At 35.3% G+C, this 72,089-nt stretch overlaps 1 pseudogene; it reads left to right on the forward strand.

Annotated features, from left to right (window-relative positions):
• The first annotated feature begins 7,977 nt into the window (after positions 1-7,977).
• On the forward strand, positions 7,978-46,776 carry LOC149259591 (kinesin-like protein KIN-14R; annotated as a pseudogene).
• Positions 46,777-72,089: the final 25,313 nt, after the last annotated feature.

The raw sequence follows: 72,089 nt of genomic DNA on the forward strand, positions 1-72,089 counted from the left end.
ACAAGTCTTCCGCTATCAATTACGTGCTGAACCTCATCTTTTATATCTTCTTTTGTTGAAGTCGTATTCCTATCTTCTGTTCCTGAAGTCACATTCTTATGTTCTGTTATATCTCGCATTACTGAAATTACATTAACGGTGGAATAATCAGCATAGCTTATGAATTGGAGAGTCAGAGCGCTGAGAACCATTATGCTTTTCTCTTGATCGCCTTCCACGCATCCAGTGAGACTAAAAGAAAAAGTATAATCACGCAAGCACACCCACTTAATAGATCTATAGTTCGAATAGAGTCATTCCCCATGTTCGGAAAATGAAGTAGGGAGTCTCGCAATTTGAAATGTGTGCGTTGAAATTTACTATCACAAATGCACAAGCTTTGAGAGGGTTGCCAACACATTAATTTAAGAAATTGTTGGACTAGTGTGTATATTTATTAATTATGGCTATGACTTAATTAATCTGAATTTAAAACTTAAACTAATTAAATTAACTTATACGTGATAAACAAAAATAACAAGGAGCCACTGCCGTGGCGGTAGTCCCTGCCGGGGTTTGCAGGGAAGTGCAGATATTGGAAAAGTTGGGCTGGCGGAAATTGTTCCAAGTCTGGAAAGGATGGGAGGCAGAGGTCAAGGAATAAATGGAGTGAACCACAAATAAGTAATTCATATAAGTTGCTGAAGGCGGGGAGGTACTCTCAGCCGTAAATGTTGGCTCGTTGCTTTACAAAAACAGTAGTGAAACTGATGACAGCATAAGCTCACCATACCTATGATCATTTTGACATTTACAACAATAAAATGCCAGGGCCCTCCTGGACTCTCCCTCCTGCCCTTTGGAACTTGTTGCAAAGATTTTGAGATAGCTATAAAGATATACATAATCAACAAGAAGAACTTACTGGGAAGATTGAGCCCACGGATAATGCAAAAGAAGCCATATTATTAACCTGATATGCAATTGCAAGAGAGTGAAGTCCCCCATTTTCTTCCAGCGGGGTACATAGGTACTCAATTTGAATTTACAGGGGTTTTTTTTCAGAGAAAACGAGATTTTTGCAGGTCAAAATGGATATAAAATGTTAAAACTTGGCAGTTTTTTATATATTTTGGAGTGCCATCCCCTAAAATTTGGGGGATCTCTTCAACTGTCTCCAAAACTCGTTCCCTCAATCCCCAAATGGGAATGAAACATAACATAGATAAATATTCAAAACCCTATAACTATATTCTTGCCAAGTAATTATGTCATTTAGGCAATTTTCACACCATTTTTTATAGTTGATTGGAATGCAGGCCCTGCTGGAAGAATGAACTCGAAATACAGAAAGCTAGTTACCCTGTACTCTTTGAGACTGTTCTGAGTAGAAAAAGAATCAAATAATTGTTCAGAGTACGTCTCGAGTCCTTAAAATTATGATTCTCCTCTATCATCTATATTGTATAAGTTACCTATGACTAGGCCAATATCAGAAAATTAACAGCACTCTAATCATAGATTCAATAAGATTCAAAACCGTAGGAGCCTAAAAGGACACGATTCATGAATTGGAATAGCTTCCAGAATTGGAAGCCCCTACTAAATGATATTACAATCTTGAATAAAAGAATAATTTTGTTTCAAAGGTTTAGCCCATGAGCCAATACACATCCATGCTTGCTTCCAATAAGGCTTTTGCAAAACCACGTCGATCCATTCCATGGCATCACACACCGCTATGCCTTCACAAATCTGCCACTTTGAGATATGATCCACATAAATATATCACAACATCATCCATTGACATTGCATTCAAGCATGAATTGACCCTCTTGTTTTAAATACTTAGTGCAATATGGCTTGTATTTATTAATACCTATCTCTAACCACGGCTTCAAGTTGCCATTAAAATGCAAAACATGAGATTTTTCTATATCAAGCTGATCAATTCCAAAGTCATGCCCTAAACCAACTGAAAGCCAAGAGTCTTGCAGGCGATGGGTCATATTGTAGAATGTAATCAGACTTGCAGGCAATGTCCCAAATCTCCATGGAATATTATACCTATTTTGCTGTGGAACAGGGAAAAAGCAACATTAAGATCAATAATATTCAATCCAGACATCCATGCACACGCATTTCCATCAAAACCATTTGGGAAAAACTTTGAAGAGTTAAGGTACTTCCTCAAGTGATGAAACCTTACTTCACAAATCTCCATGGCACCATTTACCTTCCCATGCAAATTAATACTCCAAAGAGGTGTCAGGTCCCTTTGCACGACCACATCATCATCTAGAAATAGCACTTTGTTCAGTCTTGGAAAAATTTCAGAAAGCCAAAAGTGAGGATGATTGAAGGTATACAAGTATTTACGTGTGTACCTCCTGAGAGTGGATGCCTGGTTAATAATTTATCCAGATTTACATGAGTCGTGCCAGAGAAGTTGTAACCAGTGCTGAAGTCAGTATCTTTGGCAACTATATATGGCTTTGTCTGGGAAATAATAAGCTAAAACCATTCATTGGAATGATATAAAAATCCGTGGGCAATCATTAAGGAAAGTACAAAGGATGGTACATTAATAGAAGTAAAGCAAGATAGTTTTTTTGCGTACATTCGTTGCAGAAGAATTTGAGGCCTTTGTTACAACTTCATCTTTGGAAACCTTTGATAGTTCAGAACCCAATTTGTTTAGATGATCCAGATGCCTAGAAATATTTCTCTGCAAAATGGAGACAACAAAAGCTGGCTTTAATCAGAAAATTCATTTTAAAATTTATAATTTAAAAGCCCAGTAATATCAAAATCCATCTCTTTCACAGATCACCGACGTCAACAAACCAACATACTATGGAAACAACGATATATTATTTAATAAAGCAGTGAAAATTTTACAAAAGAACTATGGTGGTTATGAGATGGGTTGCATTTCTGATGGGGTCAGTGCCATATTGTGCAAGTACATTGTATAACATGGATTCATTAGAATTTGATCTTCTTACCACCAACTGGAAAAAGGCACGAAAGAAAATTGTATTTAATACATACCCACTACATCTTGGTGAAATCTTATGTAATAAACTTTACCTCTGTTTGTTGTGAAGCATCATCGTGTTTAGACAGACTTCATGACATCATTACAGAATTCACTACATACACGACTTGAACAGAAGAAAAAGATGGAAAACTGAGTAAGTTATTGACTTTGGATGTCATTCCTTCAAATTCTTAATGTGAAGTTAACAATGTATTGATGTTACACAAGTTAACAGAATGTATACCTGATCCAACTCCTATTCCATATCATTACTAAACAACGAAGATTATTATGACTATCGAAAAATTAGGTATGTTATAAACTACCCTCAATTGTGAAACCAAAACCAAATCAGGGTATTCTCACCAGCGTTGGAGGGACTTCATCATTGATATAGCTTGCAAGAGAAACATACAACAGGTTACAGAACAACCAAATGACTTCTTTGATGTTGAAGAGATAAAGAGGATTCAAAATTTCAAAATAAGATCAAGCTGCTCAAAGGTACTCTATCACATGCAAGTTCCTCATCGCAAAGGGTTTCTAGTGGCTACTGAAGATGCCAAATTAAGAAATCCTACTACTGGTTAGCAGTTGTCATCGCCTAGTCAGCACTAAACCAAACTTACTCTATGCTTCCATAAAAAAACGAATCCTCCTTCAGACTCACAAGACAGATCTATCATTATCAAATGACACAATGGGCATCAGATTGGGGACTGCTACTTTCTCTCTGGCTCAGTTCTACTCAATAATTTTAGGAGCTTTAAAGAAGGGTAGCTTTTAAGAGTTCAGAAGAATAATTGTAAAACTAAGAAATTGTTCAGTTAGTATGCTCCTCAAGAAGCTGCATTTGGCATTTTTGTAAATATAATGAAAAAAACCCACAAACCTATTGATGAAATCCTTGAATGCACCCGACAGGAATTGAAGTGCACTGGCATCTGTGTCTAAGCTCTAAGAAAATAGTCTTAGGATTCCGTGTGGGTTTTCCAAGGAAGATGCATTCCATTTCACTATCCAAACATCAGGGTTTAAGGCCTCGCTGTTTTGAACCCGTAATCCTGTGTTCTCTAATCTTTGGCATCTAATGTGCCCAAATCCGACAGCCTTAAACTGTATCTGCCCTCAAACCCCACACTCACCCTAAGTAGCTAAACATGACAATGCAGAAGGAGAGATCAAAACCGTGAGCCTACAAACTCATAAAGTTCTGAAATAAGCCTCGCACTGCCTGCTTTTCAATCAGATCTAATACAAACATTGCCCCAAAATATTCCATAGTGCTGAGGATCTAGGCAATCATCAAATGCCCATTGTCTTAGTATACAACAAAGGGGCAAAATGGTGCAAAAAAATGCAAACAACCCACTACAAATTCCAGGAACGGGTTTCATAAAAACCTTTAAGTCCCCTTGCCCAAGTACTCCAAAGCCAGCTTCTCCATACACGACATTCTGTGTGAAGGGGGCTTCAAATCATATAAAAAATGAAATGGGTTCAGATAAACTTACTACTCTGAAATCCAGCATTGAGTCCGAGCAAGAATACCAATGGAACGAGCATGGATAGAAGCACCAAAAACAACACTATTCCATATCTCTTCCATCCCTTCTTCATAGACATAATTTCCTGCAGAAAACGCTAATCAACGGGTGCTATACGCCCTCCGTGCTTGCACCATCAGATCTGGAGGTTCAATACCCACAAACTTATTAGTGGCTGAACAGAGATTTATCACCAAATCAGCAAATGACTTCAGCTTCGGTACTATCAAAATCTCAGAAGAGCTCCCACTTCCTCAGCCTCGTTAATTCAGTAAACTCTAAGAGAAATTTGCAGCAGACACAAATTTAAACCATACATAAACATTAAAAAGCTTCCCCTTAGACAAAATCCAATGAAAAATCCAGATATAAGTTATTGAAATGGATGTTATTTAACTGTTCCAAGGTTTTGACTTACATATAATCAAAATTTGTCAAAACACTAAAACATAATATACAACTCAAAACAACTGCAAGATCTGTAAGAAACAAGGAGAAGTTATATAGGATTTTAATTCAAGGCATCATTTTAGCACTTTCTAAGCATACCAAGGAACAAAAACATAGGATAAAAGCCAGAACCAATCAAATATTGATTTGATGTTCGATGCACTGATTGCCAGTAACAGTTTAAAGGCTGCAACCTTTTAACATGGTGAAAAGAAGACATTCAACCGTCCAAAAAACTTACTTCCAGCGATGAGATTTCTCGGTTTAACTGATCCAATTCGGCCTGTTTTCTGTACTTTCCATTGATATTCAGATGACGAGGAGGTGTCCTGGGCTCTGGCTGTAAACAAATTCTGAATACCGGAACAACTACAACACGACAAACACCAATCTCAGAAGTCTCAGATACGCATTTCGCAAGGTCGGAAAGGAACAATATTACAATACTCAGAATGAAGAGAGAGTTACAGTAGTTGCGATATAAAGTGGAAAACACTTGAGCCATAGCCATGCCATCTGGTACCAGCAATTAAATTCGTGACAGACGAATTGAATGACCAACTTGCCGTCCTTTGCATCGAACAATGTGAAGCCGGTAATAAGACTCCAATAATTTTCCGCAACAAAACTTTGCTTAGACTTAGGTTAAAATGCCAATATAATAAAAAATACAACGGTCAAACTACTCGGTAAGTGATCGATCGATCGCAAATAGTCCCAGACAAGAACTAATAATAAAGCAAGATTGAACATGGACATTTGAAAAAAGCCGACAAAGGCGAAAATGTAGAGAATAGCATCGTGAAGGCGTGGATGAGATTGATGTTGAAGATTGGTCCTCTCAAATTAACTCACCAGATACATCCAAAGCATGTAGATAAGTTTAACACTATTAGATTGGACGGCTGCTAGATTCGTTTTATTATTCAATTATTAAACCTAATCATAATTTCCAACTTCAATATCAATCTCCGCAATATTTAAAACATATAATTTATTAATTTAGAAAGAATATTCAAAGTCCATAATGTATAAAATATATAATTTATATAATCTCAGCGGAAAATATTCCAAGTGATTTTTACTGTGGCGCATTAAGGGGACTGCAAGCTCACTTTCGATATTGATGAATGGAAAAAGACGAAAAGGGCCCTAATGGTGAATGTCGTGTAGTAAGCATGCTCATTTTATACGATGATAAATGGAAAATGGCAAAAGAGACCATAAAAAAATGTATAAAATATATAATTTATATAATCTCAGCGGAAAATATTCCAAGTGATTTTTACTGTGGCGCATTAAGGGGACTGCAAGCTCACTTTCGATATTGATGAATGGAAAAAAGACGAAAAGGGGCCTAATGGTGAATGTCGTGTAGTAAGCATGCTCATTTTATACGATGATAAATGGAAAATGGCAAAAGAGACCATAAAAATTCCTCGACAAGAAAACAAAATAGTGAATGTCGAGCTCACCTTTCAAATCTTGACCTATGGAAGATAGTATTGCTTACACATCCTTTGTGAAGGGAATATGTAATTATGCATATTATTAATAACAAGTGCTGCATGTAGCCGATAATCCTTGTAGTAAGTGAATGGCCTCCCTCAAGCACAAAACTCTAGTTTGTTCCTGACCGAATATACATATATACATATATCTCAGTGTTCTGGAATATGATTAGGGTAATTGAAATACTTACTTTTTCAAGTTCATCATATAGGGCCTTCTTATTTTGCCTTTACTGACGAGGGAATCTCTTTGTGTGATGAAATTAGTGCATAAAGTGTGAACCTATTGCTGAATACTGAATATAATTAACCAAATCTATTGCAAAATGGAAGTAAAATATTAAATTGAAGAGTATGTTGGCTAAACCTTACAGTTCCAGCGTGATGGATAGCACGTTCAATATAATCATGTGGCAGTGATACCTTCGTATTCCCTTCGAGCGGCACTCTGTCTCTGCTCATAACCAAGGTTTTGGCCCAACCTTGCATCGCCATGATCGACCCTCCCTCTCTGTGCCCACCCACAATTTTTCCTCACAGAGCATCCTCTGCATGCCTATTTTTTGTGTTTTCCTCCATGCATCCACTGCATGGCTATTTTTTGTGTTTTCCTCCATTTTTTTTCATGGGATATGTACCTTTCATATTTCTTTTCTAGTCTGCAAATTTTTTTTTGCATACTTTTCATTTCCTCAATAAGAGAAGATAAATATATATATATATATATATATATATATCTATTTTCCCTATTTTTATAGACCTTTTTTTTAATTTCTCAAAATAATATTTTAGTTTTATGTGTTTTGTTGTCAAACACAATCTATGTAATTTCTTTTAATAAATATGTTCGTTTGACATTTGCCGAATAAGTATTTTTACTCATAAATAAAGTCACACAAATATTTTTTTTTAAATATAATGCTTCTAATCTTTTTCCGAAGAAAAAATTTAGGGTTGTGTGTTTCCTGTCAAGAAAATATTGATAAGTTTTTTTGTCAAAAAATTACTTTTGTATTTTTGTTCTTTAAAAAAAATTCATTCTTTGCTTTTCGTGTCAAGAAAAAAATTCAAGTTATTTTTTTAACAAATTTTCATTTTCTTAAAAAGAATCTAAGACGTGGAAATAAATATATATATTTATTTCACATCTTTGAATAATATAAAATATATTGTAGCATTTTCATTTACCATTCTTGTTTGATATTTACCGAGTGATGACTAGATGGGACATATGGAATGAGCATGAGTCTCATGCTATAGGGAAAGTGAAGAACACGTCCTACATGCAAAAGGGCGCACATGTGGCACAATGCATGCACAGATGGTAATTATTAAAAAAATTCTATTAGTTAATTATGGGCACGCGTTTTTATGGATGAAATGTTAGAACAATCATCCACACATTTCACGTGTTTCAAGGTATATGACAAATCCATCTGAAATACAAATGGAGGCAGCCAAGAGGGTTTTAAGGTATGTGAAAGGAACTCTAAATTTTGGTATTCATTACTACTCTTATGAAAAGTTCAATCTTGTTGGATTTAGTGATTGAGATTAGGGAGGTAGTATTGATGACTGTAAGTTCACATCTGTAAATTGTTTCTCTTTTGGTTCTAGTTTAATTACGTGGACCTAAAAATGGAAAAAGCATTGTTGCCCTCTTATCCACAGAAGCGGAGTATGTTGCAATTACCTCTCTCATCGAGAAAAGCTCAGTATGTTGCAATTACCTGAGCAGGTACACAAGCTCTTTGCCTCAGAAAAGTTTTGGAAGAAATTGGAAGAAAACAAATTCAACCTACAATGATTTATTGTGATAATGTAAATGTCATCTGGTTCATCAAAGTAAGACAAAGAATTTTGACATGAAATATCACTTCATTTGAGATTTGTTGTAGAAGAAGGATATTGAATTGAAGCATATAAATACTTAGCATCAGCTAGCAGATATCTTCACCAAAGCAGTTGCAAAAGCTCAGTTTTTGACACTACAAGATAAGATAGTACACCCTCATTAATCATTAAGGGGGAGTGTTTGGAATAATGCTTAATTTTGTTATGTAAATTGTTGACAAATTAGTCAGTAGATTTTGTGTTCTTTGTGCAAAATTAGGGCAGTGAATTATTAGGGTGGTGTGCTCAAAATTAGCTTTCAGAAGATTCATAGTGTCACTAATAAGTTTACCATATAACAATATAGTTAATGATTTAACTCAATATGAAATTTACAATAAGTTTGAGCTCAAACGGGGAGTGTGTTTTATTTCTCCATTGTTTTTTTATATTTTTTTCTTCAAAATTATATTGGCATATCAGGTAGCTTAGAGAAGCCATTTCATATTCTACATCTCTGAGCTTCTTAATATCAAATAAACTATCTTTATATATTTTGATCATTCTTATTATTATAATCATTATATATAACTTAAACTGTCAAAAAAATAAAACGTTAAATCTTCCTAGCTTATACATAAAATAAATATGTATCAACAATTTGGATTGAACCGTGAAGTCATCCACAGTCTATTGTTTCCTTTGTTTCTTATTCAATATATTAATAATATACTGCAACATCAAATATTTTAATGGCTTCCATTTTCCTATTCCATCATGACCGAGATGCGTCTGGGTAGCTTTGTCCAACTGTAAACTTGGCATAAGCTTCATTTCTCTGGGCCAGATGGGGAAGAGAGTTCGTTTTTAGTGGTTTATATATAGAGAGAAATTTATTAGTTTAGATTCATTTCCTTAAATTAACTTTAATAATGGATTTATGGAATATTAACATTGATCAAAATTATACATATGTATTTTTTTTTTAAATATGAATCTGAAAAATTTCAAGGTTTGTCCTTGAAACGTTAAACTATCCTGAACATCTTCATTTCTAAACTTACCTTTACCGTTTTGAAAGTATCAAGATTTTCAAAACCTTTATTTGTTGATACGCGGGTCCTGACTGACCACTGTTTCTTTATTGTATTGAAGGTTTTCAAACGTAGACGAGCTAGAACTGCGGCAAATTATTTCTTGCTCCGTGAGGCTTTTTAATTGTAACGAAGGAGAACTGAGGCAACTGTAATTTGGACTCTCGTCAACAGTGGTAACTATCATTATTTGAACCAATATTCCACAAAGCACTTCTTTAGTTGGCCGACGAGAAAAAACCAACATTATTCAACTCAGGCAAACCCTATTAGGAATTTTGAACAATGAAATAAATAGGAATTATAGAGATAGTGCTCAGAATTCTGAAATTGTTGATATCATATAGTTAACATTTATTAAAAAAAATATTTAAAATTTTGACTTGGCAAGAAACATAGATCTCAGCGCCTGGGAATGACAGAACCGAAATTATAAAATGTAGAAAATCATTTTTAATTTATTGTCGCATATTTAAAATTTATTTAGTAATAGGTATCTATCTCAAAATATATCGTTATAAAGAAACTCAAACTTTATATGTGTCTTCCTGCTGAACAATACGAGGGCTGCATCATATAACTTCAAAAAAAAAAAAAACCGTTCAGTAGTGGGGATGGGGATGGCTTTACTTACTTCCCCCGAAGGGCTTATAGGAACGGAATTGTAGGTAATGTAGGCGAGTATCAATGCGAGAGAGGATAGGTTAGGTCTCCCTATCGGCCAAGCTAAAAGATGTGTCCCTACCGGTCGACAATTAAGGAATTTCTTACAACAAAAAGCTTGGAAATTTTGAATATGGAGGACCATTGCACTGAGTTACAGATAAACCATCTAAGCTAAAGACTATATGATCTAAAACACAATTTTCAGAAACATTACGGCATCTGATTCAGGTTTTTGGTAGTATTTCGTTTTAAATTTGATTATGAGATAAGTAGCATATGATTTATTAATTGCTGCATTAACAAAACTGTACAAGAGATCATACGAGCGAAAATCCTAGACTAGCACAGAAAAAAAGATGAGGGCTTTGACCGTTTTAAGAAAAAAAATACACATGCAGATTAATTCGTTGCTGTCGCTACTGTTTACAATCCTGTAAGGCTTTAAGTCGGGAATCCTAAGAGAAGACTCTAAGCTTAAGACATTGAACTGAAGTCCAAGAGAATGGAGTATAGACTGGAGAACCTGATTTGGGTTGTCAATGAAGGCGCCGACCTGTAACTCCACATTCTAGAGCAAAGGAGGACGGACCAACCATTGGAAAATTCAGGTCTCATGCTGTATTCAACCAAGGGCAGAAACAATGATATAAAAATCACACGGAATACCTCATTGAGAATCGATACAGGTTGCAACTTCTTGGAGAACATTCCAGTCGCAGCGCTAAACTTTCCAGCATGCAAAACTGCAAATGAGTGAGGTCATGCCCAGGGAAAAGTGGAAAAATCACCATGGTAACTCTGCTTTCCATCAGAACCCTTCCATCTAAACCGTAAAATACCGTAGAAGCTAACGTATCAAGCTAAAGAGAGAGGTTTTAAGTAAAATACCGTAGAAGCTAACGTATCAAGCTAAAGAGAGAGGTTTTAAAAAAAGACTGGTGGAAAATACCAAGATCAATTTAGAAGAGCTCCAAGTATGCATCAAACAGTGATCAGTGATCCCCTTAGCACGCATGCCCACTGACCTAGCATCGAAGTACTAAGGTGTTTTAATGTGTGCATGATTATTCTAGCATTTCATCGATGGAAAAGCGTGTCCATAATTAATTAATAGTATTTTTTAATAATTACCATCTGCATGCATTGTGCTACATGTGCGCCTTTTTTGCATGTAAGACGTGTTTTTCACTTTCCAAGACTCATGCCCATTCCATATGTCTCATCTAGTCATCACTGGGTACATATCAAACAAGGATGATAAATTTAAATGCTACAATATTTTTTATATCATTCAAAGATGTGAAATATATATATATATATATATATATATATATATATATTTCTTTTTAAGGAAATGAAAATTTATTAAAAAAATAACTTGAATTTTTTTCTTGACAGGAAAAGCAGAAAAGAAAAAAATACGAAAAGTAATTTTTTAACGAAAAAACTTGTCAATATTTTTCTTGAGAGGAAACGCACAACCCAAATTTTTTCTTTGGAAAAAAAATTAGAAGCATTATATTTAAAAAAAAAATTGTGACTTTATTTATGAGTAAAAAAACTTATTCAGCAAAAGTTAAAAAAATTTTGCAGACTAGAAAAAAAATATGAAAGGTACATATCCCATGAAAATAATAGAGGAAAACACAAAAAAAACTATGCAGAGGATGCTCGGTGAGGAAAAATTGTGGGTGGGCACAGAGAGGGAGGGTCGATCATGACGATGCAAGGTTGGGCAAAAACCTTGGCTATGAACAGAGACAGAGTGCCGTTGAAGTTTACCATATTTCGAAGGGAATACGAAGGTATCACTGCCACATGATTATATTGAATGGGCTATCCATCAAGCTGGAACTGTAAGGTTTAGCCAGCATACTCTTCAATTTAATATTTTACTTCCATTTTGCAATAGATTTGGTTTAATTATATTCGGTATTCAGCAATAAATTCACACTTTATGCACTAGATTGCATCACACAAACAGATTCCTTGGTCATAGGCCAAAACCAATAATGGCCGACCAAAATTTTCATTATAATCAACAAAAATTTTCAGCATATTCCATATGTCAAACGATCAAGATTTGAACATAATGTCTACCTATAAAATTAATCTTTTTGTAATTGTATTGCAGTGGTTATCTGAAAAAGTAAGCATTTCAATTACCATAATCATTACACAGCCGACGAATCGATACATTAGTCTTCTTCAGACGAAATCCAAGATTTATATTTGTTTTTGAGAGAGGAATTTCGTCTAACACAGCCTTACTTTAAAATTGTAGTAACCAAATTGCTGTTAAAAAAAATCCAAACCTGTGTTAATGAGACTCCGTCGTTAGTTAATATACCTTAAAGTCAATCTGATAGAGTATATTTATGGTTTTACATTTTAGATTGCTTAAATCATTTCTCCTAAAAGTATATGATAGTTAAGTAAATAAAGGTATTTGAGAAGTGAATACAAATTTATAGGTCAACATTTATTTTCATTAAAAATATGAAATTCACTCTAAGCATAATAGTAAATTCATAGATACTGATAGAAATTTTCATAAGCAATATGGGAGGTCCCCAAAGCCATGGCGCCACTTTCAAAATCAAAATAAATAGTTATATTTTACTATAAAGGCAGGCCAAACGAGACAATTCATAAATATCTTGGGTTTTTCTGGAGAAAAAAAAAAAATAAAAAAGTTGATAAATTCCAAGTTCCAAATATGAGCCTTACAAAAAAAAAACATGGCTCGATATTCTTTTCACCCGGAGAAGTAATTGACAATGCTTGAGACTTTGCCTTATCGGTTAGTTGGATTCCCATTTTCCTTATACCTATACTCTGGTCAAAATTTCATATATCGCCAAGTCCACACATGCTGTACACAAATTACACAAATTGCGTTAATCTAGATCATGGTTCTGTTTTAATAATTCAATATGATAACACTTCAGGAAATTAAAAGAAGAAAGATCAAGAAATCAAATACCTGTTGACACTGCTTCACAGGGGTGAAGCACTGAAGCATCTGGGTACTTGCATTTATGACGGGGATCCCATGTTGCGTGGCTTCCCTGGCACATCTCTCGGGTTGAAGCTATGTAACCAGAAGGTGGTTTCTCGCTCGATGTCATGCTAATGGATAAACACACATTAATATCTTCCTCACACATTAATATCTTCCTCAGCTGAAAATTCAATTACAGAGACAAGGAATAGAAGAACACAATAAGGAACAAGCATAGAAGGTAGGCTCCCAGAGTAAATTTAGCTTGAAAGCTCAGAACACAATAAGGAACAAGCATAGAAGGTAGGCTCCCAGAGTAAATTTAGCTTGAAAGCTCAGAACACAATAAGGAACAAGCATAGAAGGTAGGCTCCCAGAGTCAATTTAGCTTGAAAGCTTAGCCAGAGCTACGTGACATGCATGAAACACTTGGCTTCCTCTCTAACTTTGCTAACCCAACACGTGGTTTCATCTTAATAAAAAGTGGCCCCAACCAGACTTTGGATAAAATGAACGTTGGATAAAATGAAGGCACGAAAAAATCATTGTTGCCCCAACTTTGGATATAAAATGAAGTGCAACATAATTTTTCTCGGATATAAACAAACTTTGTAATTAAAATGCAGGGTGCCAGAAAACTTTGTATATAGAGAAGTTACCACAATATTTCCGTCTCGGGCCACGTGAAGGCCGTAATAAGAGGTACAATATTTTTCAAAGAAAAACTTTGGTTAAAATTTCAGTGAATGACATTGTTAGCATTAAACTTTGGTTAAAATATGTATAGGCAGAAAAAAAATTGGTCAAAAAATGAATTAATGCAGGGTCAGCGATCAATCGATCGCTATAGTCCTGCTAAAGGTAAGGACTAAAAAGAATTACCTTTTTTGGTCTGAATAACTTTTTTTTATTAGAACCATTGAGTTTTTATTGTAATGGTAACATTTTCCCATCATTGAGTTGTCACTGTAACAATAATATTTTTTTTATTATTATAATAACTAATTTAATATTTCATATGGGTCTATAATCTACTTTTATCTCATATCATGTTAGGTCCTTTTGGGGATCAGCAAACTTACTTTCGATAATGCAATGCCGCTGAGGGCGCAAAAAGCCATAATAATTTTTTGACCAGAAAACAAATTCGTGAACGTCGAAATCACCTTTTAAAACTTGACGTATGGAAAAAAGTAATGCTTACGCATCCTTCATACGTGAATAATGTGATATTGAATATTATAGGTAACGGTGCGAAAACCTATAGTAACTTAGTAGGCATTGAACAAAGTTATTTATGGTTATTATTTTGTGAATGTAAGTTGATTGATTTTTTAATATTTAAGTAATTAGGAATTTCAAATTTAAAATATTTGTCAAATTTGATGGTTTTTGTTGTTTTAATATTTGTTTTGATCATTTTAATAAAGGATTTTGATGGTTTGATTTTTTTTAATCTGTATTAAACAAAGAAATTACCAGGTGTCGAGCAATTTTTCCATCAAATTTCATCGTTGTTCTTTATGTTGGAGGAAAATAAACTTTTAACTAAACAAAAACACTTTTAAAACATATTCCAAATTTAATAATAAGTATTACTAATAAAAAAATTTACTTCTAAAACATATTACACATCTAATAATAAATATTACTAATATATATATAAACCATTAAATTACTATTGTCATGATAAAATTTTCCAATCATTATTTTGTTACTATAATAGTAATAGTAGAAAAATTGTGGGGGGTAACGATAGTACTTTCAATAAAATTCTTTATTCTTATTGTCATCAATTTAGTTTATTTTAACTACATATTTATTTACCATGTACTTTTCATATTTATCTACCATGTATTCTTATATTTATATTAAATAGTATTTTAATATTATATATATATGAATTACATATAGAGTATATTATTATTTTTTTATAAAAATCATTAAATTGTTTTTTTTATAAAAAAATTAAATTGCTATGACCATGATAAGATTTTCCAATCATTATGTTGTTACTATAATAGTAATAAGTTGTTAGGATAACCATAGTAATTTTAATATAATTCTTTAAGTTTATTATCATAAATTTAGTTTATTCTAACTACATATTTATTTACCATGTATTTTTCATATTTATTTATCACATATTTTTACATTAAATAATATTTTGATATTATATATATGAATTACATATATATTATATTGGTGGAAATTAAAAAAAAAAAAAAACACTTTTTCCATTATCTTAATATTTATTAAAAAGGTAACAATGTTTATACCATAACATTAAACAAGGGGCCCACGGGGCACAAAATAAATGGTGATGGGGTGTATTGTTATGTCACTTTGTGACGTGAAGGTCACTGGTTTGAAACACCGTGGGTAAAAATCCAATCTTATTAAGGGCTAGTGTGGCCTAGGCCGAGTGCAATGCCCAAGTGATTTTGACATCTGAGATGCCCCTAGCTCATGGTTTCTCAAGCTAAAGGTTAAGCCTATAGTCACCTTTGAAAGATAGAGACAACTTGACAAACAAACAAAAAGAAACACTAAACAAGGAAGTTTGGAGGTGCTCCTCTACCTACCTATCCTCAACTTCCTTTGTTATTTTTTCTCATTCCTTCTTTGGTTTTAAAGGTTTGACCTCATCCTAAAGAATGATAAGGTTGGATGGGGTGTTGTGTACCCTGTCATCCTATAATTGGGCTAATTTTCCCTATGTTATTGACATGACTAAAACACTAATACCAAAGAACCCTTTACTCGTTCTTTTAAACTTTCCCTAAAAATTATAAACTCTTTGCAAGGTGTCTTCCTAGGTTGTTTATTTCCTCTCTAGGGCTTGAGAAGAACTGGTTTTAATAAGCCAATAGCTTTCAAGAATCTTGAAAAAAATTGTTTCCTAAGAGTGAATGAATTGGGTGAAAGACCTATCCGTGTACCTCTTCAAGGAAATGGTCCTCCATCAATTTATTCCTCCATTCTTCCACACCCTTCTCCAACTCCTCCATATTTATTTTAGCCCTTTCCAAGCACTAATTGTAGCAAAAAAATTTTTCCTCCTAGGCATCTCCAATAGCTTGGGAAAGATGATAGATATGTGTAAAGGAAGAGACTTAGCCTACCCAAACATTATTCTTCCACTTCTTCTCTAGGTGTACCAAACACTACTTGTCATTTAGTTCTTAAAATTAGAAACCCTCTTGGTAATAACACCCCAACTTCACACTCCCTCTACCATGATCTTGAATGGGCAAAGTGACCAAAAAAATTAATGCAACCCCCACAACGGTGGGCTTGCTCAACCTAGAGCCCTCACTAATGAGAGGCCTTTCCTTTGCGAGGCCTTTTTAATGCTCCAAAAAAAGTAGAAATACTAGAGAACTCATAAAGAATGCAACTTATAAGGAATTGAAAGGAAAAATAGGTCCATAAACAACCATAAAACTAACAGAAAATGAAGAGATAATGTACTCTCATGAAACTACCAACCCACCAAGGAGAGATCTCCCTCCAAGTCCTTTAAAGTCATCATAAAAATTAGTCAATCAAGGCCCCTCACCTAGCTATTAAACCTTCCCTTGAGTACAACCATTCTTAACCTTGTGTTCTAATGATCACAACTTATAATTCTCACAGAAAACGTTAGCTGGGGAGGTGTTTGCACTCCTTCCCATCATTTTGTTGCACATTAAGACATAGTGTTCCAACATCCCTCTACCATAGGGATTATGGGTTTGTTTTAGCACACATGAAGGAAAACAAGTGACACATTGAAGGAACCACATCCTCTCCAACACCACGAACACCACATATAGGTGGGAGATGCCTCGATCATTTATTCTTTTGCAATCTTATTAAAGCTAGTGGGGGACATCCTCCATTCTCATTAGAAATTTATTCAAATCAAATTGAAAAACCCTTTCATTTTCAATTCAGTCTTCCAAGGCATTACATACATACACATAATGGTTAAGAACAAATTATTTCTCGTAAGAGGTCACATGTTCAACTATAGAAGGGGCTAGAGTATGTACACCTCCATAAACATTAATAGTCAGATCATTGCATGGAGTTAGGTCCCTTGTCCCACAAGCAAAGGGGTATCATATAACAATTTGGTGTTTTTCTTAGTTGCGACAATATATATATATATATATATATATATATATATATATATATATATATATATATATATGAAAGTGGATGTCAAAATATTTTATATATGATTCATATTGATTTTTTTTTGTTCTTATTATTATTTTTTAAATTCCATATCTCAAAACCATGTTTTTTTAAAACCAGAATGAGTAATGGTCATATTAAAAAGTTGCACCCATTCGCAAAAAAATCAGGTCTTTACATCAATTTATCCATGCTTCAACAAGATGATAAAAATTTATTGGCCCATCTAGACTATTGCAGTAGATATGGCTATCTTGCTTACAAAAATTTCCCATTCTGGGATATCTACAACTATAACTTCGACAAAATTGAAATAAGAGGTATATACATTTACAATTCATCATTTTGATAATAAAAAAAACAAAACGAATACAGAGGTGGTCAGATATCCATAGGAGCTCGGCTATTTAGATCCAGGCCAGGGGAGGCATCTTATGAGACTTTGGAATTCTCCTAGTTTTTCACGCCCTTCGTGTTTGCCCCCATGCCATCCTCCATGGCTTCCACCTTGATCTTCAAATTTTCCAGCTGATGGCGCAGTGCATCCACTTAAGCCTCCAATTGCCTGATGTGTTCCCATTTCTCAATCCCTACATGGTCATGTTCTCATGCATTTGTTGGTGCATGTTGCGTTGGAGTTCTGTTAGTGATTCCCTCAGGTCCCAATGATCTTGGACACAGGTGAGACAGGAGGATATGTATATACCACCCTGCATCGAGGAACTGATCCTCAGCCCACTGGACCTTGGCTTGTGGCTTCCCCACGTGCCCGGCCGAGAACTGTATTCAGTACCTTGCATGTTGGATTCCAAAGCCTCGCCTTTTATCAGGCTCCAAAAAGTGGCACTATTTTCCACGATCTCCCACAACCAAGCACCCTCTCTCACCCACAAAAGACTACCCTGATCCTTGACAAGTATGCACCTGCCAAACTCACATCGACTCTAATTCTCCTCCCTCTTTTGGAGAGAATTACGAACCCACCCAGTGTCCCAAATCCATTTTGACTGCAAACACTTAGAACAACCAAAGCTCAACACCCTCGAGCTTCCAATTATACTCAAAATTTATTTATTTTCCTTTAATACCTCACACAGACAAACATTCCTACCGTCATTTCGCCTCTTAAGAGCATAATTCCCAGCCTCCACGACACTGAAACTGATACAAAAAAACCTCAGCTCTAGCCACTAGGATTTTGCAGAGGCCATCGTCCCACTCTCAAACCATAAAACATACAAAATCCACATACTAGTTTGCACATTATAACTGTTGCCTGACCAAGAGGTGATGCAGAGATGAGCGAGAATAATATTGAAATCGAGATCCCATGAGTACTCCACCATAATTCTACCACCCTCCATTAATTTCCCACCAAGCTCCTAATCTCTATCTGTCATCCCCACAATTCTCCCACAAGTGAGCTTGACTTCACTAAGGTCTCGAATTAAATTATGCTCCATAGATGTCAAATCCTTGTAGATGCACAAGGTGTTGCGTCGCCCAATTCTATGAGAACCAGGGAAAAAACAATGAGGCCACACGTTGTGATATAATCTTGAAACATGTGTGGTACAAAAATTACATAAGATGCCACATTTCGAGCGAGTCTAGATGTCCGACTTGCCACAAGTTCACATGGCTGGCTGGAGCTTGCAAAGGGTGATGCGTCAGGGTAGGAGGAACTGAGGGTGGTGGTTATAACGTAGAGAGACAAAGGAGAAATGGGAGGGGCCACAGAGAAAGGGGAAGGGGAAGGGGAATTGGAGAAAGTGGAAGGGAGATGGGAGGGATAGGAAGCGGGGGGGGAAGGAAGATGGCGGGAGAGAGCTAGCAAGAGGAGGCGGGGCGGGGGGCTTCATATATTTATGGTATGTCAGATGTGACTTTTTCACTTCCTTAGTTGTCATTTGAGACTTTATTTCCTGCCTACCTATATCTCTCTTCATTTTCTTAATAACTTTTTTCGTGCTCCCGACATCGTTTATTACACAGTTTTCCTCCTCTAGATGGCTTGCCTTTGTTGAATTGAGGCTTCTGTGATCCATGTCAATTTTATGAGAGATTTTTTGACGTAAATCACATGAAATTTCATGTGATTTACACCGAAAAATCTCTCATAAAAATGGCTTGCCTTATTAACCTGTTTATCAACATCTTGATTATTTCCCCTCAAGACATGATAAAAGGTCATCGAGTTGAAACCAGGGAGCATGTTCTGGGCCCTTGTAATGATTTGATTAAGGTTAGAGATCTTAGCCTTTGAAGTGTTAATCATATGCCTTATAATGATCATGGAGTCTCCTAACACCTGAATCTTTTTTATCCCATTTCTTTGTGCTAGGATTAGTCCCAGGGGCATTCCATAAGCTTAAACTTGGTTATTAGTCTTCCGGCCTAGCCCCCAAGCATAACTAAATCTTATGATTACTTCAGGATTAATGAGAATCCCTACCCCTTGTGACACCCTAGGATTACCTTTTGACGAACCTTCAAATTGAAGGGTCCACTTATTTTTGGTTTTTATCCATTCCACTTGTTGCTTCAGGGATAGCCTCAGAATAAAATTGGCCCAAACACAGGGAGTTCACTCCAAATCCTGAGGGGTCAGGGGGACCTCCCATGGGGCCATCCAATCAAACTCCAGCTGATCCAAAGAAGGGTCCTTAACCGGTTTATGCAGTTCCATACAGGTCGAGAGGGATGTCATGGCTATATACCTTGTAGGGATCTGGGACATTCTGAAAATCACCTTATTCCTGGATATCCATATTTTCCAATTAATATACTTTGGGAGAGCGGACCAAACCTCCTTAAATTTGTTTTTGGCCTAAAGGGAGCCCACATACGAATTGGGCCAAGAGTTGAAGAAGGAATGAATATTTGCAAGCCAGATGGTTTTGTAGTATAGGGGACCAAGGGCCACAGCCCAAACTTCCTTCGTCACATGACATTGCAGGAAGATATGAGAGATCGACTCCTCCTCTGATTCGCAGAGAGGAAACCTTGAGGGGCCAATTTGCCCCCACTTTCTAAGGTTTTCATTTGTAATGATTTTTTATGGGTAAGCAAGTAATAGAAGAAATTGATTTTTGGAATGGCATTTGTTTTCCATATTTTTCCCCAAACTGAATTTTTATGATGTAAATGGGTGTCAGCGAGCATGTGCAAATAACCATTCTTCACTGAGTAGCTGGTGTTCTTCCAACCCCAACTTTCTTCCACATTTTGTGCAATGGGGGTGTTGTAATGTTCAACAACCCCCTCATTTATTGATTTAATAGTTAATATTCTATTGATAAATAGAGACCCTTTACAAAGAAATTTCCAAAACTTAGCCCTTAAGAGCTTCCTTTTTGAAATTGTTAGAAATAAATTTTTAAATAATATAAGGTATCAAGCCAAAACCCTTTATAAGCAATTATCGCTTTATCACATAGTGCTAGATCATGTGTGACAAAAGTTAATTACAAAACCAGGATTTGTGAATTGAAATATAAAGGGATCACCATAATAAACTTAGGATATCATTAAAATTTCCATTTAAAACTAATACTTAAGGTATTTCATGTAGAATATAGTGCCTATCGCAATCGCATATCAGCATTCACGAAAAGCACAACTAACAAAGCCTTTAGAATATGCAAATTACGATATTGTGACATAACAAGTCAATACTCATCACATCACAGCACTTACTCAAAGGCCAATCATGTGAAATAGAAAATTTTCGAAACATGATATGACCCGGACCCAATGTGAGTATTCGACAAATGTTATAAACTATGGTTAAGTTCTGCACATAGTAAAGGTCACTTTATCCAATAAATATTCATTCAAGAGAAGTGCACTTCAAAAGATAAAAGGTATTCCGCTCATCGCATCTCGCAAAATTCTAAAAAACTTCGAAATAACACAAAAGCAAAAATGCGATATTGCAATTTACGATATTGCGATAATCTTTATCGCAATCGCATAATCAACATTTCACACTTTAAACTTATCACCTTAAAGTTTTTCCTCACAATTTTGCAATGATATGACTTAAATGAATAATAAAGGCCACGATAATTGATCTTAGTGCATATTTAATAAGTTTTAATGACATTTATGATTAGAACTGCTCGACGTGATTTGATATCTTTCATCTACATTTTCTAATAAAAGCTTCTTCCTTGTCACCTTTCGGCATTAACTGTATCATTGAGTTTTCTTTGTCATTTTCACCCTATGATTATCCGATAATCTCCATTGCTTCACGACAGATAATTTGCGCCAGATGTACTAGCTACAATAGACTCAAAATCTCTATAATAAATATTTCCTTGAGCATTTCAGCAAAGAAAACGAAGAACCATTGACGTTACACAGACCTGGAGGTCAGGTCGAGGCAAATTCAAACGGGACAAGTCTGGTATGTACCCAATTGCATCCCTCTCTGCACCACATAATTTCTTAGCTGCGATGATGTGTAGATTATTTGGTAAAGCTAATAGTACCAAATTTTCTATAGAATGGCCTCCCTTAATTAATGCAACAAGTAATGCAACAATTATGAACTGGAGTCATATTTTATCAGACAATTTAGAAATGGCTATAAGCGAATATAGACAATAGATAAGTGTTTCCTCAAGGATTTTCCTTCCTTTTTATATGAGTGCTTATGTTATGGACACCATTTATTTTTGTTCTCAATTTCCAAACATGGGATGGAAGTGGACTGTAAAGAACCCTCTCCACATCCATATATACCATAAAATCTTTTCAGAATCCCTATTTAATCCCCATTTTTACAAAATTTTCCAAACCATTTTTGATAGAACGACCCCTAGATTTTCTGAAGAAGCCAAGGTAGACATCTTGCCAGTTGCTAGATTGTTCGGTGAAGAGATGTTCACTTACATCAGATTTTTTGGGAGTATTTCTTGTCTCCACGTCCTCCCATATTATATCCCAGACAAGGTATTGGACAGAGAGATGGCCTACTAGACAAAAGGGGAGGCTGGTATAACCAAATGCTTGAGGGAACAAAAGAAATCCATTTGGCCAGTCTTCCCATTAAAATGTAGTGCTTTCAAACTACATGACTATGGACATGTAGTAAAAGAAGCAGAGATTATTATGTCTCTAAAACTGGCCATAGTTCCATGGAGACAGTATGACCCAAATCAAGTTGCTAAAGAATTTACCACTATGGTTAAAGTCAAATAGTTTACTCACGAAGAGGATTCCTTCGATGACCTCTTTCAAGGAGCATGAGCCTTTGTACACGTCCTACATTCAGCATCATTACAGTTAAACTCGGATGATATTAATGTCTTTCATGTATATAGGAAAAAGAGATTTTTAAAGGTCCCTTTGGACCTATTACAAATTGAACCAATAAGTGAATCAACACCTAGCGTAAGCCTGGAGGGAAGTTCGAAAGAAAATTCTGATGAAGAAACCCAAGAGAAGTCGATTCACGAGTCAGAACACTCAAAACAACAATCTCAGAATGGAGGAGGAGGTCCTAATAAAGATTCTAAGAAAGATACAACTAGAAATAATAATGAAACGACCGAACAAGCCTTGGAAAAGAAGTAGACATAAGTTGCTTCCACTTCAGCTCAAACAAGAAAAATTCCAATCATCGACTTAGACAAGGAATGGGAGAAATTCAGTCAGAAGCTTCAAAATGGCACAAATCTTGAGGAAACATCTGAATTGCAAACCCCCAAACAGACTCAACACAAATAAAATCCAAACACAATAGAGAAAGGTGCTATAGGTATTCAAGATATTGATGTTATTCCTGCTTTTCCTACTTCCAAAATTGTCTTGAGAATTAAAGAGATATCTCCATTAGATATATTCTATAATCCTACTCATAAGGCTGTAGTTAAAAGACAAAGGGAGAAGAGGAACCTAGACACCATGGTTGTTACAACTCTAGAGAATGAACCAATGGATGTTGTGTGGAATGACACTCTCGTTGACCCATCAGAGAATCTCACGAAGCTGTCATAGTTCGCAGGAGCTTATCCCACAGTAACCATCGATAAAGTGACGGAAGTCTGAATGCTTCTAAAAGAAAAAGAACAAAAACTTATGGTGCTTTAACAACAACTAGAACACGAAAAGAATAATAAGCAAGCAGAACAACAAGTAGCTCAACTTTAGAGGGAATTCGAGCAAATGAGGGTACAATACTAGCTAGCTTATCAGAAAAGGATGAACAAAGATTCTTCAAATTCAAGCCATGGTGGATAAATTTAAAGATAACCCACAGACTGAGTAATTCATCAAAGAATAAATCAAGCTCAATTCCTTATTAATTCAAGAGGAAGAAATGTTCTATCAGAAAATCTCAGAGATTAATCCCTCTGTGAGACAAGTGATAAATTGGCAAACCAAGTAATTGATATGAGTTTTTAATACGAAGAAATCCATAAACGAATTTCTGAATTTATCACTTGGCAAGAGTCTAAGGAGGGAAGAAGAGCTAACCTACCAAAAATAGAGGAATCCCACAAATATATTATGTTTACAGATTGGGATTCATGGTTGAAACAGGCAGAAAGGGCGACAATGATAGCAGCAAGAGAAACAAGCAGTATAATAGAAGTCATTAATGAAAATCTCCATAGTGCCAACCTTGTCAAAGAGTGCATACCATGTTTTCTACCAAATGTCAAACAACTGGAGAAACAATGGAATCTGACAACGCAAAACAAGGAAGAAGCAATTAAACAGCTAATCAGACTGGATTAGGAGACATACTTGCCGTTTCTAGTAAAACCACACAACTAGTGGATGACTCTATGGTGTTTAACAACCTATACACAAAAGATGGTTCCAGCTTTGTTAGATGCCATATTTGGTGGGCTATTAAAATCCACGATCATCTAGCTTCCTTAGCTCAAATCGATGATTGACATTTTCAATCTCAGAGATCAAGTTAGTTGATTACGTTAGTTCAAATGAATGGAGCTAGTCATTAGTTTAATTCTATTTTTAGTTTTAATTTTTCCCACTCTGAGTAAGGTAGTTTGAAACCTCCTCAGTTATTTTTGTAATAATCTATTTTTGAGGCATGTATTTTAGTATTAAAGCCCTCTCATGAATTTAGAGAGGGGTCCAAAATTTTATCAAAAACACTTTTCAAGACATCACACTTCTGTATTGTTGGGAAGGTTTTGATGAAATTAATGGAACATGATCTATTTTTCTTTGAATATTGAGTATGTTCTATTGAAATTGAACTTTTGTACTCTTAAAGGGTGTTTGATTAGATGAAAGTGGATCAATATTGTTGAGCCCATGAGCAGAACCTTTCATATATGGTACTTTTATCGTATGGTTGTGTTTTATTTATGCATTAGCAATACTTTCTTTTGATTGTTTTAGGTGTGAAATTCTGAATTACAGTTCTGCATTATTGCACTTTTGTATGATGTTTAAGCACTGATTCCATCTTTAACACATGAACAATTACCCTATGCAATATAGTTTTCTCAATTGTTTTTTCTAAGTATTTATCCAAACAATTATCTTGAACGATTTCATTTCTTTTGGCAGTTGAATGATGTTTATTATCAATTACTTTTAGACATCTCTATAGATCGCATATCTTATTTTATTCCCAGGTATATTTATAGCTAGATAATGTTAGATTAAAGATATATGCATGTGTTTATTATTTAGATTAGATTAAAGTTAGTTGAATCATTCTCTGTTATATCTTATATCATCCACAACAACATTATCAAATCAATCCTCTCATGGAAACTAGTCCCATTATCCCCAGTCAGAGCCACTATACCAAATGGAAAAGGAGTTGCTTTTAAGGTCTAGATCGGGTGGTTATCCCCCATGTTGTCGCAACGAATTTTGGGGCTTCAAAATTTTTGCGCTAGAAGGAGGGCCTCACTATGAATGGAATGAAAATCTAAATTAGAAAGCCATTCTAAGAGTAAAACTCCCATACCATCACCTCTAACTTCTCGGTCACATTCCAAATCTTCAAATCCTAAACATGAAGTTGTGAAGAAAGCTTTACAATCCACTAGTGTTTCTCCAAGGAAATCAGATCAACCTTCTTCTATAGAAACTCTTGAAGTTCAATCTCTAATTCATAAGTTGCAAGGGATTTCTTTGTCTCAAGAAGAATCTGAATTATCCCAAACCAGTGTTTCTTCTCATTTTCCTTCATCTCGAAAATTTACTATATCACAGAGTAAAAAAAAATTAATTACTCCATTTGAATTTCCTCTTCTTCCTCCTTGAAGGAAAACTAAGAAATCAAAATCAGAAACTCATCGTGAGATTCTTTCATCATCATGAGAAACACCCTCATTCATTCCATCATCTTCATCATAAACTCAATCGTCCACCTTTCCACTCCAGATCATGATTTACACTAGTATAGGAGCACAAACTTCCTCTACCCAATCACCTTCAACCACTGGAACATCTTCTTCCACAAAAATACCTATAATGGCCCAAAGACCATGGGAAAATCCAGGAGTTGTTCAAATGGAAAGACCATTGCATCCCTTACCTTCTCATCCATTGAAATGGTTGCCAAAGTTCGATCCCGATGATGGTCTTGTTGCCAAAGAACATATAAATAACTTTATGTTGTGCATAAATCTAAATGGAGTTGTTGAATAAGATGTAGTTGTACGATTATTACCTTATACCTTACAAGGATCAGTAGGATCCTAGTACTTTTCATTACCATATGGTTCTATTTATTATTGGAATGCATTTCAGGAACAGTTCCTAATCAATTTTGGAGATGACTGCTCAATGACTACTCTTCTCAATTATCTCTCAAACTTGAAATATGAATCTAAAGAGCTGATTAAGGACTTCATTTCCCATTTTAATAAGTTATTGAAAAAAAAGCCAGTGGCCTCCAGGCCAAGCATTGAATTTCAAAATGAATGGTACATTTCTTCTCTTCCCTCGAATGCAACTATTTTTGTAGATAGAGTTGTCAAACCAACTTTGGTAGAAAACATGAAAGAAGCCATAGCTGTGGAAAAAAGCATCTTAGCTTTAGAAAAGAAGAATGAATTAGAAGAAAGAAAATCCAACAAGGTCACTTTCAGGGAAGAATCCAAGAAGAAAGCACCTAAAGATCCTTTCGATCTTGAAGGTCTGCAAAAGGTACTCAAAACCATGTCCAATGAAATGGTCGACATTAAAAAGCAGGTAGCTCTAGGAAATCTTTTAGACCTTACAAAATAAACCCTTCCTCTGATCCTAAACCTCCAAACACAATATCAAATTCTGAATTAGATGTGGAGGATGAAGTAGTGTTAATAACTGAAGAACAAACCGATGACGAAGAGGCAATTGAAGGACAAGGAATGTGGGATTCCATTCTTCCTTTGTCAGATAATGAAGAATTAGAAGAAGGATTACCTATCACTGCTAGAAGCAAGAGCATTGTTGATTTTCTACAAAAAAAATAAAAAATAGAAATCATCAACTCCTGCTCCCAAAGGTAAATCAATAGGTAATAAATCTTCTCCCAAACCCACTCAAACAACTCCTCCTCAATCCAAATCTTCATCTTCAGCTAAGACCCTTCTAGTATCTGATGAGATGGAATACAACATCATAGAAGACATGAAGAAGACTTGGGCTAATCTCACGTTCCATGAGCTTAGAAAACTAAAACATCAACATAATCTATTGCTCAAAGAATTAAAAGCAGTCCCCACTTCCCCTCTTGTTGCTACTATAATTTCTCAAGCTGCTCAAGAAATGGGTAGGCCTCCCAGTACATCATCAGACAAAATGAGTTCAACTGATGTTTCTTTAATAGGTGGTAGATCTAAATCCCATACACCTCCTTTTCTTTTTACTTTTGAAGTTTTCAATAATAATTTGCACAACTGTTTAGTAGAATCTGGAGCCTCATCCAACATTTTACCAAAAACTATTTGTGCAAATTTGAATGTCCAACCCGAGAAATATGTTGTTCGCATAGTACAGTTAAGTCAATCTAAAGTCGAAGTCATAGGAGAAATAAATCATTTTACCATTAGACTATCATCAAACCCGAAAGTATGTCAAGTGATTGGCGTTCTTGTGGTCGACATCCCTAACTTCTATGGCTTGATCCTTAGTAGAGATTGGTCTGAAAAGCTTCATGGCTATTTCGCAACAGACTGGTCCGATATGTGGCTTCCTTATGGTAATAAGCCAAATAAAATAAGGGTCGACCGTGAGAAACATTTAAAGTATATTATCACAGAGCTAGAAGGAGAAAATGAGCCAGTATCATACAGTAGCAATATCATTGGAAATTATTCAGTCGAATCATTTCTCAGCAATTTTAATGCAAATAATTCACCCTTTTTGGAAAATTTTGTTACATCACAAATAGAAAATTATTCTCAAACAAATTCTTTTGAATGTATAAATTTTGTAGATAAACCTGTAATCCATTCTTTATTTTGGAAATTATTTTTTGATGGATCTAAATCTAATGACGGAGCTGGAGTAGGTTGCATATTGGTTAGCCCCAAAGGCGGAAAAACTATGTTGTCATGCAGACTTGAATTTGAATGCACAAAGAACACTTCTGAGTATGAAGCATTAGTTCAAGGGTTGTATAAAGCCATTGGCCTTGATATCAAATACCTTCAAGTATTTGGAGATTTGGAAAATGTAATTAAATAGTTGAGGAATACTGTTCACTCTCTTTCTAGACATTTTAATCATTATCAATCACTAGTCCAAGACCTCACCTCACATTTTACAGCATTCAACATTTCCCCAATTCCAAGACTTTAAAATGAAAGTGCCGATATTTTGGCTAACATTGCATCCAAGCTCATACCGCCAAGAGATTATAGTCCTGATCAATTTTCTATAGAATTATTTTTTAGGCCTCCTATTCCCGATAACATCACCAATTGACGAGTTTTTGATAATGATCCATATATCATAAATTTTTTAACATCTGAATCCTCTTATGATGACCAGATAATAGATAAAGATCATCATGATAGCCAACTTTAGCAAGAAATAAGTGTAAATCCCATACCTAAATCTATGGTTAAGCTGGAAGGCTTGTATGATCTTAAGGAAATATTCAAGAAACCAACTAACTCGAAGATCCAAAGTTCAACTTTGATGTTTGAGTTAGTTAATCTTAGAACTAACCTTAAGCCTCAAAATATTAATCTAGGTCTTGGTCTTACATTCGATGAAATATTAGCCTTCATTCATTTGTTGAAGATATATAAGAATGTTTTTTCTTGGAATTATGATGATCTTAATACATATGATACTTACATCAATCAATATACCATTCCTATGATATCCAAAGAGAAGCCTATATAGAAGAAGTTGAGAAAGATTCACCCAAACTTAGAAAATCAAATCAAATTTGAACTGAATAAACTTCTCAAAGCCAAAATAATTTTTCCTATCATACATTCAAGGTGGGTTTCTACCTTAGTCCCAGCCACGAAAAGAATGGTGATATTCAAATTTGTATAGACTTTCGCAATCTCAACAAATATTTTCAGAAGGACAACTTTCCATTGCCTCCTATGGAACAGATACTGCAATTAGTTGCAGGATCAAAGTTGATGTCTTTTCTAGATGGATTTTTAGGTTATAATCAGATTCTCGTACATCTAGATGATCGACTAAAGACCACATTTAGAACCAAATGGGGAACATACGCTTACCAAAAGATGCCATTTGGATTAATCAATGTTGGTGAAACATTTTAGAGAGCCATGGATATAGCTTTCAAAGGTTTGGTAAATAAAACGGTGGTAATTTATTTAGATGATATAACTATGTATTCAAAAAAGCGCAGTAATCATTTAAAGGATTTGAAACAAATCTTTGAATGTTGTCAAAGATATGGGATTTCTCTAACTCCCAAGAAATCGTTCTTTGCTTTAAGTGAAAGTAATCTTCTTGGATTTATTGTATATAAAGATGGTATTCACATAGATCTTGATAGGAAAAGAGAAATTTCTTAAATCTCTTTGCCTCATAATAAAAAATGCATGCAATCTTTCCTAGGTTAGACAAATTTTGTCAGAATAGTTGTCCTTGAATTTTCACGAATTGTTTTACCCCTCCAATGATCAAGAAAAAATATGTTTTTAAGTATGGGGGTTTACGCGGTGCATTATATTAGATATAATTTTGAGATTCAACTGCGTTAAGTAGGTCATTCACGTATGACCATTTCCATGAGAGGTAGTCATAACTGACTAATTTCTCGCTATTTTTGAATAGTTCACTTAGCACTCATTGCATCGGGTGATGCTCACAGGGGTGAAGAAGTGGGATTGAAACTAGTGAAATGAATCACATAGCGTCAATCATCAACTGACCTCCCGGGAAGTATTGGTTACTGGATGCAAGCCAATGACCTCTCGGGAAGTCCTGGTTATCGAATGCAAGCCCAGGAAGTGATGATTGACTCTATGTGATTCATTTTACTAGTTTCAATCCCACTTCTTCACCCCTGTGAGCATCACCCAATGTAATGAGTGTTAAGTGAACTATTCAAAAATCATGAGAAATTAGTCAGTTATGACTACCTCTCATGGAAATGGTCATACGTGAATGACTTACTTAACATGGTTGAATCCAAAAATGATATCTAAAAATTATGTTTTTAAATGGGGACATACTGAGCATGAAGCTTTTAATATTATCAAACAAGAAATTATAAATGATCCCTCTTTAGCAACTCCAAATTTTTCTAATCATTTTATTTTATACACTTTTGCTTCCAAGACATCATATGTAGTTATACTGACACAGGTAAATGATGATAAAGTCGAAGATCCAATTTCTTTCTTTAGTTCCAATTTGCAGGGGGCTGAATTAAATTATTCAGATGTTGAAAAATAGGATTTTGTTGTTTTCAAATCAATAAAACATTTCAGACCCTTTCTTCTCAAAACTCACACTAAAGTAGTAGTTCCATTCTCAGCAGTGAAAAATTTACTAATGCAAAGAGAAGTAGGTGAGAAAAGAGCAAATTGGGTAACAACACTGTAAGAGTATGACATTAAGATTAGACCAACTAAAATTGTTAAAGGTCAAGGTTTTTTTAGAATGTTAGCTTGAGCATCCAATTGACAAACATCAAAGTATTCATGTGATGATATACAAATATGTTGGGTAAACCTGAACGATACTGAATCTAAATATGTTGATATCATATTTTATTTGAAAATGGATATGCTCCCATGCAGCTCAGCTACAAAAGAAAAAGGGCTTTGAGATTAAAATCCAAGCAATATGAGATCATCAATGATGTTTTATTTAGAAAGAATTATGATTCTGTTTTACTTATATGCCTTGAAAAATCTAAGGCATAGAAGATTTTGCAGGAACTCCATGATGGACCAGTTGGTGGAAATTTTGGAGGAGACACAACAACGCATAAAATCTTGCATGTTATTACTGGTCAACCTTATTTAAAGGTGCACACGAATATGTAAGGAAATGCAAAATTTGTCAAACAATTGCTGGAAGACAGAGGAAACTACATTACCATTACAATCGATCAACATTGAACAACCATTTGAGCTATGGGGACTAGACATAATAGGTGATATCGTTCCTCACTCTTCAAAGCAACATAAATATATCCTTACAGCAACCGATTAGTTCACTAAGTGGATAGAAGCAATTCCACTCAAGGTAGCCAATTTTGAAAACATCATTGAATTTATTGATCAATTTATTATTACTAGATTTGGCTTACCAACTACTCTCATGTTTGACAATGCATCCTATTTCACAAGGAATGTTATGACATAATTTTCTCTTAAAAGAGGTTTTAAGCTTAAATATTCTTCTAACTATTATCCTCAGGAAAATGGTCTAGTTGAATCAACAAATAAAAATATCATAAGAATCATCAAACAAACTATTGATCAAAGTTAGAAAAATTGGAATAAATCTTTAACATTTTCTCTATGGGTGGATCGAATAACAATGAAGGCCTCAATAGGAACTTCTTCTTTTAATTTGGTCTATGGGAATTGTTATCACAAAATCGTGTACTAAGGGCTGCTACTTAGCAAGATCTCATGCAACTATTTCAAACCAGGCTTTATACTAAGGCTTAGCCTCCTTAGTCAGAGAGGGCTCTCTCACAGATTTTTGATATGGATTAATAACAAGACAAGATGGCTAACTCTTCAAACAGTACATGAAAATAAGCTGGTTGGAACAACAAAATAACACCTCTTCCATTGGGCTCATGGAGTCAAACACCTCTGCAATAAACTATTAACTACTTAATCATGGAAGCCAAGGCATATAATGTTTAAACCCTCAGAACATTTCTCAAAAAGAACCTCAACTCATAAACATACACAGGAAGTCTGAGCACTAGGTGAATTCAGAGTGATTGCATATTTAGTGAGCTGTAAAACATAAAGGATAAAAACAAAACCACATATATTCTGAGCATTTGAACACATGATGAATCTTGGGAAGAAAAAGTAATCTTCATATTACTGTCAAAAGTCTTTTACATAAGCTGATATAAAAACTCTGTTTTTTCATAAATCTCCAACCCTACTTACATCAGAGTTTTCACTATATATAGGAAAACCAAAACTAAAACTACCTTGAGTCTCCTCCTCAAGCATGAGGGGAGAGCTCGATGATCATTAACTAACCTTATCTACTTTCAAACAAACTTATTAAATACATAAGGTATTGTGCTGTAAATACACAGAGTCCTAATTACATTGAAAGTCCAACTCTATCTCCTCGTATGCATGATGCCTTTCTTGGATCCTTGACAGCTGTACATTTTCTGTTGTGGCTGAGATATGTTGGAGGAACATTCACTGAACGAGCTGGTCTCGGGTGCTAGCTGTGCAGATGACTCATTAACTAGTAAACATGAGTACCCTATTTTCACGGTCCCTGTCTCCCATTCTTCTTTACTATTTAAAAACCACGCTCCAAGCTCTTTAATCCTTCAATAACAACGCATAACACCATATGCCTCATGATCTGGATGCCTTGTGGACTGAATAGGTGTAAAAACCAAAAATCCCGGTAACCCTACCAGAACCCTAGTAATTCGGTCATAAAGTGCCTTTAGGAAAACTTTAGCAAAAAACCAAAATATTTCACTTTTTCTTCAAAACTTACACCTGTCATTGTTTGAATTGCTTATAATAGCCTTGTATGATCTCCCTCCTGTCCTCGAGGCATTCCTTTCAAAATTCGCTGACCTCATCATCAAATTTCATTGTTTTCTTATAAAACAGCATCTACAGTAGTTTCGTAGCGCGCTACGAAACTACTGTTTTTGTCAAAACAAAACATATTTATCTTGCAGCGCTTTCTGCTTAAACTCATGATTTCTTCAGACATTTTATACAGGTGTTAGGGACCTAAATAACTTCAAAATGATGGAAGTTGAACCAAAATTTATCAAAACTTTGAAAAGTACCTTTCCTCTTAAATCAGTGAGCTAGTTTACCTAGCTTCTCCTTCAAACTGCTAACCTCTTTCTTCAAAGCCTTATTTTATGATCTCAGGCACATGTTCAGCTTTCTTATGAGTTTTTCTTGCTTAAGTGCTGGTACCATCCACGAAAATACATCAGACCCTGAGCTAGCTTGCCCCAGTAGACTTGTGCTGCCTTTTAATACAGCCCTTCTATAACTAGCATATCTCATTGCACGTTCTCTAGAAAAACTCTTTATCTGAGCCACCTCTTCCTGGGTTTTTCCTGCCTGGTTCTTGATAGCTATGACATTCCCTCCTTGGCTAATAATAACCTTTTTACTTTTGTGTTTACTCCTGGCTGCATGCACTATTTTAGTCAAAACTTCAAGAAACTCTGTACTAGGCATTTTAACAGCTGCCTCTTCTTTATGCACTTTCTCGGCTTCTTTCATTTGTCTTCTTGTAATTGGCATCCGTGGCTTGAACACATATTCTTCACTAGGCTCCTCAAACTGTAACCTTTTCGAAGCCTTTGATTGCTTCAGGTTCTCTGGTGAGGATTGGGTTAGGTCAATGTGCATTGGTTGCACTGGCTGGTCCTGCTCAAACTCCATTGGCTCAATCTGCACTGACTGATCTTGTTCAAGTTCAATTGCTTCAAGTAAATCAGTTAAACTAGCTTTTGACATAGGACTTTCTTCAACAGCAATTGACTTACCCTTCTCCTTGCTTAACTGACCTCTGGTTTTTACTCTTGATACCTTTTCAACTTCACTTGGTGCAGGTGCATCCTTCTTCTGTTTGACCTTCTCTTTTGATGATGATTGAGGTGTCTCCTTGATCACCAAAGGCTTCACTGGTTTCTTCAACTTGGTTTTGGACTTCTTCTGATCTTTCACCTCCTTTCTGAGCTCAGCAAGAGTAGGCTCTTCAATTGCTTTTTCTCTTTCCCTAACAGGCAATGGAGTAAGGCCTGTCTTGCTCTGAAACCCAGCCATAAAAATAAAGGAGTCCCAATCCTTACCAATCCTCTGCAAACCATCTAACACTAACAACTTCACCAAACCATGATGGAACAGTGATGTTTCACAGTCATCTTTTTTCAGCTGAATTTTATCACACATTTTACTTAGGCTTCTGAACAAGTAGAAAGGGATATCAATTGATGCTTTGCCTGTGAAATGTAACAAAAGTTTAAAATGATATGAATAAACTTTGTTATACCTCCCTTCGCATGTTAAATATTTTTGGATGCATGTGAGGAGCAGGGCAAAATGTTCCTTCACGTAACTCCTTGGCACAGCTTTTGTGAGATCCTCATTTACATAAGGCTCCTTCAAAAATTCCTTACAGGGGCTCATGTCGAATTTAAAATTTTTGAACCATTCATGTCCACCTCTAGGAATCTCAGTCGCACTAGAAATGGCTTCTGGGGATACAGGGAATTCTAGCATTGACACCTTAGAGTTTAAACCAGTAAAATTCAATGCAAAAGCTTTTGTTACCTCTGCGTGCCCTCCTTGCAACTTCTCACAAAACCTCCAGCAACCAGCACTTTTAAAAGCTCTTGCCACACCTTCATCTTTTAACGTAATATCAAGCCCCTCCGGTTCTGTTCTTTGGCACCTACCGGATCGATGTTCCCTTTTCTCCATTTTACTTTGAAAACTTTCGGACAGAGAGCTAACAGCAGCTTCAACTCAGAATGCAACTTCAAACTTTGGAATGCAGGCTCGCTTGCAATCAGGTCCTTTTAAAAGAAAACTCGGGCTCCCTTTGCGCTTCAACAGTCTTGTCATACAAGCAAGTCAGTTTATGCACTAATAACAAATATCATGACACTACCATACATCATAAAATCACTTTGAATGATGTTTATGTGCGTGGTTCTGAACCTCATGGCGGAATGATGACCCATAATGACCTGGAGAGGACATCAACTGACAATATATGGACGGACCTAATGACTCATCCCCCCAAACTTGACATTTCAAGAAAACGCGCTGCAGAAACCCCGAATCCCCGATTCCGTAGCGCAAACAGTTATAAATAAACAAAATTCGCTATGAAATGGCTGGTAGATGACATGCTACGAAAAGGCGGAAACATCATTGCGCTGCCAAATGGGCCAATCAGATTGTGCTGCGAAACTGCGCAAAGGACCAATGACGCAAACAAGACAAGACATGCCTTAAAGAATTATGATGGAGGATGACTAACGGTTTTTGAAAATGATTCACATCAATACCTTTTTAAAACATGATCCCTAAGTAACACACATAGGACTATAACCATTTGACACACATTTTTTGACAATGAATTTTTTTTTTGTTTGGGAAAACATTATGTACATGAACTGTAGTACATGGACTGAAATTCTAGGTGATAACAGGAATGAAGTTGTCCTTCCTACAAATGTAGCTCTTGTTTCTCTAGCCCTAGTTCAATTTATTAAAGAAACTCCTTCCTCTTCTATGCAATTAAGGCAATCACAAATCCTCAAACTCGAAGAAGAAAGAGATAAAGCCAAGATCATACATGCACATCATCAAAAGTTGGTCAAATCTTCGTTTGATGCAAATTCTGTAAGTCCTTAATCCTTTCAACTCAAAGACTTAGAATTGAAGTGGGATAAAGCACACGAGGAAAAAGGTAAGCATACAAAATTCCAAAGAATGTGGCTTGGCCTATTTTAGATTGTGGAACAAATCGACCCATCAACGTTTCTATTGCAAGATTTATCAGGTAAGACAGATTCTCTTCCTGTTAATGGGAGGATTTTAAAGAAATTTTTTTCATAGAAGATAATCTCGTTTATCCCTTGTACACTATCGCCTTTAATTTTCCTTCGAAAATAAAAGTTAAATAGTATTTACTTTTGGCCTTTCAATAAAAAATATCTTTTATATTTTGATTTTTCTCTTGTATAAGTAGAGATTGTTAAGAAGATAATTATGACATTTGAAAAATAAGCTAAGTTCTGTCTCTTTGAAATTTTCTTGTTTTCCACCAAAATCAATTATCCTTTGTGAAACCTCAACTTTATAAAGAGACCTTTGTTCTATTAGCAATCAAGAAAAGTATCTTTAACAAAGAAAAGATTTTCTGTAGATAAACACCTCTAACTCTATACTTGTCATTCAGAAACTCTTAAGGAGTCAATGATTCTCCCCATCTAGTAAATTTTTCTCTTTTTAGAGTTTAATTCTAAAATATACTAATACTTCAAAGATAATAGGTCTCATTTAGAGTCAGCTTACCATGTTCATAGGGAAATAATAGACTGACATTACCAATACTGCATATCAAAACAAGGTAATGGCTTGAGATTATTTTAATCAAAAGACAAGGGGTCTCATCATGAGCCAGCTTGTTCAATTGAATTACAACTAGTGAATGGCATTGTCACTTTTTGGCCACCAAACCAAGACAATGACTTCTAAGTAGAAAAAAGGAAAATTTTTAGAAGAAAAATAAACCGTTTAAAAAGAAAGAAAAGAGAATAAGTATATGAGTTTGAATTTATCTCTAAAAATTGCACTCTTATCTGGATGGGATACTGAATAATTTATGGCTAAAAGATAACCCTTTCAAGGCTATGGACACCTACTGGCAACAAAGGCTCTATGTGTGACAAACGAGTACATCTAAAAGCTAATCTACAAGAGCCCCCTGCTTTATCTTTAAACCAAGTAAATACTGATATAGAAAAAAGAGTTTTCATTTTGAAGAGGATATCAAGTGGATAAGAATTAGGTGAGTTTTGTTTTATTATTCAGATTAATGTTACTTATCTTAAATTTCATGAATTTTCTATTTTCTAACTATGTTTATTTTGGAATTTTTAGAAGTTTCCAAAAACTATCAGAGACAACTGGTTCTTCCAGTGAATCGCCAATTGTTTATTGTTCAACAACCCCCCCATTTATTGATTTAATAGTTAATATCCTATTGATAAATGGGGACCCTTACAAAAAATTCTCCAAAACTTAGCCCTAAAGCGCTTCCTTTTTGAAATTGTTAGAAATAAATTTTTAAATGATATAAGATATCAAGGCAAAACCATTTACAACTAGAAATTGTCACTTTATTGCATAGAGATGGATCATGTGTGTCAAAGGTTAATTAGCAAACCAGGATTTGTGAATTTGATACAAAGGGATCACCATAATAAACTTAGGATATCATTAAAATTTCCATTTAAAACTAAGACTTAAGGTATTTCATCTAGAATAAAGTGCCTATCACAATCACATATTGACATTCATGAAAATCACAACTAACAAAACCTTTAGAATATGTGAATTGCGATATTGCGACTTAACAAGTCAACACTCATCGCATCGTAGCACTTACTCAAAGGCCAATCATGTGAAGTAAGAAAATTTGAGAAACACGATACGACCCGAACCCGATGAAAGTATGCAACAAATGTTATAAATTGTGGTTAAGTCCGATGCATAGTAAAAGGTCATTTTATCCAATAAATATTCATTCAAGCAAAGTACGCTTCAAAAGATAAAAGGTACGCCACTCATCACATCTCGCAAAATTATTAAAAAAATATGAAATAACGCATAAGCAAAAATACGATATTGCGATTTGCAATATTGCGATAATTTTTATCATAATTGCATAATCGGTATTTCACGCTTTAAACTCATAACATTAAATTTTTTCCTCGCACGTTTGCAATGAGATTACTTAAATGAATAATAAAGGCCACGATAAAAGATCTTAGTTCAAAATTAATAAGTTCTAATGACATTTATGATTATAACGGCTCGACGTGATTTGATATCGTTCATCTGCGTTTTCTAATAAAAGCATATTCCTTGTCACCTTTCAGAATTAACTGTATCATTGAGTTTTCTTTGTCATTTTTGCACTGTGTTTATCTGATAATATCCATTGCTTAATTGCAGGGAACCTCTGAAGAAAACAATGTTGGAAAATATGGAAAAGAAGGGAAAATCTACGGCATCTAAGAATCATAAATGAGACCACTTTTCTCTGATACCACCTGTAGAAAAGATGGAGGAAACACATCATGGGAAGCTATGTATAACCTACTGGAAGAAGAGAAACCCAAGCCACAGGAAAGGTGACAACTGATGCCCAAGAATCATCTGACGCTTCTTATTTTGAAGGAGTGTGTTCATTCTTACACAGAATTGCAGCAAGTAAGATATTTCCATACACAGATATGGTAAAATGGGTGATTGATGATGAAAATGTCTCAGACAAAACTTTCAAGAATAAAAGACAAGAGGTCATGGGGTCTTTCATGGCAGACAATCTGCGCCAAATGTACCAGCTACCAGAGCCTCAAAAGCTCTATAATAAAGATTTCCTTGAGAATTTCGCCAAAGAAAACGAAGAACCATTGGACGTTACATATACCTAGAGGTTAGGAGGAGGAAAATTCAAATGGGACAAATCCAGTATGTACCCAATTGCATCCCTCTCTGCACCACATAATTTTACAACTACAATGATGTGTAGATTATTTGGTAAAGTTGATAGTACCAAATTTTCTATAGAATGGCTTCCCTTAATTGATGCAGCAATTAATGCAAAACTTACGAACTGGAGTTAGATTTTATCAAACAATTTAGAAATGGCTATTAGCAAATATAGACAAAAGAGAAGTGTTTCCTCAAGAATTTCCCCTCCTTTTTATATGAGTGGTTACGTTATGGACACCATTTGTTTTTTTCCTCAATTTCCAAACATAGGATGGAAGTGGACTATAAAGAAACCTCTCCCCATCCATATATACCATAAAATATTGTGGGAATCCCAATTCCATCCCCATTTTTACAAAATCTGCCAGGGTATTACGATGCCTCTTCATAAAAAGATTTTTGATAGAACGACCCCTAAATTTTTTGAAGAAGCCAAGGTAGACATCTTGCTAATTGCTAGATGGTTCTGTCAAGAGACGTTCACTTATATCAGAGTTTTTGGGAGTATTTCTTCTCTGAGTATCCTCCCATATTATGTCCTAGACAAGCTATTGGCCAAAGAGATAGCCTACTAGAAATTAGGGGAGGGTAGTTTAACCAAGGCCTAAGGGAACAGAAGAAAGCCATTTGGCCAGTATTCCATTACAATGTAGTGCTTTCGCACTACATGTCTATGGGCATGCAGTAAAAGAAGCAAACATTATTATGTCTTTGAAATTGGCCATAGTTCTAGGGAGATAGTATGAAACAAATCAGGTTGCTAAAGACTTTACCACTATGGTTAAAGTAAAAAAGTTTACTCATGATGAGGATGCCTTTGATGACCTATTTCAAGGAGCAGAAACCTTTGCACGGGTCCTACATTCAGCATCATTACAGTTAAGCTCAGATGATTTTAATGTCTTTCATGTATATAGGAATAAGAGATTGTTAAAGGTCCCATTGGACCTATTACAAATTTAACCAATAAGTGAATCAACTCCTAGCGTAAGCCTGGAGGGAGGTTCAAAAGAAAATTGTGATGAAGAAACCCAACAGAAGTCAAATCACAAGTCAGAACACACATAAAAACAATCTCAGAATGGAGGAGGAGATCCTAATAAATATTCTTAGAAATATACAACTGGAAATACTGAGGAAACAATTGAACAAGCCTTGGCAAAGAAGCAGACAAAAGTTTCTTCCACTTCGGCTCAAACAGGAAAAATTCGCGTCATCAACTTAGACAAGGAATGGGAGAAATTCAGTCAGAAGCTTCAAACTGGCACAAACCATGATGAAACATATGAATTACAAAACCCCAAACAGGCTCATCGCAAAGCAAATCAAGACACAATAGAGCAAGGGGCTATAGGTACTCAACATATTAAGGTTATTCCTGCTTTTCCTACTCCGAAATTGTCTTGAGAATTGAAGAGATACCTCCATTAGATATATTATACAGTCCTACTCATAAGAATGTATTTAAAATACAAAGGAAGAAGAGGAAACTAGACACCACGGTTGTTACAACTCTAGATAATTAACTAATGGATGTTGTGTGAACGTACACTCCTATTGACCCATCAGAGAATCTCACGAAGATGTCACAGTTTGCAGGAGCTTGTACCACAACAACCATCGATAAAGCAACATAAGTACGAATGCTACTAAAAGAAAAAGAACATAAAATTTTGCTGCTTGAACAACAATTAGAACAAGAAAAAACTAATCAGCAAGCATAACAACAGGTAGCTCAGCTTCAGAGGGAATTCGAGTAATTAGGGTAAAACACTAGGCCAGCTTATCAGAAAGGGATTCACATATTCATCAAATGCAAGCCATGGTGGATAAATTAAAAGATAACTCGCAAACTGATGAATTCATCAAAGAAGCAATCAAGCTCAATTCCTTATTAATTTAGCAGGAAGAAATGTTCTATCAGAAAATCTCGCAAATTAATCCTTACTGTGAGACAAGTGATAAATTGACAAACCAAGTAATTGATATGAGGTTTGAATACGAAGAAATCCATAAAAAAATTATGAATTTATCACCTGGAAAGAGTTTGAGGAGGAAAGAAACGTTGACCTATAAAAATAGAGGAATCCCACAAAGATATTCTATTTATAGATTGGGATTCATGTTGAAACAGGAAGAAAGGGCGACAACGATAGAAACAAGTAGTATAATAGAATCTGTTAATGAAAACCTTCATAGTGCCAACCTTGTCAAAGAGTGCATACCAAGGTTTCTACCAAATGTCAAACCACTGGAGCAACAATGGAAATAGACAGCGCAGGACAAGGAAGAAGCAATTAAACAACTAATCAAACTGGATTGGGAGACATACTTGCAGTTTCTAGTAAAACCACACAACCAATGGATGACTCTGCGGTGTTTAACAACCTCTACACAAAAGATGGTGCCAGCTTTGTCAGATGCCATATTTGTTGGGCAGTTAAAATCCACAATCAACCAGCCACCTCAGCTCAAACCAATGATCGACATTTGCAATCTCAGAGATCACGTCAACCGATTAATTTAGTTCAAGTGAAATGAGCTAGTCATTAGTTTAATTCTATTTTTAGTTTTATTTTTTCCCACTTTGAGGAAGGTTGTTTGAAACCTCCTGAGCTATTTTTGTAATAATCTATTTTTGAAGCATGTATTTTAGTATTTAAACCCCTCTTATTCATTTAGAGAGGGGTCCAGAATTTTATCAAAAATACTTTTCAAGACATTACACTTCTGTATTTTTGGGAAGGTTTTGATGAAATTAATGGAACATGATCTGTTTTTTTGTGAATATTGAGTATGCTCTACTGAAATTGCACTTATACACTCTTAGAGTGTGTTTGATTGGATGAAAGTGGATCAATGTTGTTAATCCCATGAGCGGAACCTTTAATATATGGTACTTTTATCGTATGATTGTGTTTTATTTATGCATTAGCAATACTTTGTTTTGATTTTTTTATGTGTGAAATTCTGAATTATATTTTTGCATTACTACACTTTTTTATGATGTTTCATCTCTGATTCTATCTTGAATACATGAACAATTACCCTATGCGATATAGTTCTCTCAATTTTTTTGTCTAACTATTTGTCCGATACAATTATCTTGAATGATTTCATTTCTTTTGGCAGTTGAATGATCTTTATTACCAATTTCTTCCAGACATCTCTGTAGATCGCATATATTATTTTATTTCCGGGTATATTTATAGCTAGATAATGTTAGATTAAAGATATATGCATGTGTTTATTATTTAGATTAGATTACAATTAGTTGAATCATTTTCCATTATATCTTAAATCATCCCCGATAACATTATCAAATCAATCCTCTCTGGGAAATTGGTCCCATTATTCCCAGTCGGTGCCACTATACCAAACGGAAAAAGAGTTGCTTTTAAGGTACAGACCAGGTGGTTATCCCCCATGTTGTCGCAACAAATTTCGAGGCCTCAATAGGGGGCACAACCACTTAACAACTGCAAGAGCCTTTCTCGTTGAGGGAGAAAAGCCTCTAGGATGTTATCCATCCTCCATCATTTCCAACCACCTTGCTGGTTCCACTCCACAATCTGTTGCAGTGAAACTCGCACTACTTTCCAAGAATATACAAAGGTCCTCCAAAGATTGATTAGAATCCAAGGATTGAAGGCCAAGAATTGAACCAGTAAATATATAAATAGTGGCCACATGTCCAAGGATCTTGCTTAAATATTTTGTGATTAGGTCCCTAGAGGAATTGATCAATCGCCAAATGGGGAAGCCCGTCTAGGGGCCAATTAACCAACTCGGTCATTTGATGGAGATATATACTTAGACCTAAGAACTTGTAATCATCACTGGTTCAGGTTTGTGACATAGATCCAGTAAATTTTTGCACCTATAGCGATATTTTCCAATCTTGTGTCCCTAATCCCCAATCCACCATGCTACTTTGGAGCTCTGACGGTTTTCCAATTTACTAAGTGATATCTCTTGGTTTCCATTTTTCCACCTTCCCGCAGAAATTTCCTGATGAACATGGCCATTTGGTGAAGCACACTTTTGGGAGCTTTTAGAGTTGTGAACTGATACAGGGGGGTAGCCAAAAGGATTGACTTCACCAAAATTTCTCTACCCACATTATTGAGCCAAATTCCACCCCGGTTTACAATTTTGGATTTCATTTTATCTTGCACTTGTTTCCAAGCATTTGATGTGGCTCGACCCAAAAATATTGGGATCCCTACATAGTTGAACTCTTGCTAGTCTCTGATAGCTTTAAATCCTACAATTTCCTCAATTTTTTTTTTCTTTTTTCCTTGTAATATTCTAGTTGTACATGTGGCACTTATTTTCACTCGTAGCTCCCCCCGAAGCATTGAGAAATTTATCCATAATATTTTTAAACATCCTAGCAATAGTGGTAGAAGCACGTCCCATTAATATAGTGTCATCCACAAACTGTCCATGGTTTATGCTTTTGATGCCTTCTTAGAAACAGATCCCCAAGAGGTTGAGGGAGGCCCGTTGGGATTCCAAAGATCTACTCAGGGCATCAACCATAATTATATAAGGAAAGGGTGAGAGGGGACATCCTTGTTGGAAACCTCTTCAAGCTTTGAAGAACCCAGTATCCTGGTGATTCACTAACGAAGCAATACAAGGGGAGTCTATAAAGAGATATATCCATATTATGAAGGTCTCATCCATACCGAGTTTACAAAGAAATTCCGCCAGGAAAATGTGTCTAACTCGGTCAAAGGCATTAGCCATATCCAGTTTAATAATCATGCTTTAAATGTCAAACTTTTCATAAGCATCTTTATCTCAGCTTCTTTCGTTTAACTTGCAATTGGTTTTTCTTCTCTTCCTTTGCATTCAATTTTTCCTCTAATTTTGTGGAAAATACTTTACGCTTCTCAGCTCTCTCATTACATCTAAAGATGAAAACAGCTCCAGAAGGAGCACTACCAGACTTTCCCTTAGAATCTTTGATTGATTGTTCACTTGCAGATGAGGAAAAAGTAGAATGAGCATCTTCCTCTAGCTTTGTATTCACTTGCTTGGGAGGATTCACGTTCTAGTCATTTAGATGTTTATTTTTAGATAGCAAAGGATTGTAGGCAGCTTGTGTATCTAGTTCACTAGCATCTTATCTGTTTTAGGAACTGAAGAAGATGCTGTATAGGAACCAAAACATCCTTATTTCAATTGTTCACGTTATATTCTGGATTTTCACTATTGAAATCATACTCTGTTTATAAGATATCTCCAATTGGCTAGAAATTTTTAAAAGAACTTGATTTATCAGTTCTTGAAAAGCTCGAACAATAGTGAAATGATTTCCTTTTCTTGGGGAGATCCAACTGAACCTTACTACCATTATAGATTTTATCACTTGGGTAAATTGATCTGATATGCTTAGATATTGTAATTTGATGATGCAGTCCAAAAATCAAATTGCAGATGGTAGGAAGTTCTGACTGTCTCAAAAGTATTCTTTCATGTTGCTATAGGCAATGTGAATGGAGGATTTTTGAATGCTCAATTATAGATAGCTAGGAATGATGAAAACTTGGCACATAGCATATTGAGAGATGTTGGCAGAGCCATCCTTGTACTTATTTTAAATACTCTTGAGATGGATTAACATTACTTCTATTGATTATTTTGTAAATTAGAAGGAAAACTCCAAAATGTATAGCAGAGTATGAAAGGAAGAATTAAGAGCTTACTAGGGAGTATGAATTGAAGAAAAATGAATGCCAAGAGGCTTGCATGTCCCTTAATGACCCTAATTGTCAAAATGAAAACCTGAGCACTGAACTCAATAACATGTCATTTCATGTTGAATGTCTAGGTGGAACAAATTGATCTTTTTTTTCTTATTACTGATAAGCCAATGAATTAGAATTATCTTATGAAAAAATTTCCTTGTTACAGATCAAGTTATAGAAGGTAAAACTTCTCAATCAAGGGAGCTTCAAGACACATACCAAAGGCAAATTTTTTTTTGGGCTTCATCAGTTCAAGACTTGAAGGCTAAAATTCAAATAACTTTGGTATTGAATAATACTGGCATACAAATTTAAGTTGAGTCTTCTCCCTGTACTACACCTCGTCAGATATTCTATGAATAATCTTGTCAAATACTTGGTAGCAAATATTAAAGAGAGATTATAATAACCTTTCAGGAGAGGCACATAAATGTGCCATTTCTATCCCTGACATTGCTGGGATGACATCTGTTGTGTAATCTCTAGGTAAGTGATAGATATTTTGTTTCTGAGAAAATCATTGCTAACGTTTTATTAATTTTTATGAAGCTATTAAGTTTTGTTGTGTGAAGACCTCAAGAAGAATTTCAAAAAAGAGACAATGTAAAGGAAAAGGCTTTAAAATAAAGTGTTGAATCTTACAGGAAACTTGCTAATTGAATTCTTTTTATGCATTACATAGGGATTAGCAAGTTAGATAATGTGATTTTCAAGTCTTTTTCAGGAAACATTAGAGCATTTTGTAGATTTTGTCCATTAAGTGATGGAGAAATATCAGCAGGAGCTTCTGCAGTGGCAGAATTTGATACAAATAGAGACAATGAATTGAGCATCCTATTAATGGTTCTTCAAAGAAAGTGTTCAAATTTGATCGTATTTTTAGTATTTACTAATCAAGAAATTCAAGGCAAGATGTACAAAATAATATTTTTTGGATCTGAAATTTATTATTAATAAGTACGCAAATTCATTGATTAGAGCCATTTCCATGGGCAGTGGTTGTTTTTGTCGATATTGCACTAGTTGTCATGTCAGTTTTGGATAGGTATAATGTGTGTATCTTTGCGTATGGGTAAAATGGAACTGGGAAGACATTTACCATGGAGGGAACACATGATGATAGGGGAGTAACTATCGAACATTGGAGGAGATATTTCATGTAGCTAATGAGAGAAATGGATTATTTAAATACGATATCTTAGTAAGTGTATTGGAAGTTTACAATGAGAAGATTCATGATCTACTTGCATCCCCAACTCAGCTAGAGCATATTGTTAAAAAGTAAGTTATTTTTTTCTTGGTGTTTAACTTCATTTCTAGTTTCCTGAATGAAGATGAGATAAATTTGATACATATATTGTTCTATTCTACGAAACAGTTTTAGTATATTGAATTGAGAATGAATTTGTGGTCTGTCGTTAGGCTTGAAGTAGATCAAGGTAGCAAAAGGTGTCCATCATGTTCCAAGCCTTGTTTAAGTACAAGTACACACTATGAATGAGGTTTGGATGTTTTCCAAACTAGAAGCAGTGCAAGGGCTATTTGCTCTACCAATTCTAATGAAAATAGTAGTCGTTCTCATTGGTGTGCATTCTTTCATCATGGATCACTTCATACTGCTACATAAAATGGATAAATCGGGATAAATTCATTAAAGAACATATAATAAACTTTCCCCTATGCTACAACTTATTGGGTAGTTATGTTGAATCAAAAATATTTACTAAATTGAGCCAAACACTACCAATTTGTTAAATAGTTGATAACCTGCTTAAGAAATTATCAAAATTTATCTTATAGTTTATGCGAGAGAAAGTACTTATCTGAATAGTTTAAGACCCACTTGAAGAAAATTGCAGTATTTTATTTTTTCATGTGAGAATTACTAGATTTATATGACAATATCAACCAGTGAGGCAGTTCTGATTTGTTTGTGTTTTTCGCTCTAGTAACAAGTTATTGAAAGTTTGTGATTTCAATGTTACCATCCACAAGGTACTTTGTGTGATGGTAAAGGGAGAAAAATTAATCAGCGGGGAATGTACCAAGAGCAAGTTGTGGCTCATTGATCTACAAAAAAGTGAGAGAATAGCAAAAATAGATGTTCAATGGGAGTTCCGTATGGAAGCTCAATCTATCAACGAATCTCTTTCTATTCTTGGTGATGTTATATCTATGTTAGCATCCAAAAACAACCACATACCCTATAGGTTTGTTGCCTTGCAACTATCTGAAGGGTTCAAAAGAGTTTCACTATTATTCATTTGTCACTTCCTTTTACATATGCTGTCTCTTTTTGAAATCATATTAGAGTAATGACATGACTGTTTTTTTTGGTGGTTTTAGGAATTCTAAGCTTACAAATTTTCTCCAAGATTCATTAGGTTCCATTCCAATACATTTTCCCTTCATGTGGATTTTCCTTTAAGTTCATTGAAATTTTCCACCAGAGTGAGGGGCATAGAACTAGGTCTAGCATGGAAACAATTTGATTCATGTGAGCTTTTGAAGTATAAACAAATGGTACTTTCAAATAAATTGGTTTTATATTGCTAGTTAGCATACAATTAGAATGATTTTGCATGCATATTTTTAATGAGTATTATTATTGAATTCAAAACATTCCCCGTACATTAAGCTGGTTAGGCTATTCCTGAAAGTGTGAATGCCTTTGTGTGGTTTGAGAAGGCCAAACAAGAAGGAAAGGTAAAGGATGACATGATGTCGAATATGGACAAGAACATACAGAACTTGGATATGAAATTTAAGGATTGAAATTATGATGCTCGAGAACTGATCAAATAGGCTGAAATACTTCAAGTAAAGGTTATGAAGGTTGAAATGTTCTTAGAAAAGGTCTGCAATAGGCTTGTCCCTTTTATTGTTTTTAAATTGCATATTATTATAATGTAAAGAGCCCTGGATATAATCTTCAAGAGACGGTAATTCTTATTTTCATTTTTTATTTAACTTTATTTTCAAGTGCTAAAGATTTCATTTGTTTGGTTCACTGTATTAAATTAAGATTTTTCCTAATATTGCTAGTCATGCAGGTAAAGGATCTTGAAGCACAACTTGAGGCCAAAGTGAAAGGGCAACAATTACAGACACAAAAAGAACTAGAAGAACAACTTGAAATCAAGCTCAAAGAGCAGTTAAAATGAAGAGAAGGAGAGATTGAAATATCTGGAAAAACTTAAAGGAAAAGAACATATGTGTAGAAATATCCAAGAGAAGGTAATGTTCAAACATTATATTCTCTTTTCGGATTAACGTTACCTTTCAGTACAGTGCACTACAGTCTCATCTGCTAGGGATATTTATTTTTTATGTTGTACAATATTTAGGTTTTGGATAATTTTACATGTCATTCGAGTACAAGATCTCGAATCACAACTAGAGGCCAAAGTGAAAGAGAAAAAATCACTGCCAAACAAACTGTTTGAGAAAACACCACCAGTCCATCAGTTAGGGGACTTCATAACTTGCGACATATGAATTTAGAGAAGGTAAAATGTTGGATAGGTACCTAACTTAGCAAAATTGGATGACAATTCAAATGATTCATCCCTCTTCATTATTTTCATCCTCCTTTCACCAGAAGGAGAAGACTTAAGACTTTAAATAGAAGCAGATCTTATCATTCATTTTCATAATCAATAGAAAATCTCATCAAACAGAGGAGGCCAAAAGACGATCTTCTATTTTTCCTACAAATCAAGTAATCAAAACAATTCTCAATATCTCTCGAGAAATTTCAATCTGGTACACAATGAAGGGCCCAATAAACCACTCATTCATCGAGCTGAAAACACAGGACATATCGCTAGACCACGAGGCAGAGATCAAGAAGTCCATTAATGGGTTGCCTTCGGAAGACAGTGATGATTTCCCCCTATTGTCAATAGAAAAATCAAGGATAATAGAAATGGAGTCTGGATCTGGTATCCCTAGTGCAGTTTTCAATCTAGAAACAACTGTAATTGGTGCAGGAATTATGGCACTGCCTAGAACAATGAAAGTTTTGGGTCTGCCAGTATGCTTTGTATTGATAATCCTGATGGGTGTTCTCTCAGGAAAAAGCATTGAGTTACTAGTCGAGTTTTCTGTTTACCTGAAGGCTTCTAATTATGGTGAAACTATTGAATTTGTTTGTGGGAATTCTACCAGGGTTTTATCAGATATTTTTATTATTGTAAACAATGCAGGGATTATGATTGTTGATTTAATTATCATGGGAGATGTGATGTTGGATACTCGCATCACAAGGGAATTTTTGATCCTCGCATCACTAGGAGCTACAAAATTAGATTTTTAGATCATTTCAATCTTGAAGTTTTCAAGATGTAGACTAGATGTGAGCTTCGGCTAATAGAAATACATAGAACTCATAAAACTTATCTGCACCCATCCCCATACTTCTCAATAGTTCCAATGATAGAAATGTAATATTTATGCACTACTAGACAAGGGGTTGGTTAAGAAAAATAATTAAGATGAAATTAATATTTCGTTTGAAGCATTTAATTAAAATATTTTGGATCTAAGATCATGTATGAGGCTTTTCATTGTTTTCATTTGTATATTAAAATTAGTTGATAGATATGGAAAATCAAGGTTTTCATATATAGACATGGCAGGGAAGAGCATAGGTTGGGCTAAAGGAGCTATTCTGTTTGTTAAATGAGGTTTTCATATAGACATGAGTGTTCAAATGGGTTAAAATAAATATTCATTTCGCTGCAATCAATCAAACCAAGTGGTAATGGTGAAAATGAAAGTGAGTTGAAGCTTTTTTGGAACCCTTTTTGTATTTCTTTATTGACAAAATCTGATGTAGAAAACAATATGAAAGTTAATTGTTGTGGCAAGATATTAACAACTTCTGCTAATTCTAGTTACTTTTCTTTGTAGGACTAGATTAAATTGTTTGTAGCTAATTGTGTATTATTAGCTTGTTGTGTGGGTCATGATATAAGGGTCTGAAATTTAGGTAACTCGATTGATTTATTTTTTATTAAGTTAAAAATAGGTGCTGCATGATTGTAGATTTAATAAATATTATGTTGTGTTGAGAATTTTTTTTTAAAAATCATGCTTATATTTGCAATTTCAAGCACTGCTATTACTCTCATAAATTTTAAAAGGGTGCTAGCTTAATTGAAAAGCATCTGCCTGATAAGTAGGAGGTTGGTGGTTTGATTCCACTGTGCCTTGACGTGAATTAATGAATGATATTGTATTTTATTTTTAAATTAGATATTTTGCATATTGATTTATTTCAATGGTGAGATATTTCTCTAGATTCATTGCTTTATATTGTCTCTAAAGAGACAAAAGTGATATTGTATTGCTTTTAAATATAATTTTTTATTGTCTCTAGAGACAATAGCTAGAATTAAAGACTTATTGTCTCTATAAAGACAATGTCTTTAGTCCCAACTATTGCTTTTGGAGAGACAAAAATGAAATTGTCTCCTAAAAGACAATAATGTTTGTGTTATATATTGTCTTTATAGAGACAACTTTTTAAGACAATTATTGTTTAAAGACAATATTTAAGACAATACACAAGTTTGTTTTTGTCTCAAGTTGAGACAATTTACTCAAATATTGTCTCAACTATTGTCTTAAAAACTCCTCATGTGTAATAGTGTCTCGAGGCATGGTTATGAAATAATAGGAAAATTCTTAATCTTCTTTGCTCGAGCCACACAACAGAAGAATCTTTTCATGGATCTTTAGAACATCCATGAATAGAATCCAAGAGACAAAGCAAGAAGCTTTGCTGATTGAGACCACAAGTTTTCGCAGTAAAAGGCCTATAAATAATAATAAAGTATGTAACCGAATGTTATGATTAAATCCACAATATGAACATCTAGTTGTGTTCGGTTGCGATTTCTTTTCTCCCAAAACATGGGGCTGTTTAACAGTCCATATTTCAACTCAGTAATACTCCTAGTCCAAAAGTCCTCAACTTGAACTAAACTCGATCTATCTGTAGGAACTCACCATTATATATTCTAGTTGCCTACAACGAACCACAATCCAACAACTGAGGACATGATGGTAAACATTTCCATAGTTTCTACAAGATGAAACCAGTGAATGAAGCTTTTTATTCATGATGATACGAATAGTTTTACCAGCTAAGACAATGCAGATAGAAGGAAAAGCCAAAAATGTAATGGTTGTGCATAGAATAGCATTGAACACATTGACCCATACCTCATCAAAAGAATACATGTCAAAAATAACATGTGCCACTACGCTTAATACCAGTGCTCCAATGTTGGCCCAAACACTTCTAAAGAGAGAACTTATGAATCCTGGAAGAAAATAAACAATGAATACGCAGATCACAAGTCTTCCACTATCAATTACATGCTAAACCTCATCTTTTATATCTTCTTTTGTTGAAGTTGCATTCTTATCTTTTGTTATTGAAGTCACATTCTTATCTTCGGTTATATGTCGCATTATTGAAATTACATTAATGCTGGAATAATCAACATAGCTTATGAATTGAAGAGTAAGAGGGCTCAGAACTAGAAATCCTCCTGGAAAACTTTTCTCTTGATCGCCTTCCATGCATCCAGTGAGACTAAGAGAAAAAGTATAATCACGCAAGCACAAGTGCTTAACAAATCTATAATCCGAATAAAGGCATTCCCCATCTTCGAAAAATGAAGTAGAGAGTCTTGCAGATTGAAATGTGTGCGTTGAAATTTACTACCACGGATACACAAGCTTGCAGAGGGTTGCTACCACATTAATTTAACAAATTGTTGAAATAGTGTGTATATTCATTAATTATGGCTATGACTTAATTAATCTTGATTCAAAACTTAAAATAATTAAATTAACTTATATGTGATAAACCGAATAAAAAAGAAAATTACTAAAGCAAGATTGAAAATGGACATTTGAAAAAAACCTAACAAAGCAGAAATGTGTAAAAGAGCATCGTGAAGGCACGGATGAGATTGATCAACCACTATTGAAGATTGGCCCTCTCAGATTAAGTAACCATATACATCCAAAGCATCTAGATAAGTGAAAATTACATTAACACTATTAGATTGGATGGCTAGATTCGTTTTATTATTAAATTATTAAATCTACTCATAATTTCGAACTTCAATATCAATCTACGCAATATTAAAAACATATAGTTAATTAATTTGAAAAGAATATTCAAAATCCATAAGGTTTAAAACATATATTTTATATAATAAGAGGGGAAGAATATTCTAAGTGATTTCACTTGGGCGCATTTCGATATTGATAAATGGAAAAAGAAGAAAAAGGACATAGAGATTCCCTCAAGAAGAAAACAAAACACTAAATGTGGAACTCACCTTTCGAATCTTGACATATGGAAGATAGTATTGCTTACACATCCTTTGTGATAATAGTATATCTTTTGTGAAGGGAATATATGATCATGTATATTATTAATAAAAGAATTACTTTTTGGGTTTGAATAACAGTTTTTATTAAAATTATTGAGTTTAATAGTGTAAATTTTGAAACTGGAATTATAAATTTAGAATGGGAATTGTAGTAAAAAAATATAAAAAATAGTGTTAAAAACGAAAAGTGTTGATGCTGGAATAACACTTCTTTTTCTGAGAGAATTTTTCAACATGTATTTAAAATGGCAGTAAAAATCAATTTTTTATGCAAAAAACACTCTGAAAACAAAAAGTGTTGATGCTCGAATAACACTTTTTTTTTTCTAGAGTAAATTTTCAATATGTGTTGATGAATTTTTTTATTTTTTATTTTTTTTCCAGAATAAATTTTCAACATTTTGAAATAACGACATAAAATATTTTATCATGACTCCGAAAAATATTAAAATTTCAAAAAAATAATAAAAACATAAATTAAAAAAAAACAAATTAAACCGAAAAAAGAAAAAAAGAAAAAAAAAACATTAATAAAAATATATATTAAAAACAAAACATAAAATTAACCGGGATGGTCGATTTTGGGGAGCGGACATGAGGGTTTTGCAGTCTAGGGTTTCGTCGAAGGAAGGATAGAGGGGGTGCCGAACGTTGTAGCAGCGTACAAGGGCAGAACACGGGCAAGAGGATCAGAGTACAGAAACTAGATTAGGAAAAGCTGAAAAACCAGAAGCCTGGGGGGTAAAAAAGAATTTCAAGAACTGAAGGAAAAGCAATGGAAACGGCGCAGGGGAGGGGAGAGATCCCCTCCTACAAAGCAGTGACAACAGGGGAAGCGCGGAAGGAACGACAGAAGGAAGAAGATAAAACAAGCGAAGGAGAGACTTCAGCAACAGGATCGAAAAGGAAAACGGGATCAACAAGCAAATGTCTGCCGAGGGCAACGAATAAACCCAGGTTCGTAATACCTAATAACAGATTAGAGGAATATAGAAGTTATATGAAGGATTATGCTTTGATCTGTAAATTTGTAGGGTTCTGGCCAGCAGAGAGAGATCTTTTCAGATGGATCCAACAAAGGTGGAAACCAAAAGGACATGTGGAAATAAAGCTGGGGGCGAAGGGCTTTTTTACAGTAATATTCTCAAATCTAGAGGACAAGGAAAGGATCTTTGAGGGAGGACCTTACTTCATGAATAATGCTGGATTATTTATGAGACCTTGGGTAGACTGTTACAACCCAGAAAAAGAAAAAATGCTACAAGTTCCAGTATGGATCAGACTCTTTGGTTTACCAATAGAATTCTGGGACCCAGAAATCCTTGAGGGTATAGGGAACGCAGTAGGATCTTTTGTGAAAGTGGCAGAATCGACAAAGAGGGGAAGATATACAACATACGCAAGAATCTGTGTGTATATGAATATAACAGAGCCACTTCCAGACACAATAGAGTTGGAATACCATGACGAGATCTGGCACCAACCAATTGATTATGAACATATCCCTTTTCGCTGCAGAAGATGCCATGAGTATGGACACCTATACCGAGAATGCCCTATCACGTTATCAGAAAAGGAAAAGGAAGCAGATAATGAAAGGAGAAACACGGCGAAGGAATCAGGACAGGAGGATGAGAACTTCAGAGAAGTGCAGAGAAAGAAAAAAGGAGGGAACAACAAGACACAGTCGGACAAACAAAAAGGAATCAATACTATAGAATCCCAAAACAAATTCCAAGTCTTACAGGAAGAAGAAGTGGAAGCAGAGGAGAAAGAAGATGAGGAAATAGAAGGAATGGAGGTCATAAAGGAGAATGCAGATAAAGGGGTAGATCAAGTAGATAAAGGTCAAGAGGTAACAGAGGAATCAATAGAAAACCAAGAGGATCAACGAAGAATGGAAATAGATCCACAGAAAACAAAAGGCGAGGAAGAAGAACAAGTAATGAGGAAGCTTCTGCAGGAATGGAAGACGCTCGATGAAAGATTTATTCCAGAGGAACAGAAGCAGATGTATAAAGAAGCCTTTCAAAGATACAAAGAGAAAAAAGGAATAACTGAAGACAGAAGAATTGGGAAGATGGAGATGCAGGAAACCCAAAATATAGGAATGAGCAGTACTGGCAAAGGAGGGAGAAAAAGAGGTAGAAGAACACTGAGTGAAACAATTCAAGAAGTGGGAGAAATGTTGGTGAATTCAGGAAGAGTTATACCTCTCTCAGAGGTATTTCAATCCCCCCCAAAACTATTGAGATGATCATCACAAGCTGGAACATAAGAGGCCTCAACAGTAGAGGCAAGCAGAGGTATTTAAATGACAGACTGAAAAAAGATAAGCCTAGCATAATGATAGTACAAGAAACAAAAATAAGTACAGAGAAAATGAGAGATATCTTGAATAGAAACAAGAATAGATATGAAATGATGGGACAGGATGCGATTGGGAGTGCGGGAGGTTTGGTAATAATTTGGAACCCAGAAGAAATACAAATAGACAATTGGATAAGTTTCCCAAGAATCCTAACAGGAACTGCAAAGATTATAGGAACAACAGAGGAGGTTATTTTAACAGGTGTTTATGGACCTCATTCCCAAAGAGAACGGGAAAATTTTCTGCAAAATCTAAAAGCAATGAGGACTCTAATCCCTGAAAAACCGTGGATAGTAGGAGGGGATTTCAATCTGATTAGAAGCTTAGAGGAGAAAAGAGGAGGCCTAAGAAGAATGGATACAACTATGGAACAGTTTGGAGATATGATAAGGGAGCAGGGACTGGTTGATATTCAAACTATAAATGGAAATCATACTTGGAACAACCGAAGAGGGGGAGCTAACCAAATTGCATCACGACTTGACAGATTCTTAATTTCTGAACAAATCATGATGAAAGATGTTTTCATAGAAGCCACAATTCTACCGGTTGCAGGATCTGATCACTGGCCGATTAAGATGGAAATAGATCTCAAACAAAGACCTAATAACAGACCATTTAGATTTGAAGCATTTTGGCTCAGAAACGAGGGGCTGATAGAGAAACTTGAAGAATGGTGGAAGAAGAGCGAACAAAAGGGAAAAAATAAAATGCATACCTTCCAACTCAAATTAAAAGAGTTGAGGGGCAAAATAAAAAAGTGGAATAAAGAAGAATTTGGAAATATACTGAAGGAGAAACAACGCCTAGAGCAAAGAATGAATGAGCTGCAACAGATGGATATATTAGAAGGTTTACAGGAAGATAGAATAAAGGAAGAAGGAATTATAATAAATCAACTAGAAGAGAGAAGAAAACAAGAAGAGATCTTATGGAGACAGAAGTCAAGAGTTCAGTGGCTTAGAGAAGGAGAAAGGAATACTAAGTTCTTCCATAAAGCAATGATACAACATAGACAAAGAAACAGAATTTTCTCCATTAAGAACCAAGAAGGTCAGCGTATCCTCCAGCATGATGAAATAGAAAAAGTACTGGTTAATCATTTCAAAAATCTTCTAAGTGAAACTCAGGAAAACAGAACAGAGGCTATAATGAAGATAAGCAAGGAGATCCCTAAACTGGTAACTAGAGATCAGAATTTGGCATTGATGAGGAAAATTACTATGGAAGAAGTGGAGGAAACAGTTAGGAATATGAAAAGGAACAAAGCCCCTGGGCCAGATGGGTATACGGTAGAATTCTACCAAGCAGGATGGCACTTCCTTGCTGAAGAAGTCCTAGAAGTGGTGGAGGAAGCTCGAATTCATCAAAGAATATGGCCAGGTATAAACTCTACTCTGTTAACTCTCATTCCTAAAACTACCCACTCGGATCAAGCTGAAGGCTTTCGCCCTATAGCTTTATGTAATGTTATCTACAAGATAGTGGCATCAGTGGTGGCCCAGAGGCTGAAATCCATCCTCCCGAACATAATATCCCCAGAACAAACTGGGTTCGTAGAAGGAAGACAGATTTTGGATGGATTAGTGGTGGCCCAGGAAGTAATCCACACCTTAAAGGTGAAAAAGGAAAAAGGAATGCTGATTAAATTAGATCTGTCAAAAGCCTATGATAGATTAAATTGGAGATATTTAGAAGCCATCCTTCAAGCCTTTGGATTCTGTGATAGATGGGTGAAATGGGTCTTAAGTATGATCTCCACGCCAAATTTTTCCATCCTGCTAAATGGAGCCCCATCTGCTACTTTTAATGCTTCAAGAGGCCTTCGACAGGGTGATCCCTTATCCCCCTTTCTCTTCATAATAGCAGCAGAAGGATTAGGCAGATATTTCAAAAAAGAATTAAGAGAAAGAAAAATCCAAGGTCTAAGGTTATGGGGCAATCACACTATAGTCACCCACCAACAGTTCGTGGACGATATCATGATATACTGTAAAGTATCCCTGAAAGAGGTGAGACGGATAAGGAGAATTTTAGAGGTGTTTATGAAAGGTTCAGGTATGGAGATAAATAATGAAAAATCAAGAACGTTCTTTTTTAATACAGTGGAACCCATCAAAAATCACTTAACCAGAACCCTGGGTTATAGAAAAGGGGAGCTCCCAACAAAGTATTTAGGAACCATGCTGGACTCATCATCCCTAAAAATAGGAAACTGGAGATCCATAATAGAAAAGATCATGAAAAGACTAGAAAATTGGTCTTTCCGCACCCTGAATCTTGCTGCAAGAGTTGTACTGCTCAAATCAACCATACAGGCGATCCCAATATATCCACTATCAGTAATGGCAGCACCAAAAGGGATATGCAACAAGCTGATAGAGATTTATAGAAAATTCCTATGGGGAGGGCCTAAGCAACAAAAGAAATGGGCACTTTGCTCCTGGGATAGCCTAACTAAACCAAAAGAAAAAGGCGGATTAGGTCTAAGGGACCCGTCTGTACTAAATCAAGTTCTAGCAGCAAAACTAAGATGGAGATGGATGCAAGGAGGAAAGGACCTTTGGAAAGAAATATGGACAGCAAAATATAATATGCCATCAACACCTGAAGAAATATTAAGGAAACAAGAAATACCAAGAGGATCAGCTATATGGGAACTGGCCAATCAAAACAGAGAAATAGTAGATGGAAATATATTTTGGGAAATCAAAGGGGGCCAGACAGCGAGATTTTGGGAAGAAGCGTGGCAACAAAGGGAGAAAATGGTGAATCTACAGGGAATGCAGGATATTTACAGAATAGGGATAGACAAAGGACTCATCTTGGTCAAAGATTATTGGATAGAAGGAAGAGAAAATGAAGAATGGAGAGAATGGAAAAAAATAGAAGATTGGAACAGGAATTCAACGGAGGACCAAAAAATCTTGTTTAGTAAGGAATTAGAATCCAGGAAAATAAAAATCAGAGGAGGTAATGATATCCTACGATGGGGAAAAGAAACTAAAGGAACTTTCACTATTAAGGAAGCATATAATACAAAAGTCCAGCAAGACCAGAGGGAAGAGGAGCAGAAATGGAGAAAACTTTGGAAAAATAAATGGTGGCCGAAGATAAAGATGTTCGTGTGGTTGGTAGGAAGGAAACGTATACTAACCTGGGACCAAATCCAAAAAAGAGGATTTTCAGGCCCATCAAGATGCTGTCTCTGCAACCAAGATGGAGAAGACCAGGAACATTTACTAAATGGTTGCAGAGTAGCACAATACCAATGGGATAAGACTAGAGATCTCTTTTCAAAAACTGAACGAAATCCACAAGATATCATACAAACTCTGTGTAATTGGGGAGAAGGAAAATTTAAAAGCTCGGTGGTGAGAAGAGCCTGGAACATGGTGGCAGGATTCAATGTGTGGAATATTTGGAAAGAAAGAAATGGAAGAATTTTCCAAAAGAAAATATCAAATCCGGAAGAAGTTTGGCAAAGGACCCTGAGACAAATCAGAGAATCAATTCTTGCAGAAGTATGGACAGAGGAAGATTGGAAAACCTCTGAAGAAGAAGCAGAAATCCTAAGAAGGTTGAACTTGGAACAAGGGATGGTCTTTCAACAAAAAACAAAGCAACAACAACCTATTGTTACCCAAAGTCTCGCAGTCTTCCGAAGGCCACAGGAAGGGTTTATCAAGCTCAACTTCGACGGAGCGGCAAAGGGGAATCCAGGTCCAGCAGGATACGGAGGAATTTTTAGAGACAGTCAAGGAAATACAGAATGGATTTATGCAGAACATGGAGGAACTATGAGTAATAATGAAGCGGAATTCATGGCAGCTTACCAGGGCCTCAAAATTGCGATAAGAAATGGATATAGAAAGGTAGAGATCGAAGGCGACTCAGCCTTGGTTATAAGCACCATAAAAAAACTAATACAAGGGAAACAGTGGGAGCAGGTAGCCAAAAGCTGGAGAACGGCGAGCCTGGTCCAAGAAATTGAAGAAATACTGAAAGGTATAGAATACAAGACCACCTCTCACGTTAAACGAGAAGGAAATAAACCTGCGGATTTCTTGGCCAATTGGGGAAGCAAGGAATTAATAGGGAAAGTGGATGATAGTTGGACAAACCAAATGGAGATGACAAGATGGGAAAGTTTAAGACAACTCATAGAACACGATACCCATGAAACAATATAATTGCAATCAAAAAACCGTGGAGCTCCTGAGCGGGATGACAAGGCAGGAGCATTCGGCAGCAAAGATAGGACAGAAGGACGGCGGCCACACTCCCCTGACCACAGTAATTAATGATAATTCAGAGCAGCAGGTACGGAAATCAAATCAAAACTCGAGAAACATCGCAGAGAGTATCATGCAAGTAATAAGGGAGAAAGGAAATGGAGGACAAACGCATCATAAACAGAAAGGTGGCGATAAAACTATAAGGCGGAACAAGAGAAGGATGACAGACAGCAAGACGTTGAAGAAGGTGGCAAGGAAAGGAGAGACCTGGCAGAGGAATAAAAACCAACGACTTAAGCGAGTTAAGATGGCAGCGAGCTGGGATAAAGAAGTTCAGTCAGAGCGGGAAGATTACAGAGACAGACAATTCGATCGGAGCAGAATCAAAATTGAGGTCGAAAGCTCAGAAGACATGGAGATTAACCAGGATGAGGGTTTCCTGAGGGGGACTTTTGAAATAGGATAGAGCAGTAAAAATGTTAAACGAGGCAGAACAGGCGGAAGAGGGAGAGGACGCGGACGAAGAGGTAAGGGCCGACCTCGGCAAGAAAACAATGGAGAGGAGGGAAACCCGACACGGGAAAAACAAAAAAGGGGGAGGAAATCTATTCGTAGGACGGCTCATGAGGCAGAGCAGGCTTACAATCAAGAAACAAATGAAGACATTCGAAAAATCATAGACGTCATGGAAAACAAAGTCCTGGAAGAACCGTCAGACCCTGAGATGGAAGAGTGGAAATCTCAGATGCCAGATCCAGGCAATACCAGGGGTAGACTAACCCTATACCATCAAGCTCTCCACATTTACTGGGTCCTGAAGCATCTTTTGGCCAAGGCAATGGAACAGGTCACTGTAGAAATGGTGGAGATGGCCCAGGAATCGCAGGCAGCAAGAAAGGAGATGGCTAATGTCGAAGTTATAATGCGTCAACAGAATGAGCAGATCAAGGAGATACAGGGGATGCTGAAGGAACTGATAAAAACCAAGGACAATAACGAAACCAAAAAGGGAAGCGCGGAGGCTTGAGAGGCTAGTTAACTCTCTCTTTTTGATTTTTGTTGCTACAGATCTGTTTTGGGAATTTGATTGCATGTTACAACAATCAGTAGTGAAGATAGGTCTTTGAGTAGATCTTAGAAAAAACAGTCTCTGAAAACAATCTGATTATGAAGGTTTAATGTCTTGTAAGTTTTTTTCTGACAGTATGATAAAAGAAAAACAGTACCGAATGCATGATGAAGAGGAACCAACAGATCCAGTTTCCCATATGGGCGGATTGAGGTTCCTTAGTATGTAATTTTCAGTTTTCTGTAGATAATAGAAATTCCTTCGCTTACAAAAAAAAAAAGAACAAAACACAAAATTAAAAAAGACAAAAAAAAAAAATCAAACATAAAAATAAAATAAAAAACAAAAAAAAACATCAATCATAAAAATGTTAAAAAAAAAGAAAAACAACATTAACCTATAAAAGATAAAAACTAAAAAACTAAAAAAAAATTAAAAAAAAAAATATAAAGGAATAAATAATTACAAAAACATATTTTCAAAAAAAAAACACAAAAATTATAAATATAAAAAATAAAAAAATAAAAATGGAAAAATAAAATCAAAATTTGAAAAAACTATAAAATTAAGCACATAAAAATACAAAAATTTAAAAACCATTAAAAAAATAAATAAATATTAAAAACAAACTAGATTTAAAAAAAAAAACTACTAAAAGATTAACAAACAAAAAAACAAAAAAAAAATAAAACATTCAAAAAAAATAAAAAAATAATAATAATAATACTAAAATTAAAACAAAAATATTTAGTCCGCCTGGGGTAGCTCAAGTGACGATCACTGTGAATGAAGTCTCACCGAACCAGAGATCTTGGGTTCGAACCTTGTACTACCCTCCCACCATTGCGGGGTGAATAATGGACATGTAAAATCGAAAATGATAGTCCTACCAAGTTGAACAAAAAAAAAAATTAAAAACATTTAAAAAAACACAAAAAAAAATTATAATAAACCTAAAAAAAAATCGAACATACAACCAAAAAAAAACAAAAAATTGTCCCCCACGGGCTGCCCGACGGCTCATGAGGGCGCGGCCCTGGGCGGCTGAGAGCCGATTTTTTTTTCTATTTTTTTTTTAGATTTATTATAATTTTTTGTGTTTTTTTTAAATGTTTTTTTATTTAATTTTATTAGTTTTTTAATTTTGTTTATGAATTATTTAAGATGTTTAAATTTCTTTGGATTTTTTTTTTTTTTGTTAATTTTCTAGTTTTTTTTTCAAATCTGGTTTTTTTTTTTAGGTTTTTTTAAATTTTGTATTTTCATTTACTTAATTTTATAGCTTTTTTAAATTTTGTGTTTTTTTTTTCAAATTTTATATATATATATATATATATATATATATATATATATATATATATATATATAGTTTTTTTTTGTATTTTTTATATATTTTTATATTTGTTTTTTTTTTTTAAATTAATCAACATTTAAAAAGAGAAAAATAAAACAACTAAAAAATTTGTTTAGTAATCATGATTTAAAAAACAATTGGATATATGTTAAAGAATTGTAACATTAAAAAAAAAATATCCACACTTAATACATTAGAAAATTTAAAGTGTCAAAAATAAGCCCTCTAAAAAAAAGGGGGTGACGCTGCATCAACACATTTCAAAATAGTATAAAAATCACTAACATTTAAAAACAAATATTTATGTTTGATACATAAGAAAATTTAAAGTGTCAAAAATATGCTCCGAAAAAAAAAGTATATTCTGCATTACTACTTTTCAAAATCGGTTGACTTTTTTGCGCCTTTGAAAGATTGATCCACACACACCACAGCGAAATTCATCTTTGATAACATTATGACTCAGTTTGGGTGTCCACTCAGCCTGACCAGTGAATAAGGTGTTCATTTCGTAAGTCAAGCTATAGCTACCTTTATATACTTCGAGCCTCTTCCTCCGAGCTACTGAGATAGTAGTTAGTTGCCATAAGCACGTATATAACGAAGCTCAGACATTGAGTTTTCTTTGTAAGATCCCCGGCCTTATCCAGTCCTGAAAGACTGGTCTTACTGGATTGGTCATGACTACGCCGGTCAACCCAAACTTGTAATCATATCAATTCCCATTTCAAAATTTACATTGTTATTTTTATTATAATGACAACGTTTTCCTATCATTAAATTGTTACGGTAACAATAATATTTTCAATATAATTTTTTATCATTATTATAACTAATTTAATATATTTTAATTTCATATTTATCTATAATCCACTTTTATCTCATATCATGTTGTTAGGTCGTTTTGGGGGACAACAAACTCACTTTCGATAATGCAAAGCTGCCGAGGGCCAAAAAAGCCATAATGATTTTCAGACAAGACAAAAAATTAGTGAATGGCAAAATCACCTTTTAAAAGTTGACGTATGGAAAATAGTAATGCTAACGCATGGAAAATGGTAATGCTTGCACATTTTTTTTATAGGTGAATGATGTGATATTGACTATTACATGTAAATAATGTGGTATTGAATATTACATGTAACAGTGCGAAAATTTATTGTAATTTAGTAGTGAAATTAATTGTGAACAAAGTTATTTATGGCTATTATTTGTGAATGTAAATTGATTGGTTTTTTTAATATATATTTAGGTTGTTAACTTGCTTATTTATCAGTGTAGGAATTTCAAATCTAAAACACCTGTCAAATTCAACAATTTCTATCATCTTAATATATGTTTTGATTATTTTAACAAAGGATGTTGAAGGTTTGAATTTTTTTTTACTTGTATTAGACAAGGAAATCACCCCGTGAACAATTTGCCCATCAAATTCCATCCTTGTTCTTTATGCTTGAGGAAAACAAACTTTTAGCTAAACAAAAACACTTTTAAAACATATTCCAAATCTAATAATAAATATTACTAATAAAAAAATTGCTTTTAAAACATATTCCAAGTCTACTAATAAAAAATTACTTTTAAAACATACTCCAAATCTACTAATAAATATTACTAAATTTTTATTATTATTATTATAAAAACCATTAAATTACTATGGTCATGATAAGATTTTTAAATTATTATGTTGCTACTATAATAGTAAAAAAATTAAGGTAATGATAGTAATTTCAATATAAATTTTTATGCTTATTATTATCAATTTAATTTATTTTAACTACATATTTATTTACCATGTAAATTTCATATTTATCATCATGTATTTTTATATTTATATTAAGTAATATTTTAATATTATATATATGAATTACATATATATTATATTGATTATTTTATTTTATTTTAACCATAAAATTGGTTTTTTATAAAAATCATCATATTAGTGGAAATTTCAACTCAAAAATAGCCACATAACAAAAAATTAATAAATTAATAAAATAATATTATGTAGACCATTTTTTAATATATCATTTTTATTATTTTACTTTTATCAAAATTACCCAAATACATGTAACGTTTATCAAAATAACAATATATATCATTTATCTTTAAATTAATTTATTAACACAAGATTTAATAAAATTTAAATTAAAAAACAAATTTAAAATTTAATTTAAATTTAAATCGAATTTAAAGTAAATTCAAAATTACCACAATTTAAATTAAAAAAGAAAGTTTAAAATTTATTGACACAAGATTTAATAAAATTTAAACTAGAAAGGTAAATTTAAAATTCAAATTAGTTACACATCACTAAAAATATTATCGATACTATAACTTTATAGCATAAGATATTAATTTTATATTTAATACTTAATGTAGTATTTTGTCACTTCGGCACCATTCATGCTTAAGATATGTAAATTATATTATTAAAAAATTTGCCAACGCTTAGTCACACTTGTATCTCTTTTGAATTTTAAAGGATTTTTATTGGCTTACACATTATAACATGGAAATTCAATGTTAACCTTTTAAAATCAAACTTCCACTGATCGGTGAAGGTGGGTTTGAATGCAACGTTCGAGTAATTTCTCAAGGTTGTTCAAGGCTTCATCAAATCTACTCCCATTAGGTGTAAAAGCATCCATAAAAAATTTTAAACAGTGATTGACCATACCAACAAGAATCCTTAATACTCATTGTTGAAATGTTGTAGGTACATTTCACAGTCCAAAAGGTAAGACCCTATAGGCATAACTTCCCTAGGAGCAAGTAAAGGTATTTTTATCCTGATCTTTACGAGTAATTTAAATTTGATTATAACCACTAAATCCATCCAAAAAAGAAAGAATCTCTTACTAAACACTATGTCTAGGACCTGATCAATAAAAGGTAATAGAAAATGGTCCTTTTGAGTGGCCTTATTTAGGTCCTTGTAATCCACACCGATTCTCCACTTCCCATTTTTATTAAGAATAGTAACTAGTGTAGATACCCACTGGCTATCAAAAATAGGATAGATGAAATTTGCATCCAAATTTTTTTAGAGTTCTTCCTTTAAAATGCTTTTTAAAGCCAGATTTATTCTATGTTGAGGTTACCTAATAGGCAAAGATCCTTCTTTTAAATAAATATGATAAGTAACTAAAGTAGGATGGATACCTTTCATGTCTTTATAATCACATCCAAAAGCTTCCTTACTCTTTTTGAGTAACAACACTAGTATTTCTCTATGTCTAGCAGATAAATTTGGATTAATATTAAGGATTTTTCCAGTCTCAATGTCTACAAGTATACTTTTAAGACCAGAGGTGGTGAGTATATCATGTGTAATAGACTAATCAGAAAGTTCTTCCTCGCCATATTTGTTTATTGCAACATTAATCAACTAGGATGTACAAGGTGTAGAAATAGAAGGATCACTAATCAAATCACTAATAACATTGTCTTCTATCTTGTTTTTAAGCTATAAGGATGTACTTATGGTGATTATTAGATGAGCATCAATTTCTTCCAACTTATATTCTGATTCTTGAGGGTTTTCAAATTTACAAATCGGTTTGGAAGAAGGATTAAGGACAAGGAACTTGGTAGTATGTCCATCCGAGATAGTCTTACACCTAGATCTACATCCTATATAAGCATCAGAAGTAGTTAACCATGGTCTTCCTAAAATCAAAGGATGTCCACCTAAGCATGTTCAAGGTTGAAGCGCCATCAAGTCTACTACTTACTGCCAAGCATCAACTAAGATGATAATATCTTCTAATTTCCTCTCAAGTCATATTTTAGACCTATCTACTAACTAAAAATTAGTAGGATTTGGTATTAAATTGATAAACCCAAGTAGTTCCTCTACTTCCTTAATCATTATATTGATGATGTAACAACCCTAGTTAAAAAGCCATGTAATAAAGTTAAAGGGAAAAATAATACCAAGGTCATGGGATACGTATTCCAAGATGAATGTTGGGAAAAAACATAGTGATGGGGATCACTTGTGATTAATTAATGGCTATAGAAGTTGGCAAAGGAAAAGAGGCATTTATTGGCATTTTATTTATGAAAGAAAGGAAAATAGGAGGAAAGGGAGATGAAAGAACACAAATTTGCATGTGAGGAAAAATTAAAGGAAAAATAAAGGAAAGTGAAGAAAATAGAGGCCTCAATGATAAAAGGACTTTTAAGGATAAGTTCATATCTTCTTCTTCTTCTTCTTTTTTTGCAGTTTTAGCTTAGAGGTCTCTCCTATTCTCTCTCTCTCTCTCTCACACACACTCTTCCGCACTTAAAGAAATCTTGGAGAATTCTTGGAGCACATTGGATCTGGAGAAAGAAGGTAAAGGAAATTAGGAAAGCACAAGGGGACAAAGGGATCAAAAGCTACAATTAGATTTCTTTGTAGGTAGTTGCATGTATGATTTACTTGCTAGTTTTGGTATGCATGTGGTTATTTGGTTATGATCTTCCATTGGCATGGAGGATTGCCTGAATTGACAATGGTTTTGCCTAGCCTTGACATTTCCTGGATAGCCATGGTGTTGTGGGGTTTCCCATTTTTTTTTTTCTGATAGGTTCTCAAGTTCCTTATGGTTTTGGGTTGAGTTATTACTTCCTGGAGCCTTGGTTCGACAAATGCTCTGGAAACCCTGGAATAATTTGGGTTAAGTTAATAGTCTTGGAAAACTTGGTTGGACAAACGCTCTTGATCCCTTGGTGGGTTGAGTTACTAGTCTTGGAGCCTTGGTTGGACAAACGCTCTGGAGCCCTACAAAAATTGTGGGTTGAGTTACTAGTCATGGAGTCAGGTTGGAAAAAAACACTCTAGAGCCCTAGACAACTTGGGTAGAGACCAATCTATTGATGTTAATGATGTCCAACCATGAGGTGGAATCTTCAGTTGAGGGTTGAGGTAGTTTGTCCTCTAGAAGCCTTGGTTTGGTTTTTATTGGTTTATTCCATTAGATCCCACATCCATGCTTGGAATATGGCGCAGGGGTGATTGGATGAAAGAGAGATCTGGTTCAACCCAGTCTATGGTCAAGTGGTACGTGGAAGTCCCTGACTTAGTTGGCTTTTACATATGTTTATAATAGTTATTTCCCCTTGTATTCTATGAGAAAAGGTACTTGTTATGATGTGGCTTTGATGGATTTTCTATCATTGTTATTATTATGGTTATATGCTAGTTATAAGCATGGTTTCATGACAGATTCTAGTTATGTCTCTTATCCTCTTTTGATTGGAAAATGATTGGTTATTGAATGCATGATCTAATAAATGTTATGGCTACTATAATGAGAGGGAATTACACCTTATTAATTATTTTCAAATAAGTATCAGTACACAAAGTGTTTGTGTAAATGAGTAATTTGGACCTCCAACTTCCCGAGGTCATAACTTTGGCATACGAACTTCATTTGACTATCATAATACCTCGATTTGAATATCTCCATGAGGAAGCTGAAATTAGATTAGCAATTTTGAAACAACATTTTTTGATCTCTCTATTTTCCCTAAAAATGTCATTTAGGCACTCAAAACTATCTCGGAATTTTAGAACCCGAAAAAATGCCAAAAATAGAAGGTCGTGTTAAATTTAAGGAAACGAAACAGAAAATAATAATTGTTGGATCAAGTTAGGATGATAATAGTGTGATCATGTGACACTAGGTGTTTATAATAAGTTCTGAACATGTGGACCCCATGTTACATAAGTGCATCTTGGAAATCAAAACTCGCATAGTAACTCTAATCTCATGTTTACCCTGGTGAGCTTGTGAATTTGGGTAAATGTGGGAGGAGTTGCTATAGATGACAGCCCCTAAATCAATCAAAGTATTAGGAAGGCCTAACCCACCAATGTGAAGAGTCACAATAGGTGTAACTCCCTCCTCCCACATTTACCCAAGTTAACTAATCCATTGGGGTAAACCTATAACGAGAGGCTACTTTGATGTGATTCAACTCCCTATGTACAGATAACAAAGTGGAACCAACAAAAAAAAACCATTCTAACCTTCCACACATATTACAGAACGTTCAGGAGCTAACCAACACTTCTGGATGACTAACCCCTTAGACAACTTGACATTTGACTAATTTGGCCCCTTAGACACTCCCATCACAAGCCATGCATGTGACTGAGGCCTTCAAGTCACTCCCACAACAAGCCATGCTAGTGACTATAGACTTTTTCAGGTTATTCTGTGCCAGCGACCCTGGGTTCTAAGCCACTTTTACAGGTCTAGGTCTTAGGCCACTGCCTAGAACTTCATGAAACTTTAACAAATGATAAAGAAAAATGTAATAAGGCTACTAATGCAATCACTTGTACAAGTAATTGATCTGACCCCTACTATCCATGACAGGAATTTCTTCAAACATGTCACAAATATGTAATCTACAGGTCATAACAATAGATCTGAGCATAGGGGTGTTAGGCGGATAAATCCTTCTTGTTGACAATAGTGATCTCCCTAGATCCTAAAGGAAACTAGAAACAAATAGATAATTAAATAGCTCTTTCCATAAGATTACTTATTTTGAATTGTAAACATAAAAGAAGGAGAATAAACCTCTTACCTATTTGTGAAATGATTGATGAAGATCCCTTCTCTGTCTCGATGTATCTTCTCAATGCTTGAAAACACCAGCAACCATAGACATAAGAAAGATCAAAGCAATATGAAATATAACAATTCAAGAAAGCTTAATCTCATGATCAAGGAGATTATAAATTGAAATTTTCTTAATAAATATCCAAAGAAATATAAATCATTCATCACTTTAGTAGGGCAATACAAGAAAAAAGGATTCATTTGTATTAATTCAATGATAAATAAGAGCCTTACAACCTCTGCCTTGATGTCATGAATTTCCTCCCAAATTCCTCCAGCCCTCTCCTTAAATGATAAGCCTTCCAATCTCAATCAAACAACATAATTCTATCTTCCTTGACCTCTTCAATCCCTCTATCCTCTAGTAAATTTATAGGCTATGTTGAGAATGCAACAAGATGATGGAGCTTAGTGGAAAGAAGTCGCCTTCACTAAGTGGGCCCGCAGGCTATTTTTGGCGTAAAGTCTATTTTTAGACTATGTCTATTTTTAGACTATGTCTATTTTTAGACATATGGATCATGGTCTATGAGTTGCAGGATGCTATTTGTGGATTACTGGTCATGTTGGTAAAAATATATGGACTTCTATTTTTAGACATATGGATGGTTTCTATTTTTAGACTGCCAGGCTAAAAATAGAACAGTCGAATATTATTAGCTCTTAATAATATTTGGACTATAAACATTATCTTATCCTCTTGGAGCACTTCAGTTTGAGCTACAGATGTGGCACATGCAGCTATCAGAAGGAAATATGCTTTTCTTATGAGTCAATTGAGCTATTGAATGGTGGACTTCAGTTAGAACTCAAGTGATTGAGTTTGGTGGAGTTGATTGAGGAGTTGATGGAGTTGTGTTCAGTTTGACTTAGTTGAACTAGTTGTATTTAGTCTAACTGTAGAATACACTAGTGATGAGTGATGTGAATTAATTATTAATTAATTCACTAATTATTAACTCATAAAGAAACTAAAGAATACATCAGTTAACTCAATGCATGGACAGTTCAGTGGAGACAGGTGTTAGAGGTTGAGATTGCTATCAGTTGTGACTATAGTTGTGCATGAGATTTGCACAATCAATGGATTGAGTATTGCCAATGAGGATTGTGTGGTTCAGCCAAGGAAATACGAGTTTGCTTCAACCATTCTCATCTATTCTCATGTAGGATTGCGCAGTGGAGGCAGGCAAGCAATGGAGGAGATTTGAACCTGTGATTGATTCAGATCTAAGCTAGTTTGTGTGTAATAGGTGGAGATAGTATTGAGTACTTGTGAGGAGTATTGTACTATGTATTGTTACATGTTCTCAATCAATATAATATACAGATAGTGTGGGGTTTTCAGCTGTATGCTTTCCCCAGGTTACATACTGTGTTAATGTGCGCATGCGATTGATGTTTCATTGTTTTTAATTCCGCAAAATTGATGATCAACGTAGAGGAGGTTATGTATTATGCATGCATTCCGCAATAGTGTATAATCAGGATAATCTCTGTGAATAAGTGTCATATTATTCAAAATTTCTACATGGTATCAGAGCAGAGTTGATCATCAGATCTATTATTCAAAAAGTGTTTACATTTTATTTCTTCAGGCAGAGTCTGTAATTGAGCCAGGTAGCATCTGGATTCATCCTTCTTTTTGAAGGTGAGATATCTTGTAAAACCCATACAATCAATCTCTGTACGAGAAATACCTTGTTCTCACGAATTTTAGATCAGAAGCGGTTGAGTTTTGAGCTGGTGGAATTCGAATTTGCAACAGTGTTTTCTTGGTGTCAAAGTTGAAATGTCTTTCAACGGATTGCGATTGGAGTATGCTCTTGAGGGCAGCTCGAATTATATTGCATGGAAAGACAGGATGGAGGCAGTATTAGATGACAATGGTCTGAAGGAGTTCATAGAGGCTGAGGTCCCAAAGCCTACTGATACTGCTCAAGTTGAGGCTTGGAAAAAGAAGACAACAAAGTGTCGAAGGATTCTGTTGGAGGGCATGAAGGATCACATTGTGTCCAGCCTGCATGGAAAGGCTTCTCCATACTTGATGTGGAAAGCGTTGACAGATCTATTCCAAAGCAAGAGCGATCAGAGGAAGTTGGCGCTCAAGGACAAACTCAGAAACATTAAGTGTGAGAAAGGAGACAGTATGCCCAAGTATCTCACGAAGTTCACTCAATGTCGGGATGAGCTGGGAAGTGTGGGGGTGACTGTCGATGATGAGGACTTGGTGAGCTTGGCTCTCCTTGGTCTTCCGAAGAGTTGGCATTCCTATCAGGACTCTGTCAATGGTCGGGAGAAATTTCCAGGATGGGAGAGACTTTGGTCAGATCTTGTGCAGGAGGAGATCAGGCGGAATACTAGGGACGGATCTTCATCAAAGGCACCTGATGAAGAAAATTGCGCTTTGGCTGCCAAAGCAAAGAAGGGGAAGAACAAGAAAGCTTCTCATTTTGGTGCGAAAGGCAAGAAGCAGGACATGTCCAAGGTGAAGTGCTTTCACTGTCACCAGCACAGACATTATGCCACAAATTGTCCGCAGAAGAAGAAAAATAAGCAAGCTGCTGGATCTGCAGCAGGAGAGGCCTTAGCCTCGCAGTTTGAGCTTGATTTTTCGTTGATCGCATGCTTGGTATCAAGTGTGATGGGATCGGTATGGTTATTGGACAATGGTGCATCTTTTCACATGACAGGAGATCGAGATTTGTTTTTTGATCTGGAGGAGAAAGATCGTGGAGTGCACATCGAGATGGGCGATGATGGTAGATACAGTGCGACTGGTATCGGTACCATTTCCTTTGAGAGGGAGTCTGGTAAACCCTTTGTATTGAAGGAGGTGATGCATGTTATAGGATTGAAGAAGAATCTTATCTCTGTGGCGATGTTAGAAGACAAGGGATATGATGTTGTTTTCAGCGAGGGAAAGGCTTTCCTACGCAGTAAGACAACTGGAGAAACCCGGAAGATAGGGGTTCGAGTCAGGAACCTTTATCAGTTGCATGTAGATGGCTGCGCAGCAATGGCATGCAAGGTAGAAGGATTGGTGAGCCGGGATGATGGCAAGCTGTGGCACAGGAGATTGGGCCACCTTCACCATGGAGCCTTGAAGATACTGCAACAGATTACTACAGGGCTTCCTAAAGGCACTCTTGCACAGTCAGATCAGTGCAATGGGTGTACTTTGGGAAAATTTGTGAAAGCCACCTTTCAGGAGAAGGATAGTCACGCCACGACGATCCTTGAGAGAATTCACACAGACGTGTGTGGACCTTTCTCAGTAGCTTCGACAGAAAAGCACATGTACTATGTGATCTTTGTTGATGATTTCTCTCGGAAGTGCTGGATCTTCTTCATGCAGAAGAAGAGCAAGACATACTCAAAGTTCTATGAGTTCAAAGCACTGGTCGAGAAGGAATCGGGAAGAAGGTGAAGGCTCTTAGGAGCGACAATGGTGGTGAATTTATCTTTGGTGATTTCAAGGACTTCTGCAGCGCAGAAGGGATTTGAAGAGAGCTCATGGCTCCCCATAACTGTTATCGGGAAAACTAGTGTCTATGCAGAGCTGCTAGTCCCACTAAGGCTGGTAGCTACCTTAGAAACAAACAAACTAAAACTACTTTCGTTTTCCTTTATGTGAAACAGATAAGAGGGGAATAAGGAGACCAACCTCTATCTTCCACTTGGTTCCTTGCTTGATTCCTCTCTCTTCTGATAGATCTTTGCTACTCGCTTCCTTGTCTACCCAGCTTCAAAGAGCACCTGTAGAATCAAAGTAGCATAACACTATCCAAGAACATAGATCTATTATCATAAACAATAGAGGACCAGATATATATTGACCACACAAATGCACATAACATCAATCATACAAGAATGTGAAGGAAAACTTGAATAGCTTTATTGATAATCAAGAAAGAGAAAAGAGGATTACAACCAATTGTTCTGACCCAACATCATCCTCTCAGCAAGAAAGCCCTTCTTCACCTCATGAAAAGCTTAGATCACCCAACACTATGATATTGCACCAAGAAACCAGCAGCACTTCCTTACAAGATACAAAATTCCAGCCTCTGGATCTCTGGGATGAGGGATCCATATATAGATGTTTGCAAGGGGGGTGAGTCAGCTTTTGAGAGTTGATTAGTGTCCTCTCTCTTATAGTTCTTGATTCCACTTGGATATTGATGATCTCTTACTCATCCCTGGGCGAATGCAGAGAGGCAAGTGTCATAGGAGAAGTTTCTAGAAGATTCCATGATCCTCCACCTTGCAGATTGACCCTGCCATTTGTCCACTCTCGCCCATCGCACCGCATAGAAGGGCTTCTCAAGATGCATCGCACCTACTATGTGTATTTAGGTGGGATGCAGCGCACTTTGACCATGGAGCAGGTGAGATGGTCCAGTTTTGACCAGTTCTAAGCAGTTTTTCATGGAGAACTTCTGGGAGAAGATGTAATCAGTTGACCTTGTTCTTTTAGAGGTTGGAACAACACTTTTAGGGACTTAAGAGCCCTTGGTTTATGGACATTTATGATTGGGGTTGTAGTGCCCAAAAATGTCTATAACAATAACCCACAGCAGAACGGGGTTGCTGAGCGGAATAACAGAACGATCGTGGGTGCTGCACAGGCGATGTTGCATGATCAGGGCCTAGCCCTTCACTTGTGGGCGGAAGCATTCAATACTACAATGTATGTGCAGAACCGTTGTCCTCACAGGATACTTGGAATGAGTACACCCGAGGAGGCTTATTCTGGTAAGAGGCCTGATATTTCTCATTTGAGGATTTTTGGTTCTAACATTTACATGCATGTGACGAAGGATTCCAGGAAGAAGCTGGAGCCGACCGCAGAGGTTGGGATATTTGTGGGGTACACTGATACGCCCCACAACGATCGTGTGTAACTTCCAGACAGTCGCAAGACTGTTGTGCGACGGGATATCAAATTTCAGGAGGAGAAAGCCATGAAGTGTTCACTTGAGAGGGAGCCACACTTGCATGCAGATGACGAG

Source organism: Pinus tabuliformis, chromosome 6, assembly GCF_031772625.1.
Source record: "Pinus tabuliformis cultivar Carrire ecotype Pingquan chromosome 6, CPIR1, whole genome shotgun sequence".
NCBI lineage: Eukaryota > Viridiplantae > Streptophyta > Pinopsida > Pinales > Pinaceae > Pinus > Pinus tabuliformis.